We start from the raw sequence: 72,089 nt of genomic DNA on the forward strand, positions 1-72,089 counted from the left end.
CTACCACAGAATCTCACAATAACTTCTCTAATGATGGAATCCCTTATCACTACTGCAGTCATCTTCTTCTCTGTTTCTTTCTGAGCCACAGCACCAGACTCGTTGCCACAACCCTGGTCGCTGCAGCTCTATTGGCAGGTTATCCCCCTCCAAAATGATATAGTTATTATTGAGAGGTACAGCCACAGGGGTACTCTGCACTGGCTGCCCATGTCCTTTCCCTCTCCTGTTACCCATTTTCCTGCTCTTGCAGCATTGGGGTGATTACCTCCCTATCTATCACCTGCTCAGTTTCCTATATAAGCCGAAGGTCATCAAATTGCAGCTCTAGTTCATTAACATGTTCTCCGAGGAGTTGCAACTTTGTGTATCTGGTGCAGATGTGGTTTTCCGAGAGGCTGGATGTCTCCCAGAATTCCACATCTCACACAAAAAGACACAATACAACCCCCGAAGCCATTCTCACTGCTCTAACTCTGTACTAACAGTCAATGAAGAATGAACAAGTAGAAACTTACCAGATACATACCTTGCCTAAGTCATGTGAGCAGATGCCTCATCGCTCTAACACTGGTCCACTCACACAATGGCCACCCTAACAATGGCCACTCTGTTTGTCCCTGCTTTATTTGAATTTGCCTTTGGTAATATAAGAGGCCTCTTGTGCTGACTTGACTGCACTGCTGAAATCCTTCTGCAGCTGTACAGGGCCCTGGTGAGACCCGACCTGGAGTATTGTGTGCAGTTTTGGTCTCCAAATTTGAGGAAGGACATTCTTGCTATTGAGGGAGTACAGCGTAGGTTCATGAGGTTAATTCCTGGGATGGCGGGACTGTCATATGTTGGAAGACTGGAGCGACTGGGCTTGTATACACTGGAATTTAGAAGGATGAGAGGAGATCTGATTGAAACATATAAGATTATTAAGGGATTGGACACGCTAGAGGCAGAAAAAAATGTTCCCAATGTTGGGGGAGCCCAGAACCAGAGGCCACAGTTTAAGAATAAGGGGTAGGCCATTTAGAACAGAGTTGAGGAAAAACATTTTCACCCAGAGAGTTGTGGATATGTGGAATGCTCTGCCTCAGAAGGCAGTGGAGGCCAATTCTCTGGATGCTTTCAAGAAAGAGGTAGATAGAGCTTTTAAAGATAGCGGAGTCAAGGGATATGGGGAGAAGGCAGGAACGGAATTGTGGAGCTGGCTCGAAGGACTGAATGGCCTACTCCTGCACCTATTGTCTATTGTCTATCCCGTGAAAGCTCTTTTATTTAAATCTTTTGCTTCCTGTCTGCATATTCCATATACTGTGTGAATTCAACCCTCTTGCTCTGGATCCTATCCCCCTGCCAGCTTAGTTTAATTTCTCCCCAACAGCTCTAGCAAAGCTGCCCACAATGATAATAGACAATAGACAATAGACAGTAGGTGCAGGAGTAGGCCATTCGGCCCATCTAGTCAGCACCGCCATTTACTGTGATCATGGCTGATCATACACAATCAGTACCCCGTTCCTGCCCTCGCCCCATATCCCTTGACCCCACTATCTATAAGAGCTCTATCTAACTCCCTCTTGAATGCATCTAGAGACTTGGCCTCCACTGCCTTCTGGGGCAGAGCATTCCACATATCCACCACTCTCTGGGTGAAAAAGTTTTTCCACATCTCTGTTCTAAATGGCCTACCCCTTATTCTTAAACTGTGGCCTTTAGTTCTGGACTCACCCATCAGCGGGAACATGCTTCCTGCCTCCAGTGTGTCCAATCCCTTAATAATCTTATATGTTTCAATCAGATCCCTTCTCATCCTTCTAAATTCCAGTGTATACAAGCCCAGTCACTCCAATCTTTCAACATATGACAGTCCCACCATTCCGGGAATTAACCTTGTGAACCTACGCTGCACTCCCTCAATAGCAAGAATGTCCTTCCTCAAATTTGGAGACCAAAACTGCACACAATACTCCAGGTCGGGTCTCACCAGGGCCCTGTACAGCTGCAGAAGGACCTCTTTACTCCTATTCTCAATTCCTCTTGTTATAAAAGCCAGCATGCCATTAGCTTTCTTCACTGCCTGCTGTACCTGCATGCTTGCTTTCATTGACTGATGTACAAGAACACCTAGATCTCGTTGTACTTCCCCTTTTCCCAACTTGACTCCATTTAGATAGTCATCTGCCTTCCTGTTCTTGCTACCAAAGTGGATAACCTCACATTTATCCACATTAAACTGCATCTGCCATACATTTGCCCACTCACCCAACCTGTCCAAGTCACCCTGCATTCTCATAACATCCTCCTGACATTTCACACTGCCACACAGCTTTGTGTCATCAGCAAATTTGTTAATGTTACTTTTAATCCCTTCATCTAAATCATTAATGTATATTGTAAACAGCTGCGGTCCCAGCACCGAACCTTGCAGTACCCCACTGGTCACAGCCTGCCATTCCGAAAGGGACCCGTTAATCACTACTCTTTGATTCCTGTCAGCCAGCCAATTTTCAATCCATGTCAGTACTTTGCCCCCAATACCATGTGCCCTAATTTTGCCCACTAATCTCCTATGTGGGACTTTATCAAAAGCTTTCTGGAAGTCTAGGTACACTACATCCACTGGCTCTCCCTTGTCCATTTTCATAGTTACATCCTCAAAAAACTCCAGAAGATTAGTCAAGCATGATTTTCCCTTCATAAATCCATGCTGACTCGGACTGATCCTTCTACTGCTATCCAAATGTGTCATAATTTCCTCTTTTATAATTGACTCCAGCATCTTTCCCGCCACTGACGTCAGGCTAACCGGTCTATAATTCCCTGTTTTCTCTCTCCTTCCTTTCTTGAAAAGTGGGACAACATTAGCCACCCTCCAATCAGCAGGAACTGTTCCTGAATCTATAGAACATTGGAAAATGATTACCAATGCGTCCACGATTTCTAGAGCCACCTCTTTAAGTACCCTGCGATGCAGACCATCAGGTCCCGGGGACTTATCAGCCTTCAGACTCAACAGTCTATCCAACACCGTCTCTTGCCTAATATAAATTTCCTTCAGTTCATCCTTTACCCTAGTTCCTTTGGCCACTATTACATCTGGGAGATTGTTTGTGTCTTCCCTAGTGAAGACAGATCCAAAGTACCTGTTCAACTCATCTGCCATTTCCTTGTTCCCCATAATAAATTCACCCGTTTCTGTCTTCAATAACCCAATTCTGATTCTCCCAGTCTACCTGCATGTTGAAATCCCCCATGACAACTGTATCATTACCTTTGCGACATGCCAATTTTAACTCTTCATTCAACTTACACCCTACATCCAGACTGCTGTTTGGGGGCCTGTAGATAACTCCCATTAGGGTCTTTCCACCCTTAGAATTTCTCAGTTCTATCCATACTGACTCTACATCCCCAGATTCTATGTCCCTCCTCGCAAGGGACTGAATATCATTCTTCACCAACAGAGCCACCCCACTCCCTCTGCTAGTCAGTCTGTCCTTTCGATAAGATGTATACCTTGAATATTCATTTCCCAGGCCCTATCCGCTTGAAGCCATGTCTCAGTTATTCCCACAACATCGTACTTGCCAATTTCCAACTGAGCCTCAAGCTCATCTACTTTATTCCTTATACTTTGTGCATTCATATATAATACTTTTAATTCGGTACTCCCCTCTCCTTTCATATCAATTCCTATTTCACATGGCCATACTGTATGATCTCTTCTTGAACTTTCTACTCCATTGATTCTATTGTCCTTTTTAACTTTTCTTATTTTCACTTTCCCTTTAACTCCATCCTTATATTTCCAGTTCATCCCCTCCCCCCCCACTACTTAGTTTAAACACATCCGTGTTGCAGTGGCAAATCTGTCTGCCAGAATGCTGGTCCCCCGTCTATTAAGGTGCAACCCGTCCCTTTTGTACAATTCATCCCTACCCCAAAACAGATCCCAGTGGTCCAAGAATGTAAATCCTTGCTTCCTGCACCAGTTCCTCAGCCACACATTCAGATCCATTATCTCCCTGTTCCTGCCCTCTCCAGCACGAAGAACTGGAAGCAAACCAGAGATAACCACCCTGGAAGTCCTGCTTTTCAGCCTTCTTCCAAGTTCTCTGAAGTCCCGCTGCAGAATGTCCTTCCTCTTCCCGATGTCATTTGTGCCGACATGCACTACCACTTCCGGCTGTTCACCTTCACCCTTGAGGATTCCCTGCAATCGGTCCGTGATGTCCTGGATCCTAGCACCAGGGAGGCAACACACCATCCTTAAATCTCGCCTGTTGCCGCAGAAATCCTTTTCCGTACCTCTTAATATGGAGTCCCCTACTACCACGGCTCTTCCTGATGTCTGACTCCTCGGCTCTGCATCTGCACCAATTTTCAGCTCGCAGACCTGTCCGCTTCTCAGACTGGCAGTATCTTCTGTCCTGACAGCTTCCAAGAGGGTGAACCTGTTTACGAGAGGTACATCCCCTAGGGTCTCCTGTACTTCAAGCATCCTTTCCGTCCTCATCGTCGCCCCCTTTCTCTCTTCTGGTATCCTCGGTGTAACGACCTCACTGTAGGTCCTGTCCAGAAAACTCTCGTTTTCACGGATAAACCTGAGGTCATCCAGTTGTTTCTTCAGTGCTGCAACATGCTCCTTCAGAAGCTGAATCTGGACACACTTTCCACAGCTGTAGCAGCCGGGGGCACCATCAGTGTCCCTGACCTCCCACATCATGCACGTAGCACACTGAATCAGCTTAGCGGTCATGTCTTCACCCTCTGCAATTGTGCCTGGCGTAGTCTCCTCGCCGAAGACTCTCGAGCCAAAGACTAGCACTTTTCACACCAGGCACTTCCCTCGACCAGGCCACTTCCCGACATCCCGATATTGGTCCACCTTGGGTTCAAGTGTAGTGTGTCCTTGTACAGGTCGTACCTCTCCAGGAAAGATCCTAATAATCCAGAGTTGGACAATCAACATGGGGGGATGAGTGAAAAGAGCTACATTTCGGTCAGGTCTGTGTTCAAGATTTAAAAAGCAGAGCTTTGTGGCAGTTTTCTCTGAGTTGGACAATCAACATTGGGTGTGTTAAGAGAGCTATCTTCCAATCAGGACCAAGAGCAAGATTTAAAAGGCAGAGGTTGGTGGCAGTTCTCCGAGTTGAGGAGCGACCAATCAAGAAGAGGGATTCATTGGAAAAGGCCAATAAAAATAACTCAAGTGCAAGTGGAGTGGCCATTCTTTTGAGTGTGCCAGTTTTGGAGTGGCTTGAGTGAAGTAAAGTATCTGGTAAGTTTCTCTCTTTCTGTTCTTATTTATTTATTCCTCATCTGTTGGGCATTGGAGCTTAGTGAGAATCGCTCCAGGGGCAGTGTTTTGTACTGTGGGAAGTCTGGGAGACCTCCATTCTCCCAGATAAACACATCTGCACTGAGTTGCAGCTCCTGCGAGAACGTATTAAGGAAATGGAGCTGCAGCTTGATGACCTTTGACTCATACGGGAGTTTGAGGAGGAGGTGATCGATGGGAGCTACAGGGAGGTAGTCACCCCTAGATTGCAGAAGACAGGTTACTGGGTGAGTATGAGGAGAAGGAGTGGAAATGCACAGTCAGTGCAGAGTACATGATGGGGTTTAAACTAGAGTTGCAGGGGGATGGGAACCAGAGAGCCAGAACAGTTAGTGGAGAGGTTGTGGAGGCAGATGTTGGTAAGACCTCAGACAAAGTCAGGAATCAAAAGGTTGAGCATGGTGTGACTAGTGTCCTGAGCTGCGTATATTTCAATGCAAGAAATATTGTAAGAAAGGCAGATGAGCTCAGGGCATGGATCAACACCTGGAGTTAAGATGTAGCTGTTAGTGAGACTTGTTTGCAGGAGGGGCAGAACTGGCTGCTCAATATTCCAGGGTTCCATTGTGATAGAATGGGAAGGGTTAAAGGAGGAGGTGTTGTGTTACTAGTCAGGGAAAATGTACCGGCAGAGCTCTGTCAAGACATACTGGAGAACCCATGTAGTAAGGCGTTATGGATGGAACTGAGAAATAAGAAAATTATGAGCACGTTAATGGGTTTATGTTACAGACATATGGTGGCATGCAAAAGTTTGGACACCCCTGGTCAAAATTTAAGCGAGTAGAATACGAACTGATCTTCAAAAGTCATAAAGTTAAAGATGAAATATTCTTTTCAACATTTTAAGCAAGATTAGTGTATTATTTTTGTTTTGTACAGTTTTAGAGTGAAAAGAAAAGGAAAGGAGCACCATGCAAAAGTTTGAGCACCCCAGGAGATTTGAGTTCTCAAATAACTTTTAGCAAGTTCTCAGACCTTAATTAGCTTGTTAGGGCTATAACTTGTTCACAATCATTGTTAGGAAAGGCCAGGTGATGCAAATTTCAAAGCTTTATATGTACCCTGACTCCTCAAACCTTGTCCCAACAATCAGCAGCCATGGGCTCCTCTAAGCAGCTGCCTAGCACTCTGAAATTTAAAATAACTGATGCCCACAAAGCAGGAGAAGGCTTTAAGAAGATACCAAAGTATTTTCAGGTAGCTGTTTCCTCAGTTCGTAATGTAATTAAGAAATGGCAGTTAACAGGCACAGTAGAGGTCAAGTTGAGGTCTGGAAGACCAAGAAAACTTTCCCAGAGAACTGCTCGTAGGATTGCTAGAAAGGCAAATCAAAACCCCCGTTTGACTGCAAAAGACCTTCAGGAAGATTTAGCAGACTCTGGAGTGGTGGTGCACTGTTCTACTGTGCAGCGACACCTGCACAAATATGACCTTCATGGAAGAGTCATCAGAAGAAAACCTTTCCTGCGTCCTCACCACAAAATTCAGCATCAGAAGTTTGCAAAGGAACATCTAAACAAGCCTGATGCATTTTGGAAACAAGTCCTGTGGGCTGATGAAGTTAAAATAAAACTTTTTGGCCACAAAGAGCAAAGGTGAAAAAAGGGTGCAGAATTTCATGAAAAGAACACTTCTCAAACTGTTAAGCACAGTGGTGGATCGATCATGCTTTGGGTTTGTGTTGCAGCCAGAGACACAGGGACCATTTCACTGGTAGAGGGAAGAATAAATTCAATTAAATACTAGCAAATTCTGGAAGCAAACATCACACTGTCTGTAAAAAAGCTGAAGATGAAAACAGGATGGCTTCTACAACAGGATAATGATCCTCAACACACCTCAAAATCCACAATGGACTACCTCAAGAGGCGCAAGCTGAAGGCTTTGCCACGGCCCTCACAATCCCCTGACCTAAACATCATGGAAAATCTGTGGATAGACCTCAAAAGAGCAGTGCATGCCAGATGGCCCAAGAATCTCACAGAACTAAAAGCCTTTTGCAAGGAAGAATGGACGAATATCTCCCAAACAAGAATTGAAGGACTCTTAGCTGGCTACAGAAAACATTTACAAGCTGTGATACTTGCCAAAGGGGGTGTTACTAAGTACTGACCAAGCAGGGTGCCCAAACTTTTGCTTCGGGCCCTTTCCCTAAGTTGTTATTTTGAAACTGTAAAAGATGGAAATAAAAAAAGTAATCTTGCTTAAATGATTGAAGAAATGTGTCAAGTTTAACTTTCAACACACGCAAAATGCTGGTGGAATGCAGCAGGCCAGGCAGCATCTATAGGGAGAAGCACTGTCGACGTTTTGGGCCGAGACCTTTCGACTGTACTTTTTCCTATAGATGCTGCCTGGCCTGCTGCGTTCCACCAGCATTTTGTGTGTGTTGTTTGAATTTCCAGCATCTGCAGATTTCCTCATGTTTGCATCTTTAACTTTTTGCCTTTTGGAAATCAGGTCATCTTTTACTCGCTTAGCTATTCACAGTAACAGAATTTTTGACCGGGGTGTCCAAACTTCTGCATGTCACTATACCAGCAGTCCTAGGGACATGGAAGAACAAATTTGTAAAGAGGTTGCAGACTGTTGCAAGAACCGTAAGGTTGATACAGTAAGTGATTTTAACTTTCCACATATTGACTGGGAATACCATACTGTAAAAGGTCTAGATGGGATAGAGTTTATCAAATGTGTTCAGGAAAGTTTCCTTCATCAGTACAGCGAAGTCTCAAGGAGGGAGCATGCGATACTGGATCTACTATTAGGGAATGAGATAGGGCAAGTGACAGAAGTTTGTGTAGGAGAACACTTGGCATCCAGTGACCACAATGTCATCAATTTCAAAGTAAATAGGCAAGAATATAGGTCTGGTCCGGGGGCTGAGATTCTAAATTGGAGAAAGACCAATTTTGATGGTATCGGAAATGTTCTGTCAAGTTGGATTGGGGCAGACTGTTTTCTGGCAAAAGTGTACTTAGAGAGTGGGAGGCCTTCAAAATCGAAATGTTACTAGCACAAAGCTTGTATGTGCCTGTCAAAATAAAAGGTAGAGATAACAATGTAGGGAACCTTGGTTTTTAAGAGATATTGAGGCCCTGGTTACTGGACAAAAAGGAGGAGCTTGGCAGGTACTGGCAAGTAGGAACAAATTACTTGCTTATGGAGTACAAGAAATGCAAGAGAACACATAAGAAAGAAATCAGGAAGGTAAAAAGAAAGCATGAAGTTGCTCAAGCAGAGAAGGTGAAGGAGAATCCTAAGGGATTCTATGTTAAGAACAAAACGATTGCAAGGGACAAAATTAGTCTGCTGGATGACCAGAATGGTAATCTGTGTGTGGAGTCAAAGGGAGAGATCTTAAATGAACTCTTTGCATTGCTATTTACTCAGGAGGCAGATACAGAGTCTATAGAAGTGAGGCAAAGTGGCGTCAATTTCATGGACCCCGTACAGATTACTGAGGAGGAGGAATTTGCAATGCTGAAGCAAATAAGAGTGGATAAATCATCAGGGCCTGATAAGGTGTTTCATTGGACCCTATGACAGGCAAGTGCAGACATTGCCGGGGCCTTAGCGGATATACCTAAGACATCCTTAGGAGAGGTACCAAAGGATTGGAGAATAGCCAATGTTGTTCTGCTGTTTAAAAAAGCCTCTAAAAATAAACCAGAAAATTATAGGTCGGTGAGCCTGACATCAGTTGTGGGAAAGTTATTGGAAGGTATTCCAAAAGAATTGGGTATATAAGTATTTGGATAGATGTGGACTAATTAAGGATAGTCATCATGGCTTTGTGCACGGTAGGACATGTCTAACCAATTATAGAGTCTTTTGAGGCTCTATAAAATTGATTAGACATAAAGTAGATGAAGGTGAGGAAGTGGCTATTGTCTACATGCACTTTAGTAAGGCATTTGACAAGGTCCTGCATGGGAGGCTGGTCAAGAAGGTTCAGTCGCTTGGATTTCAGGATGAGGTAGTAAATCGGTTTTGACATTGGCTTCATGGGAGAAGTCAGAGAGTGGTAGTAGAGGGTTGCCTCTCTGACTGGAGGCCTGTGACTATTAGTGTGTCACAGGGATCAGGGCTGGATCCTTTGTTGCTTGTCACTTATATCTGGATGATAATGTAGTTAACTGGATCAGCAAATTTGTGGATGACACCAAGACTGGGGGTGTAGTGAGGAGTGAGGAAGGCTATCATGGCTTGCAGAGGGATTGGCAGTAGCTGGAAAAATGGCAGATGGAATTTAATGGAGACAAGGATGAGGTTTTGCACTTCATTAAGACCAATCAGGGAAGGGCACTGAGGAGTGTGTTAGAACAAAGGGATCTGGGAATACAGGTCCATAACTTGTAGAGAGTGGTGTCACAGGTAGATAGTGTCATAAAGAAAGCTTTCAGTTCATAGGCCTTCATAAATCAGGAGAGAAAATGTTATGTTGAAGTTGTGTAGGACATTGTTGAGGCCTAATTTGGAGCATTATGTGCAGTTTTGGCCATTTTACCTACAGGAAAGATGTAAATGAGGTTGAAAGATTACAGAGAAAATTTACATGGGTGTTGACAGGTGTGGAGTGCCTGAGTTATAAGGAAAGATTGAACAGGTTAGGACTGTATTCTTCAGAACATAGAAAAATGAGAGATTTAATAGAGGTGTATAATGTTATGAGTGATTAGATGAGGTAAATGCAAGCAGGCTTTTCTCACTAAAGTTCGATGGGGACTACAACCAGAGGTCATGGGTTAAGGGTGAAAGGTGAGATGTTTAAGGGAAACATGAGGGGAAATTTCTTCACTCAGAGTGGTGAGAGTGTGCAATGAGCTGCCAGTGCAAGTGATGCATGTGAGGTCGATTTCAATGTTTAGGAGAATTTTGGATGAGTACATAGATGGCAGGGGAATGGAGGGCTATGTCTGGATATAGGTTGATGGAACTTGTCAGTTTAAATAGTTCAGCATGGACTAGATAGGCTAAAGGGCTGAAATGCTGTACATTTCTATGACTCGATATATCATCATGTACTACCCTGAGATTTGCTTTCTTGTGGACATTCACCTCTTCACTCAGAGGGTTGTGAGAGTGTGGAACAAGCTGCCAGTACGACTGGTGCATGTCAGCTCAATTTTAACAGTTAAGATCTGGATAGTAGCAGGAATATGGAGGGTTATGTTCTCAGTGCAGGTCGATGCGAATAGGCAGTTTACATGGTTTTGGCATGGGCTAAATAGGCTGAAGGGCCTGGTTCTGTGATCTACTTCTCTATGACTCTACACCCACGGTCATTCCCCTGAATACTAAGCATATAACTTTGGATACTATTGAGGATATGACCTACCAGGGGAACCATAGTGACCGGATCTCTGGCACTGGTCCAGTGCTATTGCTCAGAAGGGCAGAGAGGTGAAAAAGACAGCAGTGTTGACAAAGGAACAGAGACAAGGTTCTGTAGGTGCGAGAGACATCCGGATTGGATATTGCTTCCCTGGTGCCACGATCAAGGATGCTTCAGATCAGGTCCACAGCACTCTGAAGGGTGAGGGCGAGCAGCGAGCAGTCTTGGTACATATTGGCACCGATGACATAGGTAGACAAGGTCAGGACGTCCTGAAGAGAGATTTTAGGAAGCTAGGTAGAAAGTTGAAAAGCAGGACCTCCAGCATAGTAATCTCTGGATTGCTGCCTGTGCCACATGCCAGTGAGGGTAAGAATAGGATGATTTGTCAGGAGAATGTGTGGCTGAGGAACTGGCGGATGGAAAGGGGTTCAGATTTATGGATCATTGGTTTCTCTTCTGGGGATGGTACAACCTATACAAAAGGGATGGGTTACACCTAAACCCAAAGGTGTCCAATATCCTTGCGGGCAGGTTGGCTAGAGTTGTTTGGGAGGGTTTAAAATCATTTCACAGGGGAATGGGAACTGAAGTGATAGGGCTGAGGATGAGATAGCTGGTTCACAGACAGAGGAAATGTGTAGGGAGACAACTAGCAAAGAGAGTCTGATGATAGGGTAAGATTGCAGTCAACAGGATGAGCTACAATGTAGAACATAGAAACATAGAAATATAGAAAACCTACAGCACAATACAGGCCCTTCAGCCCTCAATGCTGTGCCAAACATGTACTTACTTGAGAAATTACCTCAGGTTATCCATAACCCTCTATTTTTCTAAGCTCCATGTACTTATCCAGGAGTCATTTCAAAGACCCTAATGTATCCGCCTCCACCACTGTCGCTGGCAGCCCATTCCACCTCTCTCTGTGTAAAAAAACTTACCCCTGACATCTCCTCTGTAGCTACTTCCAAGCACCTTAAAACCGTGCCCTCTTGTGCTAGCCATTTCAGCCCTGGAAAAAAAGCCTCTGACTATCCACAAGATCAATGCCTTCCATCATCTGGATAAAGGTGGATAAAATTAAAAAGGTGAATACAGGAATGAAGGTGTTATATTTGAATGCACACAGTAGACAGAATAGGTAGATGAACTTAAGTAGCACAATTACAGATTGGCAGGTATGATGTTGTGGCATCATGGCTGAAAGATTATAGCTGGGAGCTTAAGACCAGAAGACAAAGGAGCAGAAGTTGGCCATTCGGCCCATTGAGTCTGCTCTGCCATTTCATCATGAGCTGATCCAATCTCCCCTTTAGTCCCATTCCCCCGCCTTTTCACCATAACCTTTGATGCCCTGACTACTCAGATACTTAGCAATCTCTGCCTTAAATGCACCCAATGACTTGGCCTCCACTGTCGCCCGTGACAACAAATTCCATAGATTCACCACCCTCTGGCTAAAAATTTTTTTTCGCATCTCTGTTCTGAATGGGCGCCCTTCAATCCTCAAGTAACATCCTCTCCTGCTAGACTCCCCCACCATGGGAAACAACTTTGCCACATCCACTCTGTCCATGCCTTTCAACATTCAAAACATTTCTATGAGGTCCCCCCCCTCATTCTTCTAAACTCCAAGGAGTACAGTCCAAGAGCGGTCAAACGTTCCTCATATGTTAACCCTCTCATTCCCGGAATCATTCCAGTGAATCTTCTCTGAACCCTCTCCAACGTCAGCAATTGGAGAGCAATTAATGTCCAAGGATACACATTGTATGAAAAGACAGGCAGAAAACTAAAGGGGTGGCATTGCTCTGTTGGTAAAAAATGAAATCAAATCATTAGAAAGAGGTGACATAGGGTTGCAGTGTGTTGAATCATTGTGGATAGAGCTAAGGAACTGCAAGAGGCCCTGATGGGAGTTGTACACAGACTCCCAAACAGTAGTAAGGATGTGGCCTACAAATTATAATGGGAGATAGAAAGTGCAAGCCAAAAGGGCAATTTTACAATAGTAATGGGGGTTTCAACATGCAGGTAGATTGAAAAAATCAGTTTGATGCTGGATCCACAGTGGAGCCATTTCTAGAATGCCTACAAGATGGCTTGTTAGAGGCCTTCTAGGGGATCAGCTATTCTGGATTGGGTGTTGGGCAATGAATCAGAACTGATCAGATACTTTAAGTTAAAAGAACCTTTAGGGAGAAATGAGCATAATAGGATCAAATTCACCCTGAAATCTAAGAGGGAGATGCTAAAGTCAGATGAATCAGTATGAGAGAGAATTGTAAGCTTTTAAAAACCTACAGAAGACAACTAAAAAGTCATTATGAAGGTAAAGATGGAATACAAAAGTAAGTTTGCCAATAAAGTGAGGAGTGTTTGACAGCTTTGGGCCTATACTGACTGGAATTTAGAAGAATGTGTGGGGATCTCATTGAAACCTACCGAATGTTGAAAGGACTAGATAGGATGGATGTGGAGAGGATGTTTCCTATGGTGGTGGTATCCAAAACTAGAGGGCACAGCCTCAAAATTAAGGAGCGACCCTTTACAACAGAGGTAAGAAGGAAGGTTTTTAGTCAGAGAGAAGTAAATCTGTGGAATACTTCACCACAGACTGCAGTGGAGGCCAAGTGCATGAGTATATTTAAGGCAGAAGTTGATAGTTTCCTGATTGGTCAGGGTGTCAGAGGTTATGGTGAGAAGGCAGGTGTATGGGGTTGAGTGGGATCCAGGATCAGCCATGATGGAATGGTAGAGCTGACTCGATAGCTTAATGACCTAATTCCACTTCCATGTCCTCTGGTCTTCTGATTTTGTAATATTAAAGAGGACACCAGAAGTTCCTTCCGATACACAAAGTGTAAAAGAGAGGAAAGAGTTGATATCAGACCACTGGAAAATAACGCTGGAGAGGTAGCAATGGGGGGCAAGTAAATTGTGGACAAACTGAATAAATATTTTGCATCAATTTTCACTGTGGAAGGCACTAGCAATATGGTGGAAGCTCCAGGTGTCAGGCATCATGAAGTGTGTGAGGTTACCACTACTAGGAAGAAGGGTTTTCGGAAACTGAAGGGTTTGAAGAAAGTTAGTTAGTCTGGGCTTGGTAGTTGGGAAGATGTTGAAGTTGATGTGAAGAATATGGTTTCAGGGTACTTGGAGTCATGTAATAAAATAGGCCTTTGTCAGCATGGCTTTCTCAAGGGAAATTCTGCCTGACTAATACTTTGGAATTCTTTGAAGAAATAACAAGCAGGATAGACAAAGGAGTAACAGTTGATGGTGTGCATTTGGATTTTCGGAAGGTCTTTGAGAAGGTACCATGCATGAGACTGCTTAACAAGATACGAGCCCATGGTTTTACAGGAAAGATTCTAACATGGATGTAGCAGTGGCTGATTGGCAGGAGGCAAAGAGTAGGAATAAAGGAAGCTTTTTCTGACTGGCTGCTGGTGACTAATAGCATTCCACTGGGAGGCATTACTGAAAGTTTGAGAAATCGATGTTCCCCCCCCCCACCTCTGCCCCCCTTCACCATTTACCATCTCCTTTACCCTCTCTCATGTTATCTCCTTGCCCATCCATTGTTTCCCTCTGGCACTCCTCTCCCCCTCCACCCTTTTCCTTGCTTCCATCGACTTCTGTCTCTTTCACCAATCTTTGCTTCATCCCTCCATCTCCGAGTTCCACCTATTGCCTGGCATTTCTCTCTCCCCTCCCCCCCATCCTTTCAAATCTACTTCACAACTTTTTTTCTTCTGTCCTGCAAAAGGATTTTGGCCTGAAACGTCGACTGTGCTTTTTTCCATATATGATGCCTAGCCTTGCTGAGTTCCTCCAGCATTTTGTCTGTGTTGCTCGGATTTCCAGTACCTGATTTTCTCTTGTTTGTCATTTAGATGATGGATTGATGGCTTTGTTGTAAAGTTTGCAAACTATATGAAGATAGGTGGAGGAGCAATTATTTTTGAGGAAGTTGAGAGGCTACAGAAGGATTTAGACAAATTAGGAGAATAGGCAGCAGTGGCAGATGGAATTCAGTGTTGGAAAGTGTATGGTCATGCGCTTAGGTAAAAGAAATGAAAAGGTTGACTATTTTCTAAATGGAAAGAAAATACAAAAAACTGAGGTGCAAAGGGAGTTGGGAGTCCTTGTGCAGGATTCCCTAAAGGTTAATTTGTAGGTTGAGTCTGTGGTGCGGAAGGCAAATGCAATGTTCACATTAATTTCAAGAGGACTAAAATATAAAAGCAAGGATGTAATGTTGAGACTTTATAAAGCACTGGTGAGGACTCTCTCGAAATATTGTGAATATTTGTGGGCCACTTATCTTAGAAATAATGTGGTGAACTGGAGAGGGTTCAAAGGAGGTTCACACAAAGATCGTCATATGAAGAGCATTTGATGGCTCTGGCCTTGTATTCACAAGAATCCAAAAGAATGAGCAGTGATCTAATTTAAACCTATCAAATGGTAAGATAACTTGATGGAGTGTATGTGGAGTGGATGTTTCCTATTGTGAGAGAGTCTCAGATCAGAGGACTCTGCCTCAGAATAAAGGGGCGTCCTTCTAGGATGGAGATGAGGAGGAATTTCTTCAGCCAGAGAGTGGAGAATCTGTGGAATTCATTACCACAGGCTGCTGTGGAAGCCAAGTCTTTATGTACACCGAATGCAGAGGTTGATAGATTCTTTATTGGTCAAAGCATGAAGGGATTCGGGGAGAGGGCAAGAGATTTGGGCTGAGAGGAAAAAAGGGTCAGCCAATGTGGAAATGGTAGAGCAGACTTGATGGGCCAAATAGCCTAATTCTGCTTCTATATCTTATTGTTATCTGGTCATATGGTCTGAATCTGAAACCCTGCACTCTGCATCACTTCCTCAGCCAAAAATGTATTTGTGCTAGCATCCTATGCTTGCCTTGACTTGCACGTAGTGCTGTGAATAATCCAGAGATTAGAACATAGAACATAGAAATCTACAGCACGTTACAGGCCCTTCAGCCCACAATCTTGTGCCAACCATGTAACCTACTTAAGAAACTGTCTAGATTTTCCTTACCGCATAGCCGTCTATTTTTCTAAGTTCCATGTATGTAATAAAGAGTCTCTTACAAGACCCTATTGTATCCAACTCTACCACCTTTGCTGGCAGTGAATTCCATGCACGCACCACTCTCTGTGTTTATATAAAAAAAACTTACCTCTGACATTCCCTGTGTACCTACTTTCAAGCACCTTAAACTATGCCCCCTTAAGTTAACCATTTCAGTCCTGGCCAAAGCCTCATGATCAATGCCTCTCATCATCTTGTACACCTCTATTAGGTCACCTCTCATCCTTCATCGCTCCAAGGAGAAAAGGTCAAGTTCATTCTCATAAGGCATGCTCTCCAGACCAGGCAACATCCTCGTAAATCTCCTCTGCACTCTCTCTATAGTATCTACATCCTTCTTGTAATGAGGTGACCAGAACTGAACATGGTACTCCAAGTGGTCTAACGAAGGTCTTATATAGCTGTAACATTACCTCATGGCTCTTGAACTCAATCCCACAGTTGACGAAGGCCAACACACAATACTCCTTAATGACAATATCAACCTGTGCAGCAGTTTTGAGTGTCCTGTGGACATGGACCCCAAGATCTTTCTGATCCTCCACAGTGCCAAGAGTCTTACCATCGATATTATATTCTGTCTTCAAAGTTGACCTTTAAGATTTTACTTTTCAGCCTTTTCCCTACCTCCCTATACTCTATGCAAGAACTCTTCCCTATTTTTACCTAAGTCATTGGGGGCACTGTGCACCGTGATCTCTGGCTCTTCACCCTCCCTCTTGCGAATCTTCTGCTGCCATTGTGGGACTTACACTCAAGATTCAGAGGAGTAGATTTGGGATGGAGATGAGGAGGAAGTTCTTTTCCCAGAGAGTAGTGAATTTGTGAAATTCTTTGCCCAATGAAACACTGCAGACTACCTCAGTAAATATATTTAAGACAAGGTTGGATAGATTTTTGCATGGTAGGGGATTTAAGGATTATGGAAAAAAGGCAGGTGGATGGAGATGAGTCTGTAGTCCAAGGGCTATATTTGTTACAAAGGGGAATGGCCACTGGGGAACCTTACACTGTCTGCTTACTCCCCTTACTGCTCCATATGGTCACCCATTTACTATCTGAAGCCTACATTTTATATAATCCATATACAACAATCATAGCACTGAAACAGGCCATTCTGGCCCTCCTAGTCCGTGCCGAACTCTTAATCTCACCTAGTCCCACCTATCCGCACTCAGCCCATAACCCTCCACTCCTTTCCTGTCCATATACCTATCCAATTTTACCTTAAATGACACAACTGAACTGGCCTCTACTACTTCTACAGGAAGCTCATTCCACACAGCTATCACTCTCTGAGTAAAGAAATACCCCCTCGTGTTTCCCTTAAACTTTTGCCCCCTAACTCTCAAATCATGTCCTCTCGTTTGAATCTCCCCTACTCTCAATGGAAACAGCCTATTCACGTCAACTCTATCTATCCCTCTCAACATTTTAAATACCTCGATCAAATCCCCCCTCAACCTTCTACGCTCCAATGAATAGAGACCTAACTTGTTCAACCTTTCTCTGTAACTTAAGTGCTGAATCCTAGGTAACATCCTAGTAAATCGTCTCTGCACTCTCTCTAATTTATTGATATCTTTCCTATAATTCGGTGACCAGAACTGTACACAATATTCCAAATTTGGCCTTACCAATGCCTTGTACAATTTTAATATTACATCTCAACTTCTGTACTCAATGCTCTGATTTATAAAGGCCAGCGTTCCAAAAGCCTTCTTCACCACTCTATCTACATGAGACTCCACCTTCAGGGAACTATGCACTGTTATTCCTAGATCTCTCTGTTCCACTGCATTCCTCAATGCCCTACCATTTACCCTGTATGTTCTATTTGGATTATTTCTGCCAAAGTGTAGAACCTCACACTTCTCAGCATTAAACTCCATCTGCCAACGTTCAGCCCATTCTTCTAACCAGCATAAATCTCCCTGCAAGCTTTGAAAACCCACCTCATTATCCACAACACCTCCTACCTTAGTATCATCTTTAATTATTCTGTGGCATTCTCTGCCAGCTATGACAAATAGTTGGCTGTTGTAGTTTTCTGTGAACTTGTGAACAGAAGTGTCTCTCATCCTGCCATGTCCTCTGCTAACCCTCCAAAATGTCTTCAAAACATCAAAAACGCAAGAGATTCTGCAAATGCTGGAAATCTTGAGCAACACACACAAAACGCTGGAGGAACTCAGCAAGTCAGTCAGCATCTATGGAGAGGAATAAACAGCTGATGTTTCTGGGTGAGACCCTTTATCAGAATTAAGTCCTGATGAAAAGTTTTGGGTGAAATGTTGACCTGTTATTCCTCCCTGTAGATGTTGCTTAAATTAAAGAAATCATCCTCTTGAAGTCTTTAGCAACTTCATTAAGTTGCTTTCAAACAAAGCTGTCATTCCTTTAAGGAGCACTGGTTCTTTAAGATATGAATGTAATTGTTAAATGGAAGAAGTTAACCTTCGGGTGATGCCAATACCCCACTAACCGAGATGTTAAAGAACAGACATGGAGCCCTGGCAACTCATCACCTCCACTTTAATCGGATGTGGAATCCGAAACATTTATTTTATTGCTCTGCCTGGTTACTTTCCAATCCATTGTCTGTCATCCTTATGAAAGGAGTTTTGGATCCTGCATCCGATGAAGTATGATGCTGAATCTAAGGGTAATCACCCAAACTAAAAGCTGCAGGGTCTCCCCAAGACTAAACTGACATTTGGAGCTTCAAATCTGTATGTAAATTCAGGATTTCTATTCTTTACAACACATTTTTGAACGTTCCAGATTTGTTTCCATTTATATAGAAACATAAAACATAGAACATCTACAGCACAATAGAGGCCCTTCGGCCCACAAAGCTGTGCTGAACATGTCCTTACTTTAGAACTACCTTGGCTTACCCATGGCCTTCTATTTTCCTAAGCTCCATGTATCCATCCAGGAGTCTGTTAAAAGACCCTATCGTTTCCGCCTCCACCACCGCCGTCAGCAGCCCATTCCACACACTCACCACACTCTGCGTAAAAAAACTTACCCCTGACATCTCCTCTGTACCTACTTCCTATATGTAGATATACAGTACTGTGCAAACATCTTTGGCACACAAACTGTACATATAGCTCAGGTAAATGATAGAACTTTTCCACTGCAGTGAGTTTACGATGTGAAATTATCTTTTGCACTACATTAAATTGATCAGGTGAGATACTGTTCTCAAAAAAAAATAAGTATGACAGAGCTAAGGTGAGTGGGAAGACAGATGATTGAGAAATTTTTAAGGAACAACAGAACTTAACTAAAAAGGCAATACGGGGAGAAAAAATGAGGTACGAACGCAAGCTAGCCAGGAATATAAAGGAGGATAGCAAAAGCTTTTTTAGGTATGTGAAGAGAAAGGAGATAGTTAAGAACAATGTTGGGCACTTGAAGAATGAATTGGGTGAAATTGTTATGGGAAACAGAGAAATGGCAGAAGAATTTAATAAGTACTTTAGATGTCTTCACTAGGGAAGACACAAGCAATCTCCCAGATGTATGGATGGGCCAAGGACATAGGGTAACAGAGGAAATGAAACAGATTGACATTAGGAAGGAAACGGTGATGAGTAGACTGATGGGACTGAAGGCTGACAAATCCCCAGGTCCAGATGGTCTGCATCCTAGGGTACTAAAGGAGGTGGCTCTGGAAATTGCAGATGCATTGGTAATCATTTTCCAATGTTCCTTAGATTCAGGATCATTTCCTGAGGATTGGAGAATGGCTAATGTTATCCCACTTTTTAAGAAAGGAGGGAGGGAAAAAACAAAGAACTATCATCCTGTCAACCTAACATCAGTAGTGGGGATGATGCTAGAGTCCATTATTAAAGATGAAATAATGGCATATCTAAATAGCAGTAATAGGATTGGGCTGAGCCAGCATGGATTTACCAAGGGCAAATCATGCTTGACTAATCTATTGGAGTTTTTCGAGGATGTAACCAGGAAGTTAGACAAGGGAGATCCAGTGGATGTAGTGTACCTCGATTTTCAGAAGGCATTTGATAAGGTCCCACATAGGAGATTGGTGGGTAAAATCAGAGCTCATGGCATTGGGGGAAGATATTGACATGGATAGAAAACTGGTTGGCAGATAGAAAGCAAAGGGTAGCGGTGAATGGGTGTTTCTCGGAATGGCAGGTGGTGATTAGTGGGGTGCCACAGGGCTCGGTATTGGGACCACAGCTGTTTACGATTTACATCAACGATTTAGATGAAGGCATTGAGAATAACATCAGCAAGTTTGCTGATGATACAAAGCTGGGTGGCAGTGTGACATGTGATGAGGATGTTAGGAGAATTCAGGGTGACTTGGATAGGCTGCGTTAGTGGGCAGATACTTGGCAGATGATGTTTAATGTGAATAAGTGTGAGGTTATCCACTTTGGGAGTAAGAACAGGAAGGCAGATTATTATCTGAACGGTGTAGAGTTAGGTAAGGGAGAAATACAAAGAGATCTAGGAGTCCTTGTTCATCAATCACTGAAGGTGAATGAGCAAGTGCAGCAGGCAGTGAAGAAGGCTAATGGAATGTTGGCCTTTATTACAAAGGGAATTGAGTACAAGAGCAAGGAAATCCTGTTGCATTTGTACAGGGCCCTGGTGAGACCACACCTGGAGTATTGTGTACAGTTTTGGTCTCCAGGGTTAAGGAAGGACATCCTGGCTGTAGAGGAAGTGCAGCGTAGATTCACAAGGTTAATTCCTGGGATGTCCGGACTGTCTTACACAGAGAGGTTAGAGAGACTGGGCTTGTACACACTGGAATTCAGGAGATTGAGAGGGGATTTGATTGCAACATATAAGATTATTAAGGGATTGGACAAGATAGAGGCAGGAAATATGTTCCAGATGCTGGGAGAGTCCAGTACCAGAGGGCATGGTTTGAGAATAAGGGGTAGGTCATTTAGGACAGAGTTAAGGAAAAACTTCTTCTCCCAGAGAGTTGTGGGGGTGTGGAATGCACTGCCTCGGAAGGCAGTGGAGGCCAATTCTCTGGATGCTTTCAAGAAGGAGCTAGATAGGTATCTTATGGATAGGGGAATCAAGGGATATGGGGACAGGGCAGGAACCGGGTATTGATAGGAATTGATCAGCCATGATCTCAAAATGGCGGTGCAGGCTCTAAGGGCTGAATGGTCTACTTCTGCACCTATTGTCTATTGTCTATAAGTGTTAGAAGGTGTCGGATACTGTGGATGATCTGGAAACTGATATAAATTTGAAAGTTTCAAGTAAATTTATTATTGATGTACATAAACTGTAAGTCTCCCTGAGAATCATTTTCATGTAGGCATTCGCAAGAGATGCAGAGGAACACGACAGTCCCAAGGAGATACCGGATTGCTTCGAGGAAGAGAGAGTTCAAGTGAAGAGCGTGGGGGTAGTCCTGAGGAGATAATGGATTGTGCATTATAGCCACTGAGCAAGATCCAATAAAAAGGAGTTAGATTTAAGCGCAGTGGCAATTGTATGAGTGGTCCAGTGTTGAAGTGTGGAGTTAAGGCTTTAGCTCATCGAGGCTTTGGTGAGGAGGAGCTAGGGAGTAGGTAGATTTTTTTCATTATTTATTCTTTCTTTATTTCTTATTGTACATTTATATCAGTGGTGTTACCAGGTGACTAGCTAAACGCTCCTCTTGCAGGATCTGGGAAGGCAAGGAGACCTCCAGTGTCTCTGACGACTACAACGGCAGGAAGTACATCTAGCTGCAGCTTCTAAAGGCTTTGTGGCTGGAACTGGATGAGCTCCAGATCATTCAGGAGGCTGAGAAGTTGATAGACAGGACCTACAGGGCGGTAGTTACACCGAAAGTACCTGGCTGACCTTCAGGATGGGGAATGGGGATAGGCAGCCAGTCAGAGTACCCCTTAAAATGAGGGCTACTGTTGGGGGGAATGACCTAGCAGAGTAAAGCCACTGTGGTCTGGTCTCTGGCATTACGTCTGGCTCTGTGGCTCAGAAGTGAAGGGAGAGGAGGCAAGCTGTAGTGATAGGGGATTCTTTGGTTAGGGGAACACAAAAAGAGGTTCTGCGGACAAGAATTTGATTCCCAAATAGTTTGTTGCCTCCCGAGTTCAAGGGTCAGGAAGAGTCCAGTTCACAGCATTCTCAAGTGAGAGAGTAATCAGCCTGAGGTCACGGTTTACATCGGTAACAATGACTTGGGTGACGAGGTTTTGCAAAGTGAGTTCAGGGAGTGAGGTGCTAAGTTAAAGGGCAGGACCTCTGAGGTTGTGATCGCAGGATAGGAAGTAGGAAGATTATACAGTTTAATATGTGGATAAGGAGTTGGTGCAGAAGGAAGGCTTCAGATATCGGGATCATCAGACTTTCTTCCAGGGAAGATGAGACCTCTACAGAAGGGATGGTTTGTACCTGAACTGGAGGGGACTAATACCCTAGAGGGAAGGTTTGTTAGTGCTGCATGGTGGGGTTTAAACTAGAGTTGCACTGGAGCTGGGAACTAGGTGCCAGATCAGGGAGTGGAGAGGTTGTGGAGCCACATTGTTAGTACCTCAGACAAAGTTAGGAATCAAAAAATTGAGCATGATGGGACTAATGCTTTGAGCTGTACATATTTCTTTGCAAGGAGTATTGTAGGAATGGTGGATGAACTTAAGGCATGGATCAACATGTGGAACTGTGACATTGTAGCTGTTATTGCAATAGCAGCAGGACTGGCAGCTCAATGTTCCAGGGTTCCGTTGTTTTAAACGCATAAGTGCGGTAGGGTTTAAAGGGACAAGGGGACATTACTAGTCAGGGAAAATGTCACGGCCATGCTCAGTCAAGACAGACTGGAGAGAGCATCTTGTGAGGCTTTATAGGTAAAAATGAAGAATAAGTACAGTATGACCATGTTAATGGGATTATATTATAAACGCAGGATTATGTTATATTATATCCACGGGACTTAGAGGAACAAATATATTGAGCGATCACAGACTTTTGTAAGAAACATAAAGTTTTTGAAAATAGGTGATTTTAACTTTCCACATATTGACTGGGACTTCCATACAGTAAAAGGGCTGGATAGGAAAGAGTTTGTTAAATGTGTTCGGTAAAGTTTCCTTAATCAGTACATTGAAGTTGAACTAGAGAGTGTGGTACCAGGGAATGAGAGAGGGCAGGTTACAGAAGGGAATACGTTGCACTTAGTGATCATAATGCCATTAAATTGATGGCAATTATGGAAAAAGGTTGGTCTGGTCCGCAGGTTGCAATTCTAAATTAGAGAAAAGTCAGTTTTGATGGTATCAGAAAGGATCTGGCAAGTGTGAATTGGGACAGGCTGTATTCTAGCAAAGGTACTTTTGTTAAGTGGGAGGCCTTCAAAAGTGAAAGTTTGAGAATGCAGAATTCCTATCAGGTGAAGATAACAGGTTTAAGGAAACTTGGTTTTCAAAAGATATTGAGGCACCTATCTACAGAAGAGATGAAAATAAGATTGAAAGAGTGCAGAGAAAATTTACAAGGATGCTGCCAGGATTTGAGGAAATCAATTATAGGGAAAGGTTGAATAGGTTAGAACTTTATTCCCTAGAATGTAGAAGATTGAGGGGGGATTTGACAGAGGTACACAAAATGATGAGGGGTATAGACAGGGTCAATGCAAACAGGCTTTTTCCGCTGAAGTTGGGTGAGACTAGAACGAGAGGAAATGGGTTAAAGGTGAAAGGTGAAATACTTCAGTGGGAACTTGAGGGTGGTGAGAGTGTGTAATGAGCTGCCAGCGCAAATGTTGGATGCGTAGTCGATTTCAACATTTAGGTGCATGGATGGTAGGGGTATAGTGGACTATGATCCACATGCTGGTCAGGGGGAATTGGCAGATTAATGGTCTGGCATGGACTAAATAGACCAAAGGGTCTGTTTCTCGTGCTACTGTGGTCTATGAACCTTTGTCTCTATGACTTAAACGAGAATCTACACACAAAGACGGACAAACAACCAATGTTCGAAAGACTACAAGTTGTACAAATGCAAAAAGAGAAATAAATAATAACTATAATAAATAAATAAATATGTATTATACACAATATTATGATATTTATTATATCAACAGTAGTATAAATACCATTGAGAATATGAGTTGCAGAGTTCTCGAAAGTGAGTCTGTAGGTTGCGGAATCATTTCCGTGTTGAGTGAGATACTCAGCCCCCGAGATTTTCCCAGAGATTATATAATAATGATCCAGTAAGGGCGGCCATCCACTTCTTACAATCAGCCCAAGATGGTAAGGCTGTGGAATCCACTCTTTGGTTTAAGCAGAGTGGTGTTGGGAGTCAATTTGAATTGAAACAGAGTATGGTGACGAGGAGACTGAAGATCACAAGAATGACCTGAGGCTATAAGAGGGCTCTCCTTTTTGATGTTTAAGTGCACTTTAGAAGATTGTATCCCATCAGATGGAATGCAGCAGACTGCAAAACAAAATGGCTTGTTACCTAGCAATCATGATCTACATCATAAATATTTTTACATTAAATCTTAATTATCTACAAGGACAAATGACATCATGAATCCAGAAATTATTTCCGAGATGCTGGAAGATACCATCAGTGTTAATGTATAGGAACAGAAGGAGCTGTCTTCTCATCTGAGAAGAATAACAGAATCATCATTTAATCTGTCTTTTCAAATATTCCATAATTAGTCCTTCAAAGATAATCAATAGTTTGATTCATTTTAGATCAGAGTTTACTGAGATGTTGACACAGACAATCAGCTCTGAAAACCCATTACCGATTTTCAGTTAATGCTCATGACTGGTGCCTGTACATTACACAGAGCAAACAGGGAAATTAAGCAAGCATGCACACGTGCCACTATGTATACCCATGTGCATGTTTATACACACACACACACACACACACACACACACACACATGTGACTGTAGGGGTTGTCTACTGGTGGGTCCTTAGCTGGCTGTAGAGGTCACTTTGGGGTCCACATATTCGGGCGCAGTGTGGACAAGAATGAGTGGTGGCTGTGGTGAGTGGTTGGGGGTTGGGTCTTTTGGTTGTTCAGTCTCTCCTTTTGCAGGTGTTGGTTGTTCTCTGTGGCACAGTGGGGATCTCTCTCATGTAGCGCAGCTCCCTCTCAAACAGATTTCCTCCAAGTGTATTGAGTGCTGAGTGCAATATTTTCCCAGTTTTTTGATGTCATGTTGAATTTCCCTTTGAAGCGTTTCCTTCGCCCAGGGGCTCGCTGACCTTCCTTCAACTGGGAGTGAAGGATCCATTTGGGGAGACGTGAGTTAGGCATCCAATGACATGACCCGTCTGTCAGAGTTGGTGTAGCTTTATCGTGGTGGAAATGCTGTTCACGTTGGCCTCCTCCAGTATGCTGGTGTTGGTGCATCAGCGGATTCTCAAGATCTTTCGTAAGGCTCTTAGTGGTATTGTTCCAGGGCTTTCTGATGAGGCCCCACTTGGAGTATTGTGAACAGTTTTGGGCCCCTTGTCTTAGAAAGGATGTGCTGAAACTGGAAGGGTTTCAAAGGAGGTTCACAAAAATGATTCCAGGATTGAATGACTCAACATATGAAGAATGTTTGACGGCTCTGGGCCTGTAATCACTAGAATTCAGAAAAATGAAGCGTGACCTCATTGAAGCCTATCGAATGGTGAAATGCCGTGATAGAATGAATGTGGAAATGTCTATAATAAATCAATATTTATGATACACAATATTATGATACTATATTTATTATATAAACTATAATATAAATTACCATTGAGAACATGAGTTATAGAGTTCTCAAAAGTGAGTCTATAGGTTGTGGAATCATTTCAGTGTTGAGTGAGATACTCAGGCCCTGAGATTTTCCCAGAGATTATATAATAATGATCCAGAGGACACAACCTTAGAATAGAAGGGCGTCCTGTTAGAACAGGGATGAGGAGGAATTTCTCAGCCAGAGAGTGGTAAAGCTGTGGAACTCATTGCCACAGGCTTTATGTACTGTATATTTACGGCAGTGGTTGATAGGTTCTTGATTGGTCAGCGTGTGAAGGGATACGGGGAGAAGGCAGGAGATTGGGGCTGAGAGGGAATGTGAACCAATCATGATGAAATGATGGAACAGACTTGATGGGCCAAATGGCCTAATTCTGCTCCTATGGTCTTTTGGGTGCCCTCTATAGGTGGTCAATGATTCAGCTCAATACCATCAAAATGGTGGGTAGTGACTCATAGAAATACAGCCGCCTCTCCAGCTGTCACTGAAAGTTCTTGGAAGTGTAGCCATAATTGCAGCGGGGAGATAATTTTATTGTTCATGGCGAGCATTTATCATTCTGATAAAACTAGTCTGACCTCCTCTTGATTTGTTCTTCCACATGGTCGTCTTTCAAAAGCAGTTTTGAAAATGCTTATCAGCACAGTAAGATAAACGACACTGTGGCTGTTAGCTTGTTGAAATCCAATGCCAGAGCTGAAAGTTTTAGAGACTCATTTTGGTCCTTCTTATCAGAGATCCTTGTATAAAAGTTATTCTGTATCTGTGGGAGATATTTCTACTTGCGTTTGTTTGTTTATAGGGATATTGGCAGACCTGAACCCACACTCTCTCTCTATCTCACACATACGCCCACACACACACACTGACACAGACAGACAGACACATACTTGCTCGCTCAAAGACACACAGACACACACGCACAGTCACACTCACTGACATTCACACTTACAGATGCACTGACAGTCACACTCACACACACACACACACACTGACACAGACAGACACACACACTCGCTCGCTCAAAGACACGCACACACAGACACAGACATTCACACTCATACATGCACACACACTCACACACACAGACACACACACAGACATTCGCACTTACACGCACATGCACAGTCACACTCACTCACACACATACATGCACACACACTCACACGCACACTCATACACAGTCACACACACACTCACATGCACACAGGCATTCACACTCACACACATGCACACACACTCACACAGACATTCACACACACACACTGACAGTCACACTCACATACGCACACATATGCACAGATGCCCACACACACACACACACACACACACACACACTAACAGTCACACTCACACACATGCACACACACTCACACAGACATTCACACATGCACTGACAGTCAGACTCACATACGCACACATATGCACAGATGCCCACACACACACACTAACAGTCACACTCACACATACATGCACACACACTCACACGCACACTCACACACAGTCACACACACACTCACATGCACACAGGCATTCACACTCACACACATGCACACACACTCACACAGACATTCACACACACACACAGTCACACTCACATACGCACACATATGCACAGATGCCCACACACACACACACACACTAACAGTCACACTCACACACATGCACACACACTCACACAGACATTCACACATGCACTGACAGTCAGACTCATGCACTCACACACATGCACACACGCACACGCATACACACTCAGACACACATTCACACTCACACACTCACACATGCACTCACTCACACATGCACAACCTCAATGTAGTCTCAAGCAAAATTGTGTCATTCCCCTGAATTTTTATCTTTTCTTCAGCTTTTTGGTCAATATGTTTTCTTGGTTCTGATGAACCTCCCGCTGGAGTGAAATGTATCTTGAGGACAAATGGGAAACAGTTCAAGGTACGTAATCTCCACTCCAGAACCACGATCAGTCCAGTACATAAGCTGAGCTGTGGCTCGGGGTGGTTCCTATGCTCCAAACCCTGTGCGAGCACCCATTAAAGTACATGGGAAGACATGCCTTATTCTCACGTGCCCAAGTGAAATTTTATCTGCCAACATTCCCTGGCTGCAGCTCACCGCCCACCAACTCTCTGACCATAAAGGTTCACAGTGAGACTCATTATCACGACGCGTCATGTCATAGGACATGGGTGATCATGGTGAATTTGACTGTTCTTGGCAAACTTTTCTAAAGAAGGGGTTTGCCATTTTGCCTTTCTGGGTGACTCTGACCATTGTCAATACTCTTCAGAGATTGTCAGCTTGGCGTCAGTGGTCACATAACCAGGACTTGAGATATCCACCACCTGCTCCCATGGCTTCACACAACCCTGGTCGGGGAGAGAGCTGAGCAGGTCTTACACCTTGCCCAAGGGTGACCTGAAGGCTAGTGGAGGGAAATGAGTGCCTTATGCATCCTTTGATAGGATTGTAACTCCACTCCACCACGCAGGTTAATAGTAAAGATTCAACAAAAGAACCTTCAGGTACTCCAAGCAACATGTGCACTAACTTCTGGCAGTCATTTTCTCATGACTGTTCAAAGCAGAGAGGGAGTGGTAGGGGATGATACTGAGAAACCAGAATCCATCCAGCAGAAGACTTTCAGACAGAGGAGCAGAATTAGGTCTTTCGGCATATCGAGTCTGCCCCGTCACTCCATCACGGCTGAATTATTATCCCTTCATTCCCATTGATCGGGTGTCCATGGAGCTAAACCTAAAACTCAGAAGAAGTAGAACACCTTACAATCTATCCACTTGTCTGACCTGTTCAGATTCCCTTACCTCGACTGTGCAAGAAATAGTGAGAGCCTACATTTGCCTCTCATTCTCACATATGAAAGCAGGATTGCTTTAGCAGATCAGAAGATAGGGAAGGGTATAACTGATTTGGCAGCTTTAGTGTATTCCATTATTCAATAAATATTAGTGATCTAACTATTACCGTATTTGTTTTTAAAATTGGAAAGAAGAACACTACTCTTCTATCCTTTATTGCCCTCGAAAAGGTGATTGTGAGCCACTGTCACTGTATAATTTTGATTGGCTAAATATTTATCAATCAATAGAAATTGGTTTCCATCAATTTACTTCTGTGGAACTATATTCCAAGTTCTACTACCATTTCAGTGCTGAAGTGTTTCCTAATGTTATTCCTGAAAAGAAATTTCTTAAGGTTTTAGATTGGAATTCCATGGGGTCTATGGAATTAAAAAAAATGTTGGGAGCCCCTACTTTAGGTGATCTCCTGTGGTCCTCAAAAATAATCAATTCTTCCTTCTTACACAGTAGGTTCTCTTTAATATTCTGAACCAGCAAAGAAAATCGGCTTTATCTTTCAAAATTTCAGAGAATATAAGCTTAGTCTGAAAAGTTCTCTGTTGTAAAAATAATGTTCAGGGCACAAGCATTATTTGGAGTATTGTGAGCAGTTTTGGGTCCCGTATCCAAGAGATGATGTACTGGTATTGCAGAGGGTCTAGAAGAGTTTTCAGAAAATATCCTAGCAATAAAAGAGTTAATGTATGAGGAGCATTTGATGGATCTGTGCCTGTACTCACTGGAGTTTTGAAGAATGGGGAAGATCTCATTGAAACCTATCAAATATTGAGAGGCCTTGTTCGAGTGAATTTGGAGTGGATGCGAACTTTGTGTAGGCAGGAGGGATTAGTTCAGTTAGGCATTTAATTGTTAGTTTAATTAGTAAGACAGAACATTGTGGACCTAAGGGTCTGTCCCTGTTCTGCACTGTTCTATGTTCTACACATGTTAACCATCTTTGTACATAATCCCCCAGTTCTTTTTCTATTGCCTCAGGTTGTAGGTCTGTGAGTTTTCACTGTTTGTACATTTTGATCATTTTTACCTTAATAGTGAATGGCCTTGTATCTGTTCACATTGATTTTCATTAACCCCTGTCATTCCAGTCATTTTTTAGTAATTTAGTAGATTTACTAACTTTGCTTGCAGAGTTGCTTATCTTCGCATCATTAAGAGAGCTAGATTATAAGTTTTACCCCACAGCTGAGTTGTAGTTCTAATGGTCACATGCAGACTATTTGACTACCTGTCCATTATTCCTTTCACTTGTCTGCCACTGCTCAGCCAGGTAGCAAGACAGTTCAATAATCTGAGAACAAACTATCCAGGCCATGGCCTCTTCTCATTGCCACTATTGGGCAGGAGGTACAGAAGGCTGAGTTTCTATACCATCAAGTTCAGGAACAATGCTTACCATACAATCATCAGTGTGGATAACTTCAATCACCACTACTTTGAATATTCTACAGCCTACAGGCTCACTTTCAAGGACTTTTTCCATCTTCTCAGTACTATTTTTTTATTTGCACAGTTCGTCTTCTTTTGAATGTATGTTGTTTTTCAGTCTTTGTTTATATATAGTTTTGTCATAATCTCAGGTAGTATATGGTAACATAGATATACTTTGATAATGACTGAATTTTGGTTTAACTTTGCCCAATGGTCCTGTATAAGGGCTTTTGTTGAATGTCTATTGGAAATTCATAAACAGTCGATACCAGTTAATTGGGACACATTGGGACCAGTACATTTTGGCCCAATTAAGTGGTTCCCCAATTACTGAAGTTCATGGAAGTAGATGAAAAAGTATAGTCCAGATAATGGACTGTCTTCATACAATGCTATCAATGATTGCATCCTCCAAATCTTTACTTTGGTTGTAACATTTAAGATGCTTGTTTATACCTTCATATTCTTCATACTTCGTAATTTGTTGAAGGAGTGAAATTGTTTCATTTTCACTCTTGGCCGTTTCTGGCATCTCCGAGCCTGTATGCTTGAAACCACCGTGATCAAAACAGCTTGGAATTGCATGCTGCTTATTTCTCGCCAACTACCAGTGACCAAAACCATTGCTTTTGAACACAAACACACGCAACTGATGCTCCTTAAAAACTGTTCACTCGAAGCATTGTGTGTTGTCTAATGATGACTGATTCTAGATAGAAATTGTTTGGCAACAACCTCCTGTCCCAATTAGGTGACATAGTGCCAAATAATCAAAGGGAATTCCAGCTATTTTCTTGATTGTTTTTGTTCTTTAAGAGTTGGTCCAAATAAACTGTTGCCCCAACTAACTAATGGCCCAATTAACTGGAATCCACTGTGTATTGTATTCGCCTGTCCAAAAGAAATTTATAGTGATTTGATATGCATGTTCTCCTCTTTACAAATCTATTATCATTTTCTGAAATAGTGGTGAAAGAACGGAGATGCAGGGCAACAGATGAAGCTATGGTGTAAATGCAGCTTAACCTTGCTTGAATAGACCACAAGGCATAGGAGCAGAATTAGGCCATTCGCCCATCAAGTCTGCTCTACAAGAATATCCTAGTATCCTCACTGTCCAGGTGTCCCAGGGATGAATGAAAAGCCAATGAAATGGCATTCACCATTGACCCGTTGTGATGAAAAGCAGTTTGGAATGGATCCAAGTTACTCCTCATGAAGGAGTTGATATACTCCATGCTAAACCTCTCAAAGCACTCCATGTAAATGCTATTGTATGATAATCATTGAAGCAGGTTCTTGGGCACTGGGACGATCGAAGCCTGCTTGATGCACCTCAGACTGCTGAAGCAGGAGGTTAAAGATGTCCTTAAACATTCCATCCAATTGATCTGCACAGGTCTCCGTGAAGGGTCATATCATTCTCGTTCTGTGAATATAAAGACGCCTTTCCTTTCCCAGGCTCAGTCTGGAATGTAAGCCAAAATTGCTTTCTGATCTAAATCCCTATGTCACTGAACACAATTGACTGCTTCAAACTTAAATATTTATTTTACTTTCCAAACTTAAAATAACACCATCAAAGTATTAACATTGAAAAAACGGTTTCACATACTTCCTTATCTTGCTTCAGAGGAACTTGTCAATGCATTCCGCACATTATTAATTACTTTGAGAATTGTACAAACTAATGTCCTGGAGATAATTCCAGCAATCATGTTCCAGATACCAAACCAGACAAGCATTTTGATACTTTGCTGTAGGCTGAGCGATGCATTTCCGGTGTTCTTCTAGTAATGCCAAGGGATTTCAATGTAATGGAATAAGAGTTAGGAATGATTTCTGATCCAATCTTGGCTGCTGTTATACATTACTGTCCAGTGTTGATTTTACCTCCCAAAATGGATATAATTGCTGTTTGCATCTGTTTAACTGCTTATAAATTAGTTCATAGTTCAAAAGTTCAATGTAAAGTTATTATCAAATTGCAAATATATCACCAAATATTATCCTAAGATTCATTTTCTTGCAGTTGTTTACAATAGGACAAAGAAATACAATAGAATCAATGAAAAACTACACACAAAGACTGACAAATTGTCCAAATACAAACAGAAATAAGTAATAGTAAGGATAGATAGATAATAAATAAACAAACAAACAAACAAATAGATAGATAGATAGCAAACAGAGAACACGGGTTGTAGAGTCTTTCCAAATGAATCCAAAGTTCAGAGTTGAGGTGAGTGAAGTTATCCATGCTGGTTCACGAGTCCATGGCCGGATCAGCCATTAACTTATTGAATGGCGGAGCAGGCTTGACGGGCCAGATGGCCTACTCCAGATCCTATTTCTTATGTTCTTATATAGTTGGGAGGGTTTCACTTGTGATGTACTGGGCCATATCCATTACCTTTTGTAGGATTTTATACTCAAAGGCATTGATGTTCCTATACCAGACCAAAATGTAGCCAGGTAGCACACTTTCCAGCACACATCTACAGAAGTCTGCCAAGGTTTTTGATGACATGTCAGACCTTCGCAGATTCCTGGGGAAGTAGGGACATTGTTGTCTTTCTTCGCAATAATATTTATATGATGGGTCCAGGACAGGTCCTCTGAGATAGTGACACCCAGGAATTTGGTGTTACTGACCATCTCCACCTTTGATCCTCAGATGAGTACTGGCTCATGGACCTCTGGTTTCCCTGTCTTGAAGTCTACAATAATTTCCTTTGTCTTATTGACATTGGGTGAGAGGTTGCTGTTTTTACACCTCTCAGCCGAATTTTCAAACGCCTTGCTATATGCTGATTCATCACCACTTTTGATACAGCCCACAACAGTGGTGTCATCAGCAAACTTGAACATGGTGTTGGAGCTGTACTTAGCCACACAGTCACAAGGAGAGCAGGGGGCTAAGCACACATCCCTGCAGTGCTCCTGTGCCGATGGAATTTGTGGAGGAGATGTTTTGGCCAATCCAAATTGAGTGGGGTCTGCATGTAAGGAAATCCAGGATCCAATTGCACAAGGGGGTATTCAGGCCCAGGTCTTGGAGCTTACTTACGAGTTTTGAGAGGTTTATGGTATTAAATGCTGAGCTGTAATTGATAAAGCGCATCCCGATCTGTGCATACTTGTGATCTAGATTTTCCAGGGTTGTGTGAAGAGCCAATGAGAAGGCATCCGCTGTAGACCTGTTGCTACAGTAGGCAAGTTGGAGTGGATCCAAGTCTCCACTTAGACAGGAGCTGACAGGCTTCATCTCCAGCCTCTCAAAACAGTTCATCACAGTGGATGTAAGCGCCACTGGGCATTGAAACTCATCTGGAAATGAAGCTCCCCTGTCCCCCATGCCACAAGATTTAACATTGTGGCAAGTTATGGCATTCAAACCCTGCCACTGCTGTTGAGCATCCCTTGTTGATTCCAGTTTAGTCCAGAATTTCCACTTTGCCCGTGAGATAGCTTTCCAGAGATTATACCTGCACCTCTTGTAGCATTCTTGATCTACAAACTTGAATGCCTTTGATGTAGGGAACTGAGAACTTCTGGCTGTTGGGGAGGCCCTGGAAGCATGGTGACACTGGATGGAGGGGGGATGGTGCCGTTTTTTGGTAGGGATAGATCACAAGAACCCGTCCTATATTCAGGACACCAAGAGACTCAACTCGCATAAAGTCCATTTCCCACTTCTTCACCTGGTTTGATTTCACTTTCACCTACAGTCCTGGCAGCAGGAATGCCAAAGTTGATGCTCTCTCCTGGCACTTTGACGTGTCCAAGGATACTACCAATCCAGAGCTCATCCTTCCTCACGTGCATAGCTGCTCTGGTGATTTGGGGAATAAAACACAGAGGTGAGGGCTGCCCAACAGTTGAATCCAGGCCTGGATGGGTGACCTCAAACCAACACTTCATCCCTGCCAAAGTGTGCCCTGGTGTTGGAATTGTGTCACTTCTCCCATCTCGTTGGAATTCAAGAGATGATTTTGGTGGCCATTTATGCCCCAGGAGGTCCATGACTTCATCTCTGCTGGTGCCACTTTTGACCAGAACAAGACATCACACCAGCACTCTGTGGGTCTGCTAAGTCCACTGCCTGTGCCTCACCACTCCTGGTCTCACCTCTTGGTGGATTTCATTACTCTTTGCCCATGCCTGATGGAAACACTAGCATTTTTGTGGTTGTGGAACAATTCTCCAAGGCTGCCCACTTCATTGCTCTCCCAAGCTCTCTTCAGTTCATGCCACCACCATGGTTCGACAAGTGTTCAGGCTGCATGGCTTCCCTCAGGATATAGCGTCAGATCAGAGACGACAGCTCATATCCTGTATTTGGAAAGCCTTCTGTTCTCTTGTGGGAGCCACAGCCAGGCTCCCATCTGGTTTCCATTCCCAATCTAAAGACCAGACTGAGGGAGTGAATCAGGAGCTAGTGACAACCTACGCTGCCTTGTCTCTTCCAACCCCAGATCATGGAGCTTCCAATTGATTTTGGCAAAGATTGTCCACAATAGCCTTCAGCTGTCCTTCACTGGCATGTTCCCCTTTGAATGCAGCACTCTTCCCTGACCAGGACATTGAATTGGGAGTTCTTGCTACTGAAGGAGGAGCTTAGGAGGGTTAATGACATCTTACAGCGACTCCTTAGCTTGCATTTTTGGAAACAGTTCTATTTCCATCTTCAATATCTCTATTTTTCCCTTTCAGGGTTCTTTAGAAGACCCTGACCTGGAGTTACACGCTGACTATGGTTCTTTGCAGGAATGGGACCCGCTCTCGGGGTTTCACAATTGGTCGTTGTTCGGCACGCCAAGGGCTCGGTCTAAGAGCTCAGCTCGCCTTTGGAGGGCCAAGATTTTGTGGCTCTGGAAATGGGCGGATCGAAGGTCGGTGTCCCGGCAGGAGATCGGCATGTTATCAGGGGAGTCGGAAGATCTACTGCATATATGTCAAACTCAAGGCCCGCGGGCCAAATTCGGCCCACGGTGGAATTATCTTTGGCCCGCGAGATAATATCTAATTACTATTAAAGCTGGCCCCAGTAATCGAAGCACCTATGGCGTATGATATGGCTAATGCTGAGTTTATTCAGGTACCAGGTTTTCAGGGTTTTTAGTGTTTATTCGGCAGTCTTGCTCGGCAGTCTTCTTCATAAGAAACGGAATTTGTAAAGTGAAACACTTTGTAGTTATAGCAGAGACTGAGACACATGAGAGCAGGCTGAAAAAACGGAGGCAACGAAAGCTGCGTTCGCACGCGTCCGACTGATCCGGCCCGCATGAAGCTGCATTTTGCTCAATCCGGCCCATGACCTAAAATGAGTTTGACACCCCTGGTCTACTGTGTGCACAGTGCATGGAGATCTTTAGGCACATAGTTTGGAAAAAGTGATGCAATGGACTTTTAACATCATAAACCAGTGAGCTGTTTGTTGTGTCTCCCCTCTCGCTGTGAAAAGAATACAGGAGAGGGAGAGCCTGTGGTGTGTTGAATGCTGAGTGAATGATGTAGTCTTCGGAGTACTGCGAGTCTGTGTCTTTACAGTTTCTTTGCTCATGCTTGAGTGCTTGGTGACGGGTGCCAATGCTCTTTTTTCCCGGTGTGGGGAGGGGTTGCTTGCTGTCGCTTCCATGCAGGAGGGAGGGGAGCTGGTGGGAGATTTTGGGGTTCTAACATTTAACTGTCGTGCATTCTTTGGGGGCACTCCTCTTGTTTTTGTGGATGGTTGTGAAGCAAAAGCATTTCAGGATGTGTATTATACATTAAGTGTACCTTTGAATCCTTTGAACAATTGGTCCAATGCAATAAGCTCATGTAGACATAAGCCAAGACTCTGTCTACGCACCTTCGCAGGTGGGCTGCAGAACGGGTTCGGCAATCGTGTTCCTGAGTTTGCATATTTCATTGTGGTGGTGTTTAACTCCTTACTTCTCATTCCCGTCCTGTCGAGACTTGACTGACTTGTTCCAGGAAAGAAGACTACCATTTGGATTGACGCTGTAAAGGAATGGTAATCATTTGGTATTGAGTTACTGCTTCCTATCCACAGGGTTGGCATGAGCTTGCAGTTTAATAGTTTTAGTTAAGAGCCCTGTTGGCCTGGCATTTACTGTTTTTCCTCTTGCCTGCACAGTTCTTATTAAAAATCAGTGAACTGCTCATCTACTTCAGTGTTTCTTCCTCTGCACTTGCACCAAAACCACACATTTGTGTCACTTTTATATGCTGAGTTGCTGCTGCATGATTGTCTAATTAGATATTTGCATCAATGAGCAGGTGTACCTAATAAAGTGGCCACTGGGTGTACTTGTTCTAATCTGACTTAGGATCATTCATCTCTGACTGCGGGAGGCTTCTGAACTCACAACGAGATCTTTGTCATCCTTCAGATAAACACATTACAGCGTCTGCTATCTCAGATGTCTTTGAAGCATTACTTCCAGTCCTAGTTCACAGTCAGGTGATGGATGATAAAGCACTGGACAATATAAAAATTGAAACTACAAAGATTTAGCTTTCACTAAATCATTTCATCTTTATTAGCTGAAACAGCTATTGTATGGCATGACAGAGCTGGGAAATCTTTCAACATCTTCCATACCCCAGGATCTTCACTAAAATATTTAGACTGTGTTTTCAAGCATTTATTCTGTCTTGGCAGATTATTAATATCATGCATTACATAATGTTTAAAAAAGCACAAACTAAAGAGACGTCTTTTCAGATAACGACTTCATTTGAATGTATTTTACTGTGTCTTCTGGTTGTGTCACTGGTGATAGCTGTTTTAAGCTCATGGGTAATGCTCTCCCCACCATGGGTTGGAGGCGGTGCAGTGGAGGTTCACCAGGTTGATTCCAGAGATGAGGGGGTTAGACTGTGAGGAGAGATTGAGTCGCCTAGGACTGTACTCACTGGAATTCAGAAGAATGAGAGGAGACTTTATAGAAATATATAAAGTTATGAAAGGGATAGAGAAGATAGAAGCAGGAAAGTTGTTTTCACTTGGACGTGAGCCTAGAACTAGGGGACATCACCTCAAGATTCAGGGGAGTAGATTTAGGATGGAGATGAGGAGGAACTGCTTTTCCCACAGACTGGTGAGTCTGTGGAATTCTCTGCTCAATGAAGCAATGGAGGCTACCTCAGTAAATATATTTAAGACAAGGTTGGATAGTAGGGGAATTAAGAGTAATGGGTGAAAAACAGGCAGGTGGAGTTGAGTCCATGGCCGGATCAGCCATGATTTTATTGAATGGTGGAACAGGCTCGATGGGCCCAATGGCCTACTCTTGCTCCTATTTCTTATGTTCTTCTGTACATGAAGCATTGTCGCAGGAAAGCAGCATCCATCATCAGGGGCCTCCACCACCCAGGACAGGCTTTTTTCTCACTACTGCCATCAGGAAGAAGGTACCTCAGTATCCACACCACCAGTTTCAGAAACAGTTACTACTTCTCAACCATCAGGCTCTTGAACCAGAGGGGATAACTTCACTCAACAGCACTGAATCACTAAAATTTTCCCACACCCTATGGACTCATTTTTCAGGACTCTTCATCTCATGTTCTCAATACTTATTGCTCATTTATTTATCCTGCATGTCTGTTTCTCTTTTTATAATTGCAGTTTGTTTTTACGTACCGATCGTCTGTCTGTCCTGTTGTGTGCAGTCTTTCACTGACTCTTTTGTGTTTCTTCACATTTACTGAGCATGCCCACAAGAAAATGAATCTCCGGGTTGTATGTGGTGACACACATGTACTTTGATAATAAATTTACTTCGAACATTTTGAACTTCGAACTTTGAAATGGTTCCATTGGAGAGAAAAATCTTAATTTTATTTATTTATTTATCCGGCGATACACTGCAAAGTGTGACCTTCTGTGACCTTCCGGCCCTTCGACCCAGGCTGTCCCAGCAACACCTGACAAACCCCCATGGTAGCACGGTGACGTATACAGTTTACGTATTTATACTTATAACCCGTAATTAATTATTTAAACAAAAAAGAATGCTTAATCAACCAATATGTATATATACAAGATTACTCATATATTACTGAAATATTAAATACACAACAATGATCAATTAATCTACTAACCAGCACGTCTTTGGTCTGTGGGAGAAAACCGGGGCACCCAGAGAAAACTGATATGAACGTACAAACTCTTTACAGACAGCACTGGAATTGAACAGCAAACTCTGGAATGTATCAAGCTGTAATTGTAGTGCCCTTTATTTAAAAAATGGTGTAAGTCACTCCTTCCCTCTGCTAGCCTGCAGGTCACCCTTGGACAAGGTGTAGCACCTGCTTAGCCCCCAATCAGGGTCACGTGAAGCCATGGAAGTGGGTGGTGGATGGCCATACGAGCAGCCGGTGCAGATCACAAGTCCTGGTTATGTGACCACTGACACCAGGCTGACAATCTGAAGTGTATTGATAATGGCTGTGGTCACCTGTCTTGTAAAGACACTGCCCAGAAGAAGGCAATAGCAAATTACTTCTGTAGAAACATTTGCCAAGAACAATCAAGGCCATGGAAAGACCATACCATACAACACGGCACATAACAAACAAATGATCGAAAGATATTCAGGATTTTTCTACCATCCTCAATTGCCCTTCAGAAGCTAGAGAGCCACCTACTTGAATCATTGAGAAAGTTCTAGAAAGCTACTAAACAGGAAATGACACAAGTCTGACCAAACAACAATGAAGAAAAGGCAATTTATTCTCACTCAGGATTATGTCCTGTTTGGAGGAAAACTTGATGTTCTCATGCCCCATTTGACAAGTTTCTGACAAGATAAAGAGAATTGTCACAATCACATTGAAACATCGAAATAGCACATTGGAACATACAGTGCCGTGAACACAAGAGATCCTGCAGATGCTAGGAATCCAGTAACACACACAAAATGCTGGAGGAACGCAGCAGCATCTACAGAGAAAAATAAACAATTGACGTGCTGGGCTGAGACCCTTCATCATGTCTCATTTGCGTCAATGACCAACACGGTACAAGGATGTTCTGGGGACAACCTGCAAGTCTTGCCATGTCTTCGGTGTCACCTAAAACGCGCTAACCCTCACCCATAAGTGTTTGGAATGTGGGAGGAAAATGAAGCACTCAGAGTAAACCCACGTGGTCACGGGGCAAATGTACAAACTCCTTTCCAGACAATACTGGGAACTGAACCCTAATCAGTGATTGCTGGCACTATAAAGCCCTCAGCTTCACTGCTTTACTTCACAAACCTAACTTGCACAACTTCTCACATTTTCCTCTCTGATAGCAAGCAATCCATCAGCTTCATACCCTTACAGCTCCTCCTTAGTCCACCATGCCTGTGCAAAAAATCTCTTGTTATGAAGGTCAACACACTTTTAGACATCCAGCTGTGTTCTAAACAGGAGTTATGTGACCAATGACTGTTTGTGCATCAATATTCCCCTACCTATACCAACTTTTCTCCAGTGATGTCAAGAATTTCACGTTTTATGAACGGTTTGCAGGTCGTCGTTGTTGGTCAAATGTTCACTGGCACCATTTTGCTCCAAAATTTAATTGTATTGCACTTTCAAAGCCTTCACTTATCAGATAAACTTGAAATCATAAGAATGGCAAGGTCAGTGTATTTCATAATCATGGCTTTGTATTTCATTGTATCAAAAACTAGAGGCTTAAAACTGCTTTAAATCGTCTGTCTCCATCAATCCTGAGTGCAGCTTATGAGGAGTTTGTGTGTCCTCGTTGGCTTTTGCTGGATACTCTAGACTCCCATTTTCCAAAGATGTGATCGTAGGCTAAATATCTTCTGCAATTTATTCCTTGTTATATTTATGAGACAAAAGGAACAAAAGGGAATTGAAAAATGCTTGAGAGAGAATAAGCTGCAAAGTACAAGATAATAAGGGAAGTGTGAGTGGGACTGGTGGGATTGCTCTTTCTTAGCTGCCAGAAGTCAAACCTTTAAAATCAAAGTTCAAAGTTCAAAATAAATATGTTACCATATACCACCATGAGATTCATTTTCTTGCAGGCATTCACAGTAGATACAAAAAATAGAATACATTCAATGAAAAACTACACAAAAAGAGGGACAATCAACCAATCTGCAAAGGAAGACAAACTGCAGATAAAAAATAAACAAATAATAAAGTAAATAAATAATACTGAGAACATGATTGTAGAGTAGTGGCCGCCAACCCATCGATTGCGATTGACTGGTGGATCTTTGAGACATTCCCAGTGGATCCCGAAAAAAAATAATAATACACAAATACTGTTGAGAGATTGTTTCCTGGTTGCGGGATTTTAGTTTTGTTCTTTCTGCCCAGTGCGCATGTGTGTAGCTCCCCTACCACATGACTACACAGTGTACTTCAGTGGTCCCCAACCACCGGGCTATGAGGAAATGATATGATTTGTTGAACTTGAATGCACGCGAGGTCATCAGTGGCCTAACCACAGTGATACCCTCACGCTAGGGATCACTGGTTGGCCTCGGGTAACCGGAGCCTCGCGCAGCTGGCAAGAAGAGCCGTTGGTACTGGCTGGGAGAGCGGACAGATGGGCGCCGCATCTAAACCTGCTTAGCACACCGAATGTTTGAGGGGAACCCGGTGCTGAAATATTCGCAGATGACCTAATGTGGGGTCAGGGTTTCGTAAGTAGCAGAGCAGTTACCTCACTGCAATCTATTGAAACAAACTTTTGTTGGCCAATAGATCCTACAAGGGGGGGCGGGGACGCGCACTGTTGCACTCCTCACTCGGTCGGTCGCTATCTCCAGACTGCGACCGCCGCGGCCCCGGCACGGGGACATCCGGCCCTGACCTTGTCCTCTCACCCCACCCACGACCAGCCGCACCTGGCCAGGGTGTCTGGCGGCAGGCGGGAGGCTGGAGTTGGGGCCTGGAAGCTGTCTAATGAGGCATTGAAACCCTCAAAACTGCTTCGGTACCTTGAGTCCAAGCACCCTACACTTAAAGACAAACCCACTGAGATTTTTCAGTGGGGAAAACATGAGCAAGTGGGACAGAAGCTAAGTGCCGGGAGCCACGTAAACTAAATTGCGGAATAGACTGGACATAAGGCATCTCCTTCAAGTATCGCTGTATTCCGGTCGTGATTAACACCCCCCCCCACCCAAAAAATTGTCAATATTAAACTGGTCTGCAGTGCAAAAAAAGCGGTGACCCCTGGTGGACATACATTATTTCTACTTCCGAGTTGTGGGGTGTTTACTTCCGGGTTGCGGGGTTTTTACTTCCGGTCTTTTCTGCTCGGTGCGCATGCGTGTGACTAATCGATTTAGTAGGGTCGATCTTGTCTTTCACTAAGGCTGAGGTTTCACTTGGGCTTAAAAAGGTCGGTGACCACTATTGTAGAGCCTTGAAAGTGAGTTCATAGGTTGTGGAATCAGTTTGGAGTTGGGGTGAGTGAAGTTATCCCCTCTGGCTCAGGAGACTGATGGATGAGGAGTAATAAATGTTTCTTAACCTGGTGGTGTGAGTCCCGAGGCTCCTGTACTACCTGCCCAGTGGCAACAGCGAGAAGTTGCAATATGTTTTGTAATGTATGGATCTATTTCTTTTTGAGCAATAATCTCCCCCCCCCATTTAGCACTAGGTATTGATCTGTCATCTATGCATGCCCATTATTCTCTCTCTCTCTCTCTCTCTCTCTCTCTCTCTCTCTCTCTCTCTCTCTCTCATTGCAATATGAATACACCAGTTTAAGCCATCTCCCATGTGTGTGCTTTTATTTAATTGATATGTAGTTGTGCACAAACACAACAAATCGGCGACGTGTATGAACCTGAGTGTCAGAAAATATCACAAACTGCACTGACAGTTACAGCGTGATTACAAGATGAAAAGGCGAGAGTTAAACAGTACAGAGACGGCCATCATGGACACTGACAAACGTGTGAGAACAATGCATAGTAACAGTGAAAGATATGCTGAATTTAAAGTAAAAATAACATGACAATGGCTTCAGTCGAGAAAGTGGATGAATATGATAGCGCTAATGAAGGCCTGGAGACATATACCAAGAGGGTGGAACTGTATTGTAGCGCGAACAATGTGGAGAAGCAAAAGAAAGCCCCGTGCTTCTTAGCTTAATGGGCACAAGAGCGTACAGTCTCTTCTGCAACTTAGTAACCCCTGCAAAGCCAGCAAGCAAGATGTTTGATGAAATTGTTAGAATTACACAAAATCACTTGAGACTTAAACCACTGGCAATAGCGGAGAGATTTAGATTTTACAATAAGAACCAGTCAAAAGATTAAAACATTTCTGAATACATTACAGAACTGTGAAAATTTACCCAGAACTATGAATTTAGAGATGGACTTTGTGATGCATTAAGGGACAGGCTTGTATGTGGCATGCATAGTCAAAGGACTCAAACGAGGCTACTAGCAAAAAGACACCTAACTGAAGAATGGGCATTAACCATTGCAGTATCATCAGAGAATGCAGCCGAATTACAGAAAAGGAGGTTAGAATGTGAAATGTGTAAAATGTCCCTGAATGGTGCAAAAAGCCAAAATTGTTACTGATGTGGCAAATCCTCCCATGATGTAAATTACTGTTGGTTCAACGAAAAAGTCAGCAGAAAGGTCACAGACAAGGTCACATAGAGAGAGTGCATAAGGTAGACTAAAAGCACAACCGAGTGAAAAGTCTCAAACACAAAACTAAGCAAATGCGTAAAGCTAGCAAATGTAAAACAGAATCAGACAACGTAGAATCTGACAAAGGTGAACTGTCATGCCTAGAACTGCATAGTATACCTGAAATAGGTCACAAAATAATCCAGATCACAATAGATGTGTCTGGTGTAAAATTGAAAATGGAGCTGGATACAGGGTCAGTTTTGTCCAAAATTCCAGAGGCCGACTACAACAGATTGTTTTCTGAGGTACCATTAGAGAAGACCTCAGTGATGTGGAAGACTTACACAGGTGAAGAAGTATCTCCCAAAGGAAACTAGGAGTAAATGTGACAGATGGAGGCCAAACACAACAGTAGAAGCTTTATGTATTGAGAACTGAAGGGCCAGCACTATTTGGACGTGAATGGTTGAGAAAAATCCAACTAGACTGGTACTCAATCAAAGCTCTCAGTGTGACATCAGTAGGCAACAGCAGCCCAAATGGTAACACTAACCAGAGACTGGCACAGCTGCTTACTGCTAATGAGAAGGTGTTTGAGAAGGGGATTGGTAAACTCAAAGGCATGATGGCCAGAATCGACTTGAATGAAACAGCAACAGCAAGATTCCAGAAATCGCATTCAGTGCCTTACACAGTATGTCCTAAAGTGGATGCTGAACTGCAGAGCTTGGAGTCGTCTAGAATTTTCTCCAAGATTGAGGGGAGTGATTGGACCTCGCCTATTGACCCAGTGATTAAGAAAATGAAGGCAATCTGAGACAACTCAAAGCTACACTAGACTACCTGAAACAACACAAAATTACACTAGACTACCTGAAACAACACAAAACTGCACTAGACTACCCGAAACAACACAAAACTGCACTAGACTACCCGAAATAACACAAAACTACACTAGACTACCTGAAACAACACAAAACTGCACTAGCTACCCAAAACAACACAAAACTACATTAGACTACCCGAAACAACACAAAACTGCACTAGACTACCCGAAATAACACAAAACTACACTAGACTACCTGAAACAACACAAAACTGCACTAGCTACCCAAAACAACACAAAACTACATTAGACTACCTGAAACAACACAAAACTGCACTAGACTACCCGAAACAACACAAAACTGCCCTAGACTACCCAAAATAACACAAAACTACACTAGACTACCTGAAACAACACAAAACTGCACTAGACTACCCGAAATAACACAAAACTACATTAGAATACCCGAAACAACACAAAACTACATTAGACTTCAGACCTACGGGGATTACATAAAGTGCACAAAACAGAGCAAGACAGTACAATACTTAATAAACAAGACAATAGGCACAGTAAAGGGCAAATTACAATATAATAATAAATGATGTAAATGTAAAAAATCTAAACAATGTTTTAGCAGGAATTGAGAAAAAAATGAGCAAATATTGCAAAGGGAGTGGAGTGGTGTTCAGGGGGGTGGTGTGTGTGTGTGTGTGTGTGTGTGTGTGTGTGTGTGTGTGTGTGTGTGTGTGTGTGTGTGTGTGTGTGTGTGTGTGTGTGTGTGTGTGTGTGTGTGTGTGTGTGTGTGTGTGTGTGTGTGTGTGTGAGAGAGAGAGAGAGAGAGAGACTAGACTCTGGGAATTGAGGAGTCTGAACGCCTGATTGTGTATTTGCTTCAAGATCACTGATGAGTGCAGAACGCAACTATGCACAGATCAACCGAGAGGCCCTTTGTTAGAATGGGGAATAACGGTTCCACCACTACCTGTAAAGACAAAGGCTTACACTAGTGACAGATCACCAGCCTTTTCTGTCCATTTTCATTCCCACGAAGGGAATTCCATTGATGACTGCTACCTGGTTACAACATTGGGCACTATTCCTAGGAGTCCACTCTTATGACAGGATGCTCATTCAAAGTGGCTGGAGGTTATGCCAATGAAATCAACCATCTCAGCAAAGACAGCCTCCACTCTGAGAACTGTCTTCACCAGAAACAGCTTACTAGAACAAAGTGAGAGTGACAACAGACATGTCAGAAGCTGTTCATAAAGAAAAAGGGAATCAGACATTGCAAGTCTCACCACCCAGCAATGGATGAGTTAGCTGAATCGACTGCATCCAACAAGGCAGATGCATTATAGTTACCAGACTTGTCTCTCAGTGATGACGTCACTCTCAGCAACGTGACATCGGAAACTGAGAACGTTGTCTTGGACGAGATGCCTACCAAACTTGATGCCGCAGCACAGGCCCAGAGGTGCTATCCCAAAAGAAACAGAGCATCACCCAAAAGTGAACCTTTAGAACTGTGAAGTTAGTTTTTGACTGTTATCGTTAATACATGTTTATTTGGAATATGCATTTATGAAAGGGAAGTTTAATATTTTGTACATATACAGGTTATGTTGCATTAACCTAAAGGGGGAAGAACTGTAATGTATGAATTTTAGAGCAATGACGCCCCCCCCCAGCGCTATATTTTGATCTGTTGTCAGAGCATGTGCTGTTTTCTACGCATGTGCATTGTTCTCTCTCTGTTGCTGTAATGTGAATACACCAGTTAAAGCCATCTCCTGCGTGCATGCTTTTATTTAATTGATACAACAGGTTTCAAAGAGATCCCCTTCATTCTTCGAGTAAAGGCCTAATGCGGCCAATCACTCCTCATACGATTACCCTTTCATTCCTGGAATCGTTCTCGTGAACCTCCTCTGAACCCTCTCCAATGTCAGCACATCTTTTCTTAAGTAAGGGACCTCACCAGTGCCTTATAAAGCCTCAGCTTGCTTTTATATTCTAGTCTTCTTGAGATGAATGCTATCATTGTGTTTGCCTTCTGCACCATGGACTGAACCTGCAAATTAACCTTTAGAATATCCTGCACGAGAACGCCCGAGTCCTTTTGCATCTCAGGTTCTTGATATGGAAAGCAAGCTGTTCCCCACGCAGCAGGCTCCCCCCTCCATGAATCAACCCAAAGCAATGGCAGAGGCCGATACAGTTTGGTACCAGCAGAGTTGCCGGAGTTGCCAGTCAGGACTGCCGTGTGGGCTCCAGCTCCAGATTTTTCCACAAGTTTACTCCTGAAGCCATCCCCATGAGTGGGTATAGACACAAGGCAGCAGAGGTTTGAGATCAGAGTTTTCCTTCTCCTAGATGAACTGCCAACCATGGCCGACAATCGTACGACCATAAGACACTGGAATAGAATTTGGCCATTCAGCCCATTGAGTCCACTCCGCCATTTCACCATGGCTGATTCTAGATCCCATTCAACCCCATACACCTGCCCTCTCACTATATCCCCTGATGCCCCAACCAATCAGAAATCTATCAACTTCCCCTTTAAATATACTCATGGACTTGGCCTCCATCGCAGTTTGTGGCAGAGCCTAAAATGTCACCCCTCAGTTTTGAGCCTATGCCCTCTAGTTGTTGATACCCCCACCAGAGGAAACATCCTCTCCACATTCACCTTATCTAGTCCTTTCAACATTTAGTAGGTTAAAATGAGATTCCTCTGCATTCTTCTAAATTCCAGTGAATACAGGCCTAAAGCTGCCAAACTCTCCTTTTATGTTAACCCCTTCATTCCCAGAATCATCTTCATGAACCTCCTCTAGACTCTCTCCAATGACAATATACCCTATCTGAGAAACGTTTGGGCCCAAAACTGTTGACAATACTCCAAGTGCGACCTAACTAATGTCTTATTAAGCTTCACCATTTAGATACTCCAGCATTCAGCATTCAGCTTCAGACGAGCCTCATCTGCCCAAAGCAATTGATTTTAAGGCATCAGTAACCCGCCTTTGCCCCTTCTCCTGTCAGTAACAATAGTTCTGCTGGGCTTAATAGCTAAGTCACATGTGAGGGCTAGGGGCTGGACTTGGTTGACAGAGGCTATTTGAGGTGCACGCCATTGGGAGCATTTACAAATACTGTGGGAGCTTGTCTCCATTACCATCCTTGGCTAGAACAGCCTTGGAACATATTTTCTCCAACAAAATTGAGAGTTGAGAAGTTTACAAGTTCATTTTGATCCTTGGGGGTGCCTCAAAGTTGATGAACATTTTAAAGTTCAAATTTCAAAGTAAACTTACTATCAAAGTATGTATAGCAAATAAAACCTTGAGATTCATCTGCTTGCATGCACTGACAGGAAAACATGGAAAAACAACAGAATCCACAGGAAATCAACACTTCACAAAGACTGACAAACGCCTCATGTGCAAAAGAAGAAAAGTCATGTAAGTAGTACAGAGTAAATAAATAATATTGAAAAGATGAGCTACAGAGTCTCCGGAAGTGTGTCCACAGGCTACAAGGTCACCTTAGCACTCAGGAGAATGAAGATAGTCCAGGAGCCCAATGGCTGCAGGGAACAACTGCTCCGGAACATGGGTGATGTGGGACCCAAGACTCCTGCACCTCCCACACAATGGTAGCAGTGAGAGGAGAGGGTGATAGTCAAACGCAGGTAGATGGGACATGCTCAGGTGGGGAATCTTGGCTAGTACAGAGCACTGAGGCTAAATACTGGCTCCTCTTGCACTTTTAGGCCTCAACACTTTAATCTGGACATGCAAGCAAAAGAGTGTGTGTTGGACATTTGCCAAATTAATGCATGCAGTTCAAGAAGTTTGGGGAAATAATAGGAGTTGGGACCAATCATTGGCACCTTAGCGATTACAAATTGATCAAGAACTTATGAAACTTCTCCAGGAGTGTCTGAAGGTCTGTTAGCACTGGGGAGGAACCAATTTCATACAGAACTGCACCAGAGAACAAGAACAGTTCAAGGACACTGCTGAAACCTCCCTGGAATCAAGGGTCAAACTGTGACTGCAACATTGTTAATGCAATACCCTTACCCTAACCTGTTGGGTAACAAGAACCACAATTTTAAACGCAGTTACAATATTTCAAACCCAAATGACATCCACACTTTCAAAGGGACAATTCATCCTTGGATCAGCTTCTTCGGATAATCAAGTATCAGACATTCAAACTGATGGAAAAAAGGCACTTTCTCATTTTCACATACAAGTAATTCCATAAAAGATGAAAACTAAATTAATTGCACTTGACATTGACACTCATACAGTACTGTGCAATAAGTCTTAGGCACGTATATATAACATATCTAGGGTGCCTTAGACTTTTGCACAGTACTGCGTTTGTCAACTTGGAGTGGACAATGAGTTTGTAAAACTGGCAGAATTGTAAATCTGGCAGAAGTGTGACAGGCTTGAAATCTGTACAATTTAGTCATAAATAATTGTTCAAATAATTTTTAAAAAGAGTTAAAATAATTTGTTTAATGTGAATATCATTTCATGTTAACAAAAAAAGGGATATTACTTTAAAAACATGCAAATGTGTTTATTTGAAAATCCAAAGAAGCTGTGTGCTATTGTTTTATAGTATTGAGCATTGAATCTGCCATTGACTTGAAAAGTCTTGCATTCAATCTTGAGCACACGATTGATCGCCCATCCCTGCTACAGTGCCTCGGGTGGGTTGTGACAGAATATGTTGTATCGCTCATTCACCATCAAGCTACTGAGGAAGAAACTGTAGAGTCTGAACATTTCATTTGTCTCCCTTTTTCTGGTGGAAAGAAATGCAGAAAATAATTGGAATTTTAAGCTAATTAGCATTCACATTCTCAGAAAAGCATTGTTAAATGTTTTTTCTGAAGTTTTGTGTAGTTCTTTGAGCTATATGTTTGAAATGGTGACCTTAAGCTATTTTCACCCACGTGGCTTGTATGATTGAAGTGTTAAAGCTGCCATAAGCACGTAGTGTAACTGTTTGGATGCTGATAACAGAAGATGATGGTTTATTGGAGTATTTTTATATTTAGGGTTATATTTTTGATAACAGAATTAAAATGATATCTTCCCATGGAATAACAGAAATGATAGTTAAACCAAAAGGCCTGGATGTTAATGAGTAACAGTACAAATGGGAAAAGGATTGAACTTGATTTAATATACATCTCATTGCCTATTGTTATACAGTTAACTAGATGTACTACAGCTTGTTTTTATTCACCATAAAATTACTGAGGAGTGAATAGTGCAATGTAAATTCGTCTCCCTTTTTCACAGGACTACAGAAGCAAAGGACATTGGGAATGGCAAGGGTGGAGTACTGGGGAAGGGGTGTGGGACTGTGGTGAACTACATATACCTGTCTGGACACGCCCCCTGCTGACACCTCCTGTGGCTCCTCCCACAGACCCCTGTATAAAGGTGATGGAGGTCTGAGCCCGGCCTCTCAGTCTCCAGGATGTAGCATGGTGGTCACTCACTGCTTGTTCCTTCTTCCAGTCAATAAAAGCCGATACCTCATTTTTACGTCTCAGAGTGAGTTATTGATGGTGCATCGGGGACAGGTGGTAGAGAAGGAGTGCAGGGGTGGGGGGCATGGGTACAGACACACCAGCCCTGAGACACCAGGTAAGGTCATTTGATTTCAAACAATTGGTTTATTGATGATTACACAATGTCTCTCTGGTGGTTCCTGCTCACTCCCATCTACCTTCCCTTTTTCTCAACCATGATTCCCCTCTCCCTGCCCCCTTCCCACTCTCAGTCCACAACAAGAGACCCATAACCAAACCAGGTTTATCATCACTCACATATGTAATGAAATCTGTGTTGTTTTGTAGCAGCAGTGCAGTGCAATACATAAAATTACTATAGTACTGTACATGGAGGATGTTTTATTGTCCTGCCTCACCGAGCATTCTAATTTTGACTTGTTAATTTCCTACTGAGTCTGATCTCAATGTCTCTCAGTAGAGGTGTCTCTAGTCTGGTGACGGAGAAGACAGAAAAGCTATTCAAGAAACCTTATCATTCAATAAATTATAAATGGGCACGACTGTCTCCACATCTTGTGAGGCATTAAAAGGCCATTAGTCAGCTCACAAGGGGTTTTGTAAATTGAAATTCACATAAAATTTGTAACAACTGGACAATAATATTAAACCCAGCAACTGTTGTAAAGAAAATTACAGTTTGCGAGGATTTTGAATATGTCTGCAGGTTAGAGTAGATTTCTGAATGCCATAATTCTATGCAAATAACTGCTATCATTTCATCTTTTAACACCTTCTTGTATTAGAGTCCGAATTCCTCTTTTGCTGTTTGGTTAGTGTCAGAGTGAAAACTGATTGTAGCTAAACTGGTGGCCAGAGAGTCTCAAAAATTGAACAGAATCTGAATCAGAATCGGGTTTATTATCATTCTTGTATGTTATTTATTTATTTTATTTAGAGATACAGCACGGTAACAGGACATTCTGGCCCAGCAAACTGATGCCACCCAATTATATCCACGTATCCAATTAACCTACTAACCCCCACATCTGTCATGCAATGTGAAATTTGTTGTTTTGCAGGAGCAGTACAATGCAAAGGTATAAAATTAAAAATAAACAGTGCCAAAAAAGCAGGAATAATAGGAATAATGAGTGATTGTTCACGGGTTTACGGGCAGTCCAGAAATCTGATGACAGAAGCTGTTTCTGAATCATTGAGTGTGGGTCTGCCCTTATGGTGGTAATGAGATGAGGGAATGTCCCAGATGGTGAGGGCCCTTAATGACGGGTGCCGCCTTTTGAAGAAGTCCTCAGTGGTGAGAATGTTGGTGAGAAGATGAAGCTGACTGAGTGTATAACATTGTACACTACAGCATACTCATACAGCCTCTTATGACCCTTTGCATTAGAGACAAACCAGGCTACGATACAAACAGTTAGAATCCTCTCCACCATGAATGCATAGAAATTTGCTGGAGTCTTTGGTGACAATGCCAAATCTAGAAGTCAAAATTCTGGAGAGATTTATTGGTTTCTTTATCTGGAGATACATCATGGTAATAGGCCCTTTTGGCCCACATACACCCATGTGACCAATTAACCTATTGACCATGCACCTTGGGAATGTGGGATGAAACGGAGCACCCAGAGGAAATCCATGGGGTCACAGGTAGAAGCTAGCAGCAATGGGAAATGAACTCGGATTGCTGGTACTGGAAAGTGTTACACTAACTGCTACACGACTGTGCTGCCCCAGTAAAAGATTATGAAGTCAAATAAAGGGAAATAAAGGGAAATAAAGGAAGGCCCCTGTATTTTCTCTTTCTCTCTCACTCTCTCTTTCTTTCTCTCTCTCTCTCTCTCTCACACACACACATAAACCCTCCCTCTCTCCCTCTCCCTCCTGTCGGTCCTCAAGTCGGGGGCTTGGAGGAGTGATGTGGAATTTGTAACATCGGAACAGTGAGCTGCTGGTCTCCACCCTCATTGTTAAAGGGTCCCTCTCTTTCCCTCAATGAGAGAGCTTGTCTGAGACACCGAAATGCTGGGTTATGGTTTCTCAATCAAGGTCTCTATGGGGGCTTTTCCTGTTGCTTGCATGGTGGGGAAGTGCTGGGTGGGGGGAGGTTGGTGCTTTTTCTGGTACAGGTGGGGAGGGCTGATGTTTGTGCGTGGGAAGGGGAGGGGTGGCTTTGGGGATCTGATGTCACTATCATTCATATTTTGGTGCTTCTTGTTTCATGAATGTCTGTGAAGAGTAAGAATTTCAGGTTGTATACTGCATACATTCTCTGATATTAAATTGAAACAGTTGAACATATTCATGGTCAGTAACTGAATACGTAACACAATCAAGTTGATTGCAAGGACAAGTGGAACTTGAGGGTAATGGGAAGCCTTCAAAAGAAGCAATGCAGATCAAACAAGTCATGTGACCTGCAAGAAGAGAATGCAAAAGAAAACTTACAATACTAATTGCAAAGGCATTTAGAAATATATTAAGAGGAAATGACTGGTAAGGGGGAATGAGATCCTATTAAAGGCAGATGAAAATGTGCCTGCAATTAACATTAAGGAAGTAGTTAGATGAAGGTACTTAGTCTGAATTTTTACAGGGAGGGGAGTGAACAAGTTATCAACAATGCAAGAAAACCTAAATGCAAATCAACAGAAAAAAAACTTGGTTGATTTAGTGTTGGCTTTTCATTAAAAATATCATTACTAATAAATTATACTGGGACTTTATACCATTATCTTTTTCTTTATAATTCCCAGATAGGTTGTTGAAAGAAATGGGTGCAAAATCATGAAGAGTGTTAAAGTGCGATCTTTTCCTAGACCTTACCCGCTGGATTATCTCACCTGGGCTTTTGACTATCACATTTCTCTTTGTGATCTTCTGCATTGTTACATTAGCATAAAAGTTTAAAGTTCAAAGTAAATGTATTATCAAATTACTTATGGGATCTGGACCAGCTGAGAAATGGCAGATGGAATGTAATGCAGACAAGTGTGAGGTGTTTGCACTTCGGTAGGACCAGGCAGGATAGGTACTATACAGTGAATAGTAGGGCACTGAGGAGTGTGGTAGAACAAACAGATCTGGTAATACAGGTCTATATTTCATTGAAAGTGACATCACAGGAAGATAAAGTTATAAAGAAAGCTTTTGATACATTGATCTTCATAAATCAATATTTTGAGTACAGGAGATGGGGTGATATATTGAAGTTGTATAAGACATTGGTGAGGAATAATGCATGCAGTTTTGATCACCTACCTGCAGGAAAGATGTAAATGAAGTTGAAAGAGTACAGGGAAAATTTCCAAGGATGTTGCCAGGACTGGATGATCTGACTTATAAGGAAAGATTGAACAGGTTAGGACTTTATTCCTTGGAATGTAGAAGATTGAAGGAAGATTTCATAGAGGTATACAAAATTATGAGAGGTATAGATAGGGTAAATGCAAGCAGGCTTTTTCCACTGAGGTTGGTTGAGACTACAATTAGAGGTCATGGTGTAGAAGTCAAAGGTAAAAAGTTTAAGGGGGATAAGAGGGAGAAATTTCTTCACTCAGAGAGCGGTCAGAGAGTGGAATGAGCTGCCAGCGCAAATGGGGCATGTGAGCTACATTTCAACATTTAAGAGAATTTTGGATAGGTACCTAGATGGCAGGGAATTGGGGGATTATGTCTGGATACAGGTCAATGGAACTGGGCAGTTTAAATAGTTCAGCATGGACTAGATGTGGTGAAGGGCCTGTTTCTGTGCTGTACATTTCTATCACTCTATACGTCATCATATACTTGCCTGAGATTTGCTTTCTTGTGGACATTCACAGCTGAACAAAAAAGTACAATGGAATCAATGAAAATCTACACACAGACTAACAACCAATGTGCAAAAGAAGGCAAATAGAACATAGAATATAGAGATCCACAGCACATTACATGCGCTTCGGCTCACAAAGCTGAGCCGACCATGTAACCTACTCTACAAACTGCCTGTAATTTCCCTACTGCATAGCCCTCTATCTTTCTAAGCACTATGTACCAATCTGAGAGTCTCTTAAAATAACCTATTGTATCCGCCTCTACCATCTTCACTGGTAGTGCATTCCACACACCCACCACTCTCTGCGTAAAAAACTTAACCCTGACATTCCCTCTGTACCTACTTCCAAGCACCTTAAAACGGTGCCTTCTCATGTTAGCCATTTCAGCCCTGGGAAAAAGCCTCTGACTATCCACATGATCAATGCCTCTCATTATCTTAAATAAATAAACTAACTAACAAACAAACAAAGTAATTAGATGTATAGATAGATAGATAAATAAATAAATGAGAGAGAGAGAGAGAGAGAGAGAGAGAGAGAGAGAGAGAGAGAGAGAGAGAGAGAGAGAGAGAGAGGGAGGGAGAGAGGGAGAGAGGGAGAGGGAGAGAGGGAGAGAGGGAGAGAGGGAGAGAGGGAGAGAGGGAGAGAGAGAGAGAGAGAGAGAGAGAGAGAGAGAGAGAGAGAGAGAGAGAGAGAGAGAATTCTCCACACTGGTTGAAGAGCCTAATAGTTGGATGGTAATAACTGCCCAGGAAGGCCTGCTACCTTGCTGTGACTCTGAATAAATGAACTCTTCTTTGGTGCATTTAAGCTGATTCAAGATTCAAGATTGTTTAATGCCATTTCTAGTCCACAAGTTTAAAGGAGGATGAAATAATTGATCTGATCTGGCACGAAAAAACAACCAATCAGATAAAGAACACAATAATGAAAATATTATAAATATAAATACATAAGATAGCTTATATACATTGATTGTATGCCCATAATCACTCTTACTGGCATAGTTACTAACATGGTTAGAGCATTGGCTGATTGGTAGGAAGCAGCAGGTATGAATAAAAGGATCCTTTTCTGGTTGGCTTCAGTGACTAGTCATGTTCCACAGGGGTCGGTGTTGAGACCACTTCTTTTTATGCTGTACGTCAATGATTTAGGCAATGGAATAGGTTGCTTTTTTGCCAAGTTTGCAGATGATAAGAAGATTGGTGGAGGGGCAGGTAAGACCCTAAAACTTAACTGGCAGGTAAAGTCAGTGGTGAAGAAGGCAAATGCCATGTTAGCATTCATTACAAGACGTTTAGAACACAAGAGCAAGGATGTGATGCTTTGGCTTTATAAGACACTGCCGAGGCCTCACCTTGAGTATTGTGAACAGTTCTGGGCTCCTCATCCAAGAAGAGATGTGCTGGCATTGGAGAAGGTTCAGAGGAGGTTCATAAGGATAATTCCGGGAATGGAAGTATTATCATACGAAGAAAATTTGATAGCTCTTGGTCTGTATTCATTGGAATTTAGAAAGATGAAGGGGGATCTCATTGAAATCTTTCGAATGTTGAAAGGCCTAGACAGAATAGATGTGGAACGGATGTTTCCCATGTTGGGGAAGTCTAGGACAAGAGGACACAGCCTCAGGATAGAGGAGCATCCATTTGAAACAGAGATGGGGAGAATTTGTTTTAGCCAGAGGGTTGTGAATTTGTGGATTTTATTACCTCAGGGAGCTGTGAAGGCCAGGTCACTGGGTATATTTAAGGAAGAGCTTGATAGGTTCTTGATTGGACATGGCATCAAAGGTTATGGGGAGTGGGGCTATGGAGGGAAAAAATGATCGGCCATGATTGAATAGTGGTGCAGACTCAACGGGCCAAGTGGCCTAATTCTACTCCTATGACTTATGGTCATAAAGTGCCACCAAGCACAGGAGTATCTGTACAGGAAATGATAAAGTAGTGGTGGTTGTGAGTGTGGAGGGTTGGCTTAGTGAGTGGAAGTGTCGATCAACCTTACTACTTGGAGAAAGTAAAGATTTTGAGTCTGATAGTCCTGGTGTGGATGCTACATAGCCTCTTCCCTGATGGGAGTGGGACAGACAGCCCACGAGCAGGGTCCTCCGTGATGTAACTGCCACAGCCACAGACTGTCTACGCACCCATGCGGGTGGACAGTGCAGCAGATTTGCCAGTTGTGCCTGTGAGCATGCATGTTCCAGCTAATTACTGTTCCTTTATAGCAGTATTAAACTTCCTTCTTTTCACTGTAGACTGGTCAAACCTTGAGCAAGAACAGATCCCGTTATGCTTCCTGCTTACGCTCGTCCTTGTCCAGCAAAGAGGACAACCACTTCGACTGATGAAGGAAACAAATGGGATTTATTTAGTAATTAGATATTGCTTCCAGCCACAATGTTGGAATTTAACTTTCAGTTGAGAGTTTAAGTTAATGGCCCAGTGTTTATTGTTTTCCCTTCCCTTTAGATTCTGCAACAGTTCTTATTAAAGTCTGTGAACTGTTGACCTCCTTCAGGGTTTCCCTCTCTCCCCACTTAGGCCATATCTGAACGCTTTGACAGTTACTGGCCCTCTTCTGCTAATCTTTCAGCTCAGATGGCATGCAGGAAAATTTGAGCAGGGAAACTGAGAAGAAAGAAGCAACTATGGAAACAAAAAGATAGAAAATGAAAAGGCAAAAATAAAAAGCAGAGAAACGATAGTGTGAAATGTGATCATAGCATGGAATCAAAAGACAAAGTTGAAGGATGATCACTGAAAGCAATTAATGCCAAATCCTTAAATTTATTCAAGAAGCTGGATATTGCTGTTCGAGTGAAAGAGATAAAGAGATATTGGGAGAAAGCTGGATCAGGGTACAACATTTGGATGGTCGGTTATGAATCAGAATCAGGTATATTATCGGTGATATTTGTTGTTTTATGGCAGCAGTGCAGTGTAAGACATAAAAATTGCTGAAAGTTACAAAAAGAAATAAATAATGAGTGCAAAAAAAAAAGAGGAATGGCAAGGTAGTATTCATACGCTCACGGACCATTCAAAAACCTAATGGCAGAGGAGAAGAAACTGCTTCTAAATCTTTGAATTTGTCTCTTTAGGCTTCTGTACCTCCTCTCCGATGGTTTTAAAGAAAAGAGAGAATACCCCAGGTGGTGAGGATCCCTTACGATGGATATTGAGGTAATGCACCTTGAAGATTTCCTCAACGAGGGACAGGGTTGTGATGATGATGCACTTGGCTGAGTCTACAACTCTCTGCAGCCTCTTTCAACTATGCACATTGAAGCCTCCGTAACAGCCCTAATGCTCTCCACCGTACAAGTTACAAAGTAAATAAATAATGTAAAAAGGTAGCGTTCATGGATCCAAGATTCAAAGTACATTTACTATCAAAGTATGTATGAAGTGTACAACCTTGAGATTCGTCTTCTTCACAGACAGCCGTGAAACAAATAAACACCATGGAACCTGTTCAAAGAAAAACATCAAACCCCCTCTCTTCCAACACACACACAAAAAAACAAATCACACAAATGGAAAAAAAATGAGCAAAAACACAGAATATAAAATCGCAAAATTGAAAGAGTCATCTCAGTTCAGCTCAGTTCAGTATATAAGATGATGAGAGGCATTGATCGTGTGTTTAGCCAGAGGCTTTTTCCCAGGGCTGAAATGGCTAACACGAGGGGGCATAGTTTTAAGGTGCTTGGTAATAGGTACGAAGGGGATGTCGGGGGTAAGTTTTTCACACAGGGAGTGGAGGGTATGTGGAATGCACTGCTGCCGCTGGTGGTGGAGAAAGCAGAACAGGGTCTTTTAAGAGACTCTTACACAGGTACATGAAGCTCAGAAAAATAGAGGGCTATGCAGAAGGGAAATTCTGGGCAGTTTCTAGAGTGGGTTACATGGTATTGTGCTGTAGGTTCCGATGTTCCATGTTCTATCTAGTGCTGTGGCAGTTGATATCTACCGCCACCCTGATCAAAATTGCACAAAATAGTAATGAGTAAAAGGAGTGACCAGAAACTAGAAACACATAATGTGAACTATACAGTCCAAACCACAACCGCGTCGACTCACAGACTGTAGAGAAATCTGTTGGCAGAGGAAAGAAGCTGCTGTTACTACTGAATAGATGATTGGAAGAGAAGGGAGAGCAGGCATGAAGGGCTGAATGGCCATCTCTGTTCCCATTGTTCTATGTTTCTGTATCACCACAGAGATTTCTCTTCTAACTAAACTGGCTAAGAATGTTCGAAGGACCTGACCGAGGTAGCAAATTACTGTTGTTTTGACGAATAATCCTGTAATGTGGCTAAACTAACTGATTATCTCTTCAAACCTGAGCTTTAATTTCAACATTCCATCTCAGTATTGAGGACCTGGAGTACTCTGACTGTGGTAAGCAGCTTCCTTTGCCTTCAGGGCAGCATTTGAGTGTGTGATTAAAAATATTTCTATCTGTACTCACTTCCTCTGCTAAGTGCTCTGAAATGCTTATCTGCAAATTTAATCTATGCCTAGTTGCACAAAATGACCTTGGGAGTTAAAGTATATATTCATTACTTCCAAACCAGCATTGACTCAATCATTTGTTCTAAATCCATTAACATGACTGAAATAATCAATCAACATTTTTCAGAAAAAACTTCCATTATTTCCATAAGACTGTGGAGCAGAATCTGGCCATTTGGCCCATTGCACCTACTCTGCCATCCCTCGTGGTTGAGTTACCATCCCTGTCAACCCATTCTCCTGCCTTCTCCCGGTAACCATTGATGTCTTGGCTAATCAAGAACCTGTCAACCTCCGCTTTAAATATAAAGCCTTGGCTTTCACAGACGTCCGTTTCAAGGAATTCCAGTTTTGCTAGCCTCTGGCCAAGGAAATACTTCTTCACCTCTGTTCTAAATGGAACGTCCCTCTATTCCGAGGCTGTGCCCTCTGGTTCTAGACTCACTCACTACCCTCTCCACATCCACTCTGCTTTTCAATATTCGATAGGTTTCAATGAGAACCTCCCCCCATGCTTTTAAACTCCAGCGAGTACAAGCCCAGAGCCAGCAAACACTCCTCATATATTAACCCTTTCATTGCCAGAATCGTTTTTATGAGCCTCCTCTGGACCCTCACCAATACCAGCACATTTTCTCTTAGATAAGGGGCCCAAAAGTGCTCACAATACTCCAGTGTGGTCTGACCAACGCCTTATAAAATTTCAGCCTCACATCCTTGCTCTTATATTCTGGTCCTCTTGAAATGAATGCTAACATTGCATTTGCCTTTCTTACCACCAACAGAAGTGAAGTTTCCCAGTTAAAATAGTAAATGATATTGCATTGTACAGTATATTCTTGGTAATAACGTATCCTTAGAGATCTGTCTGTGTAACTGTCATGCAAGGTATTAATACTTGGCCAGTAATTAAACTCTTTATGCATGTTTTTAATGTGAAAATCATGCACTGAAGCAAATTTGCATTTATTGGACCACATGAGCAATCATTCCTGAGTTAACTAAAATTGGTTGAGGCATTCTTCATCTTAAAGCATTTAACATTAACTGAGTATTAGAATGAACATCTAATGCCATGGTATATGTTACACAGAGCCCATTTCCACAATTAGCAACAGAAATTGAATTTTAAAGAGTGTGACCTATACTCTATATTAGGGGTTCCTAACTTTTTTTTATGCCATGGACCTCTACCATTAACTGAGGGGGCTGTGGACCCCAGGTTGGGAACTCCTGTTTTACAGTTAACAATGATAAACACAATGTCAACTAAACCACATTACTTTGCAGACAGTAAAGAAATGTGACTTCATTCCTCGAAGTTCTTACAATATATTGGCAACTAGGAGAGGGAATATGCAGGGAAGGAGGTGCACGTTTACAAAACTTATGGCTCATTACCCACCTCCCCGCCCTGACTCCACGCACCACACTCGTCATCTGAGCAGATCCGAGCTTCGTTGAACAGCTGGCTTCAGTGACCAAACTAGCAAATCTTTCAGACAAATCACAACAGTCTAACAATTTGCTTAGCTTTATTTTTGGCTAATTTCCTGATATTTATAGATTAATTATTAGCATTATTTGTCACTTAGAGGCAAAGAAAACTACAGCACCAAAATGGGCCCTTCAGCCCACCTAGTTTGTGATAAACCATTTAAACTGCCTAGACCCATCAACCTGCTGCCGGACCAAAGACTAGGATGTCCTGACGAAGGGTCTCGGCCCAAAACATCGACTGTGCTCTTTTCCATAGATGCTGCCTACCCTGCTGAGTTCCTCCAGTATTTTGTGTGTGTTGCTTGGATTTCCAGCATCTGCAGATTTTCTCTTATTTGCCTTTATCTTATTGTAATTTTTATGCTGCATCAGATCCGGAGTAGCAATTACTTTGTTCTCCTTTACATTTACATACTGAAGAATAATGATAAACAATCCTGAATCTTGAACCTTGAATATATTGCCCCCCCCTTCAGATTTTACTGTTTAGAACATCCCATTTGGCATTGTAGGCATTTCCACAGCATGCGATAACCGTTATTCCCAAAACACTGCAGAAATAGCTGGTGTGCCCTCTGTCCTGGGATCAGCTCAGATGGTGGCTGTGGTGTGTGGAGTCAGGGTGAGATAGGGATTGAGGAAGGGGTGACGGTGGGGTAAAGGGTCAGACATTCTGAAAATGAGGTCGCCTCCTCCTCTGCATTTTCCCTCTTCTACTTGACAGTTTCTTCTGCCCATCTCTTTTGATTATTGTATTGCTTTCAAAAGCATCCTGCAGCTGTGACTTAGCAGTACTGCCCAAGCAAGCAAAATGTTCGTACAGAAATCAGTTACAATAATCTAATTAAACTAGACAACAATTTTTTTCGAAAGTGTTGCTCCCTCAGAGTGTTTTTTTGTTTATGATAGACTGCTTCAAGCTGAACAGGATATAATTTCAGACCACTTTGTATCACAGAGGAGTTTGGAGAAACAAGAAATTAACTTTTATTGAATATAATGTGTTTAATTGCATAATGGTGCTTATGCTTTGTAGCAGTTCAACTAAGCTAAAAATGTTTTGTGGACGATTTTCATTTGTACTCAGTGTCTGAGGTTTCTAGCTTCAGGGTCCAACAATGATCAGCCAGCAGTGGTGGATTCCAGTTTGCCCTGATACTGTTTCTCCATGACCGCAATGTCTCATTTGTACTCAGTGTCTGAGGTTTCTAGCTTCAGTGTCCAACAATGATCAGCCAGCAGTGGTGGATTCCAGTTTGCCCTGATACTGTTTCTCCATGACCGCAATGTCCTGGTGAAACCGTGATCATCACTGACAGCAACAAGGTTTGCAGGGAAGCAGTCTAAATGGGAATGCAGAAAATGAATCTTTTGTGACATCTTGCCCTTCATGGTTTTGTGTGCTTGAAGCGAGTTGTCAACCAGCAGCATATGGTTTGGTGCTCTATAGTTGCCAAAATATTTTCAACAACATCCTCAAATGCCTTCCATGCGATTTTCTCTGGTCCCACTAGAAGTTTTTCAAATTGCCTGTCATTGATAACGTTCGATTTGTGGACAAACAAAAATGGCTTCTTTAATCTTGCCATCAATTATTTTTACTTGAATTATGAATAGAAATAACAAAAAATGGCAATATCAAACAAAAGGTGCGTGATCGGGAAATTTCATGGTGATTTTCATGATAACTGCACAAAATTCATAAGATACACCTAAAAGTATTCGAGAAGCTGTTCAGTGTAGTTTGTTTAACACTTTTTTTCTAATTTCCTGATGCTTAAAGATTAAAGATAAAAGATTAATTTTATTTGTCACATGTTTACATCAGAACATAGACTTATTGGCCACTTTATTAGGTACCACTTGTACCTAATAAAGTGGCCACTAAGTTAAGTTCCTGGTCTTCGACTGTTGTAGCCCATCCACTTCGAGGTTTGATGTGCTGTGTGCTCTCTTCTGCACCCCACTGTTGTAACGTGTGGTAATCTGAGTTACTGTCACCTTCCTGTCAGCTTGAGCCAGTTTGGTCATTCTCCTCTGACCTCTCTCATTAACAAGCCGTTTTGGCCCACAGAGCTGCCACTCACTGGATGTTTATTTGTTTTTCTCACCATTCTCTGAAGAAAGATATGAACATAGAAAACCTACTGCACAATACAGGCCCTGCAGCCCTTCTGTGCCGAACGTGTACTTACTTTGGAAATCAACTAGAGTTATCCATAGCCCTCTAATTTTCTAAGCTCCATGTACCTATCCAGGAGTCTCTTAAAATACCCTATTGTATCTGCTTCACTGGCAGACCATTCCACGCACTCACCATTACAGAGCCATTACAGAGACTTGGATGGTTCAGGGGCAGGAATACTTACTTCAAGTATCAGGCTTTAGATGTTTCAGAAAGGACGGGGAGGGAGGCAAAAGAGGTGGGGGCATGGCACAATTGATCAGAGATAGTGTTACGGCTGCAGAAAAGGAGGAAGACATGGAGAAATTGTCTACGGAGTCTCTATGGGTGGAAGTTAGGAATAGGAAGAGGTCAATAACTCTTCTGGGTGTTTTTTATAGACCACCCAATAGTAACATGGAGGAGCAGATAGGGAGACAGATACTGGAAAGGTGTAAAATAACTGATTTGTTGTGGTGGGAGATTTTAATTTCCCAAATATCGATTGGCATGTCCCTAGAGCGAGGGGTTTAGATGGGGTGGAGTTTGTTAGGTGTGTTCAAGAAGGTTTTCTGACACAATATGTAGATAACCCTACAAGGATGTACTAGATTTGGTATTGGGAAATGAACCTGGTCAGGTGTCAGATCTCTCAGTGGGAGACCATTTTGGAGATAGTGATCACAACTCTATCTCCTTTAACATAGCATTGGAGAGGGATAGGAACAGAGAAGTTAGGATAGCGTTTAATTGGAGTAAGGGGAATTATGAGGCTATCAGGCAGGAACTTGGAAGCAGATGTTCTCACGGAAACGTACGGAAGAAATGTGACAAATGTTCAGGGGATATTTGCGTGGAGTTCTGCATAGGTACATTGGAATGAGATGGGAAAGGATGGTAGGGTACAGGAACCGTGGTGTACAAAGGCTGTAATAAATCTAGTCAAGAAGAAAAGAAGAGCTTACAAAAGGTTCAAAAAACTAGGTAATGATAGAGATCTAGAAGATTATAAGGCAAGCAGGAAGGAGCTTAAGAAAGAAATTAGGAGAGCCAGAGGGGGTCATGAAAAGGCCTTGGAGAGCAGGATTAAGGAAAACACCAAGGTATTCTTCAAATATGTGAAGAGCAAGATGATAAGACATGAAAGAATAGGACCAATCAATTGTGACAGTGGAAAAGTGTGTATGGAACTGGAGGATATAGCAGAGGTACTTAATGAGTACTTTGCTTCAGTATTCACTATGGAAAAGGATCTTGGCGATTCTAGGGATGACTTACAGCAGCCTGAAAAGCCTGAGCATGTAGACATTAAGAAAGAGGATGTGCTGGAGCTTTTGTAAAGCATCAAGTTGGATAAGACACTGGGACTGGACGAGATGTACCCCAGGTTACTGTGGGAGGTGAGGGAGGAGATTGCTGAGCCTCTGGCAATGATCTTTTCATCATCAATGGGGACGGGAGAGGTTCTGGAGGATTGGAGGGTTGCGGGTGTTGCTCCTTTATTCAAGAAAGGGAGTAGAGACAGCCCAGGAAATTATAGACCAGTGAGTGAGTCTTACCTCAGTGGTTGGTAAGATGATAGAGAAGATCCTGAGAAGCAGGATTTATGAACATTTGGAGAGGCATAATATGATTAGGAATAGTCAGCATGGCTTTGTCAAAGGCAGTTGGTGCCTTACGAGCCTGACTGAATTTTTTCAGGATGTGACTAAACACATTGATGAAGGTAGAACAGTAGATGTAGTGTATATGAATTTCAGCAAGCTAATTGATAATGTACCCCATGGAAGGCTTGTTGAGAAAGTAAGGAGGAATGGGATCCAAGGGGACATTGCTTTGTGGATCCAGAACTGGCTTGCCTACAGAAGGCAAAGAGTGGTTGTAGACAGGTCATATTCTGCATGGAGGTCGGTGACCAGTGGAGTGCCTCAGTGATCTGTTCTGGGACTCCTACTCTTTGTGATTTTTATAAATGACCTGGATGAGGAAGTGGAGGGATTGCTTAGTAAATTTTCTGATGATACAAAGTTTGGAGGTGTTGTCGATAATGTGGAGATCTGTCAGAGGGTACAGTGGGACATTAATAGAGTACAAAACTGGGCTGAGAAGTGGCAGATGGAGTTCAACCCAGATAAGTGTGAGGTGGTTCATTTTGGTAGGTCAAATATGATGGCAGAATATAGTACTAATGGTAAGACTCTTGGCAGTGTGGAGGATCAGAGGGATCTTGGGGTCTGAGTTCATAGTACACTCAAAGTTGCTGCGCAGGTTGACTCTGTGGTTAAGAAATTATCAATCGTGGGTTCAGTTTAGGAGCAAAGCGGTAATGTTGCAGCTATATAGGACCCTGGTCAGACCCCACTTGGAGTACTGTACTCAGTTCTGGTCGCCTCACTATAGCAAGGATGTGGAAACCATAGAAAGGGTGCAGAGGAGATTTACAAGGATGGTGCCTGGATTGGGGAGCATTCCTTATGAGAATAGGTTGAGTGAACTCGGCCTTTTCTCCTTGGAGCGAAGGAGGATGAGAGGTGACCTGATAGAGGTGTATTAGATGATGAGAGGCATTGATCGTGTGGAGAGTCAGAGGCTTTTTCCCAAGGCTGAATTGGCTAGCATGAGAGGCCACAGATTTAAGGTGCTTGGAAATAGGAGATGTCAGGGGTAAGTTTTTATGCAGTGAGTGCTGGAATGGGCTGCTGGCAATGGTGATTGAGGCGGATGCATTAGGTTTTTTAAGAGACTCCTGGACAGGTACATGGAGCCCAGAAAAATAGAAGGCTATGGGTAACACTATGTAATTTCTAAGGTAATGGCATGTTTGGCACAGCTTTGTGGGCCTAAAGGCCTGTATTGTGCTGTAGGTTTTCTACGTATCTATGTTTCACCTCTTTCTGTATAAAAAACACCACCCATGACATCTCCTCTGTACCTACTTCCAAACACCTTAAAACTGCGCCCTCTCATTCTAGCCATTTCAGCCCTGGGAAAAAGCCTCTGACTATCCACATGGTCAATACCTTTCAGGACCTTATACACCTCTATCAGGTCACCTCTCATCCTCTGTTGCTCCAAGGAGAAAAGGCCAACTTCACTCAATCTATTCTCTTAAGCCATTCTCCCCAATCCAGGCAACGTCCTTATAAATCTCCTGGGCATCCTTTCTATGGTTTCCACGTCCTTCCTATAGCAAGGCGACCTGAATTGAGCACAGCAGGGTCTGACCAGGGTCCTATATAGCTGCAACATTACCTCTTGGCTCTTAAACTCAATCCCATGGTTGATGAAGGCCAATACACCGTATGCCTTCTTAACCACAGAGTCACCTGTGTAGTAGCTTTGAGTGTCCTATGGACTCGGACCCCAAGATCCCGCTGATCCTCTACACTATTAAGAGTCTTACCATTAATGCTATACTCTGCCATCATATTTGACCTACCAAAATGAACCACCTCACACTTATCTGGGTTGAACTCCATCTGCCACTTGTCAGCCCAGTTTTGCATCCTATCAATGTCCCGTTGTAACCTCTGACAGCCTTCCACACTATCCACCACAGCCCCAACCTTTGTGTCATCAGCAGATTTACTAACCATTTCCTACACTTCCTCATCCAATTCATTTATAAGAATCATGAAGAGAAGGGGTCCCAGAACAGATCCCTGAGGTACACCACTGGTCACCAACCTCCATGCAGATTATGACCCGTCTACAACCGCTCTTTGCCTTCTGTGGCAAGCCAGTTCTGGATCCACAAAGCAATGTCCCCTTGGATCCCATGCCTCCTTACCTTCTCAATAAGCCTTGCATGGGGTACCTTATTAAATGCCTCAGTAAACTCTAGAGACTTGTACATGAAAATCCCAGGAGATCAGCAGTTACTGAGATACTCAAAGTTCAAAGTAAATTTATTATCGAAGTATGTATACAATATATGTATTCTTCTCCCACTTACAGTTTACAACGATGCTACTGAAGGTAAGCGGCACTTTACTGCTAGTTCGAAAGGCAAGGAATGTGACAAAAACATTAGTAATAACACCCTTTCTGAAGTAAATTGTGGTAAACAATCACCACAAGCAATGAAGAGATGAGTGAAGGTGAAGAGAATTCGTGGAGTGAGCCTTGCTTGGTGTTGCAAGATTAACACAGAAATAGAATGAGTGATTTAGAGAGGAGGAGTTCAGGCAGAGGTGTTTCAACGCCTGTCGAACTAACCCAGCTGTCAAGTTGGATTGCTCTAAGTGCTGAGCCGACTTCGGGCAGGGTGAATAGATCTGGGTCCAGTGCGAATCACGGGGTGGTGTAGTCTAGGCCTGGAGCATTTCTCTGTGGTGGGGCCTGGGTCCTAAGAGGCCCGATCTGCTGCTTGGATAATTTAAATGCCAGACCAGATAGACTGGAAAAGCAGGGTATCAGGACCGGTGGTGAGAGTCGGGCCAAATTTGCTTGCTCTCCCACGATTATCAGTCCTTCTCTCACGATGCTGAGGCCGAGAGTCTGCCCTCGCAGCTGTGCTTCGTGTCTGTGAGCTTTGCCCTGCTAATATGACAAACTGAGACCAAGGCTTGGGCCTACTCCGGGATGCTCCAGACCTAAGGACTTAATTTGGTTCAGAATACTATTGCTGGCTTCTAGTGTTTGCATGATTTCTGTTTATTTTCCACTTTCTCTGCACATCGGATGTTGTGTCTTTATTTTTTAAAATTGGGTTCTTTGTCTTTTTTACTTTGTGGCCGCCTGTAAGCAGACAAATCTCAAGGTTGTATAATTTATACCCTCTTTGATGATGAATGCACCTTGAATCATTGAATTTTTGTACACTCAAACCACCCTGTTGGGCTTGTCCAGGGTGATGGGGGTCCTTAATGATGGATGCTGCCTTTTTGAGGTATCATCTTTTGAAGGCGTCCTTGATGCTGGAGAGGCTAGTGCTTGTGTCAAACCGACTGATGGGAGGTGGTCCTCAGTGTGGATATGGCGCTTTGAAGAAAACATTCAGCATAAGAGTTAATTTGAAGCCAGGGCTGAATGTTGATTGTAGTTGAGTACGCTGGAAAAATATAACATAGGCCACAGGAAGGAATAAGTAGCTGTCTTCATTACAATCCTGCCTGGTAAAGATCTAGGAGATATTTGTAGTATAAATGTATAAATGATTCAGTAGTCAACTGTTAGCTGTTCAATGGACTCAAGACTTCCAACTGTTTTGGACAAGATCATACATGTGACTCAATTATCCACATGCCCTGTAACATTCTCAACTGGAGTGTTTAATTCAGTGGTTTGATTGTATAGCACTTTTAAAAAAGTGACTTCAAAGAAGAAAAAGCCAGGTTTAACTCCAGTTTGGTTAGCACTGTTGTAAGTTTCTAACTTTGATTTGACATTTTGATGCAGGGTTCATTTGTGGCAAGTAAAGGAAGTATTATTCTGTCATGAAACCCTGATCTCTTTTTGTTTCCAAAAGCCCTAATGAGGCAGTGAGTGTGCATAAATTAAATGCAGGTACACATTCCAATTCAGTGATTTAATATTGTAGTCAGAAATGACCAAACAACAACATCATAAAGCAATTCCATGAAATCAGCTCCACAGGGGTTCTAGCTAATGGCATCACAGCAAAATATAAACATATTTGGCAGTAGGAAAGTTCATTCCCATAAATATAACCCCACAAACATGTCACCGTGAGTAAATACTCATTCATTGACTCAGGCCCACCAGGACATTTGGAAGACAATTGCCTGAAGATTCATTAGTGCCTGGAAGCATGAATTAAAATGACTCCCTGTGTGGGACCATAATATTTTTTCTGTTGCCACTGGAGAAGGTTTTTCATCGGTAATGTTGAGTGAAGCTTTGTATATTATTAATGATCTTTTGTGTGCATAATAACTGTCAAATTTCGGGCCACACAGCCGTGAATACACCCTCACTACATGTGCTATGCAGAGCTCGATGTCGTAAAGTGACGGTGCTATAAATCAGAGAAGGCCTTTGGGTGAATTGATGCAGAGATGTGTTCTATATATTATTTATTTACACTTTTTAACTATCTGGACAATTTGAACCATTGCATGTTGGATGTTTGTTGGTCTGTTGTGTATGGCTTTACATGGATTCTATTGTGTTTGTTGCTTTTATGGCTGCCTGCAAGAAGACAAATCTCAGGATTATATATGATATACGTACTTAGAAAATAAATTTGAATCTTGAACTTTGAAATCTGTTGATCTCTGCTCTGTACATACTCAGTGCCTAATCCTCAGGGCAGCACCATAGTATAGTGGTTAGCACAACGCTTCACAGTACCAGTGACTGGGGTTCAATTCCCCTCACTGTCTGTAAGGAGTGCGTGCATTCTCCCCATAACCCATGGGTTTCCTCCAGGTGCTCCAGTTTCCTCCCACAGACTAAAGACGTACTTGGTATTGTAAACTGTCCTGTGATTAGGCTCGGACTAAATTGGGGGAATTGATAAATAAATAATAAATAAATAAATACATCCATAGCCCACTCGATAGAGCATTCCAAAAGTTCACTTGATCTGGTTGAAGATAGTTATTTTTGTCTTTATCCAGAATGACAGATCCCTTATTTTGAGTTTCAGACCTTGGCTCCAGACACCGTGCCAGGAAGTCGATCAGATTATCATCTATTCTGGCAAGACCCTTAGGAATTCTACATGTCTCAGTTCTGTTCTGTCATCACAGCTGACCTGGACATATAAGCATCAATTACAATGGATTTAACAATAAGTGTATGAATAATGTGTCACTTTGGGTCTCACAAGACTGTAGGGTTTTCTGAGAATACGTACACAACACTGGAAGAACTCAGCAGGTCAGGCAGCATCCATGAGAAAAGAGTAGCCAACGTTTTGGGCCGAGACCCTTCATCAGGAAAGGGGGGGAAGAGAGGGCCGAAGCCCAGCAATAGAGATAGGGGAGGGGGAAGGGCCTAGAGGCGCCAGATGGAAAACCAATCAGAGGAAAGATAAAGGGGGGAGGGAATAAGCATGAAAGAACTGTAGAGGTAAAAGAGCAGAAAGTTGAAAGGGGAGAGAGGCAGAGAAGAACCTGGGATAGGGGAAGGGGGAGGGGGAGGGAATTACCGGAAATTGGACAATTCAATGTTCATACCACCAGGCTGGAGGCTACCCAGACGATAGATGAGGTGTTGCTCCTCCAACCTGAGTTTGGCCTCATCATGGCAGTAGAGGAGGCCATGTATGGACATATCTAGACGGGAATGAGAGGCAGAGTTGAAGTGGCTGGCAACCGGGAGATCCTGTCTATTGTGACGGACGGAGCGTAGGTGCTGGACGAAGCGGTCCCCCAATCTGCATCGGGTCTCGCTGATGTAGAGGAGGCCGCACCGGGAGCACCGGATGCAATAGACGACTCCAGCAGACTCGCAGGTGAAGTGTTGCCTCACCTGGAAGGACTGTCTGGGGCCCGGAATGGTGGTAAGGGGGGAGGTGTGGGGACAGGTGTAGCATTTGTGCTTACAGGGATAAGTGCCGGGTGGGAGTTTGGTGGGGAGGGAATTTTTGTATTTTTGTGTAGAGTTTTCTTCTCTTTATTTGACTTTTATATATTTTCCAGTAAAGATAAAGGAAATAAGGAGAAATTATTGTGTGGTTCGGAAGCTGCAAGGCATCAGACTGCAAGATGCTACAGAGGATAGTTAACCACTGCCAAAAGAATGACCGGTGTCTCCTTCCTCCCTATTTCTGCTAGGCCTGAAACTTTGTTGATCCCTACCACCCATCCCACTATATCTTTGGCCCACTACAGTCAGGAAGGAGTTTAATTGTCATTCAACCAGACATATTAGTGAATACAGCCCTCTAGGGCCAAGTTGCAGAACACAGAACCAACAATCTCACACAGTGCCAGGCATATTTAAGACCATAAGACATAAGAGCAGAATTAGGGTATTTAGCCTATTGAGTCTGCGCCACGATTTCATCTTGGCTGATCCAATTTTCCTCTCAGCCCCAGTCTTCTCCCTATATTGCTTCATGCCCCAACAAAATAACAGCTGCCTGTGGCAAAGAATTCCACAGATTCACCACTCTCTGGCTGAAGAAATTCCTCCTCATCTTTTTTCAAAAAAGATGCCCCTCTATTCTGAGGCTGTGTCCTCTGGTCTTAGACACTCCCACCACAGGAAACATCCTCTACACATCCACTCTATCAAGGCCTTTCACCATTCGATAGGTTTTAATGAAATCACCCCTCATTCTCCTGAATTCTAGTGAATACAGGCACAGAACCCTTAATATGACAAGTCATTCAATTCTGGAATCATTTTTGTGAACCTGCTTTTAACCCTCTCCAGTTTCAGCACATTCTTTCAAAGATAAGCGGCCCAAAGCTGCTCACAATACTTCAAATGAAGCCTCATCAGTGCTTTATAAAGCCTCTACGTTACATCCTTGCTTTTATATTCTAGTCCTCATGAAATGAATACCAAAGGGGATGAGAGACGTTACAGACCACACGGACTGACTGTGGCCTTACTGTTAAGAAGTCCAGTATCTAATTGCAGAGGGAGGTGTTGAGACACAGTGAAGACAATTGCTGCACCATTTTCCGGGGTATGATGATATTGAAACATAGAAACATAGAAAACCTACGATACATTACAGGCCCTTCAGCCCACAATGCTGTGCTGAACATGTCCTTTAGAAACTTCTTCTGGGCAGCGATGGGAGCTGAACTCAGGCTGCCTGTACTGTAAAGCCTGATGCAGCCTCCAGGCTACCATGCCACCCCAAGTGTTAAAACATAGAAACATAGAACACCTACAGCACAATACAGGCCCTTCGGCCCACAAAGCTGTGCTACAGAGTGGACAGCCAGCGCCTCTTCCCCAGGGCACCACTGCTCAATACAAGAGGACATGGCTTTAAGGTAAGGGGTGGGAAGTTCAAGGGGGATATCAGAGGAAGGTTTTTCACTCAGAGAGTAGTTGGTGTGTGGAATGCACTGCCTGAGTCAGTGGTGGAGGCAGATACACCAGTGAAATTTAAGAGACTACTAGACAGGTATATGGAGGAATTCAAGGTGGGGGGTTAAATGGGAGACAGGGTTTAAGGGTTGGCACAACATTGTGGGCCGAAGGGCTTGTACTGAGCTGTACTATTCTATATGTTCTATGAATATGTCCTTACCTTAGAAATTAATTACCCATACCCCTCCTTTTTTCTAATTTCCATGTACCTATCAAAGAGTCCCTTAAAAGACCCCATTGTATCCGCCTCTACTACCATCACCGGCAGCCCATTCCATGCACTCACCACTTTATGCGGAAAAATTTACCTCGACACCTCCTCTGTTCCTGCTTCCAAGAACCCTAAAACTGCGTCTCTTGCGTTAGCCATTTCAGCCCTGGGAAAAAGCCTCTGACTATCCACACAATTAATGCCTCTCATCACCTTTTATATCTCTATTAGGTCACCTCTCATCCTCCGTCGCTCCAAGGAGAAAAGGCCAAGTTCACTCAACCTATTCTCATAAGGCATGCTCCCCAATCCAGGCAACATCCTTGTAAATCTGCTCTACACCCTTTCTATAGTTTTCACATCCTTCATATAGTGAGGCGACCAGAACTGAACACAGTACTCCAAGTGGGGTCTGACCAAGGTCCTATTCAGCTGTAACATTACCTCTTGGCTCTTGAATCCAATCCACGATTGATGAAGGCCAATACACTGTATGCCTTCTTAACCACAGAGTCAACCTACATAGCAGCTTTGAGTGTCCTATGGACTCGGACCCCAAGATCCCTCTGCTCCTCCACACAGCCAAGAGTCTTACCATTAATACTATAATCTGCCATCATATTTGACCTACCAAAATGAACCACCTCACAATTATCTGGGTTGAACTCCATATGCCACTTCTCAGCCCAGTTTTGCATTCTATCAATGTCCCACTGTAACCTCTGACAGTTCTCCACACTATCCACAACACCTCCAACCTTTGTGTCATCAGCAAATTTACTAACCCACCCCTCCACTTCCTCATTGAATGCTGAATTGAAGTCAATAAACGGCAGTATGGCATATGAGACCCCATTTTCTAGATGGGACAGGACAGAATGGAGGGCAGAGGCTATTGCACCATCAGTAGATCAATTAGAGTGATAAGCAAACTGTAAAAGATCCAGTGTAGCCAGGAGAAAGGCTTTAATGTTCTCCATGACCATCCACTCAAAGCATTTTTATAACAGTTGATGTTAATGCCATCAGACAATAATCATTCAGGCAGCTTACTACCACCTCCTTTGACACTGGAGTGATGGTAGCCACCTTGAAGACTGAGGGGACAATGGATTGTCTCAGGGAGGTGTTGAATATACCCATTAGCATCTCTGTCAGCTGGGCTGCGCAGTCTTTCAGAACCCGACCTGGTATATTTTTGTGCCTCACAGCTTAGTGTGGGTTGACTCTGGCCATGGTCTTCCTCACCTCAGCTTCAGCCAGATGAAGTGCCTGCTGCCCTTGCTTTCCTCATCAGCACTTTGTTCTGTGTATCAAACCAGATGTGGAAGACATTCAGCCTCTCAGGGAGTGAAGACTGTAAGACCAGTCATTTGGTCCATTGAGTCTGTTCTGCTATTCGCTCATGGCTGATTTATTTTCCTTCTCAACGCCATTCTCCTACCTTCTCCCAGTAACCATTGATTCACTCATTCCTTCACAATGCGCTGTGATGCGTGATGTAGGCAATCATCACTGATGTACGACCATCCACTACCTGCTCCCATAGCTTCACATGACCTTAATTGGCAGGATTAAGCAGGTGCTACACCTTGCCCAAGGGTGACCTGCAGGCTAGTAGAGGGAAGGAGCACCTTACACCTTCTTTGGTAGAGATGTATCTCCACCCTGCCATGGAAAATCTTTGATGCCTTAAATATACCCAAAGACTTGGCCTCCATAGTTGCCTGTGGCAGTGAATTCCACAGGTTCACCACCTCCATTTTGTGGTCTCAGGACAATTTGGGCATTTTTTTCTCTTTCAGCAATGTTTCAGAAGTATAATTGAACAAGGATCGATGCTCTCCTGTGTGTCACATCAATCAACTAATATCAAGGAACTTGTGTCAG

The sequence above is a fragment of the Hemitrygon akajei genome, chromosome 9 (assembly GCF_048418815.1).
Source record: "Hemitrygon akajei chromosome 9, sHemAka1.3, whole genome shotgun sequence".
In the NCBI taxonomy this organism is placed as follows: Eukaryota; Metazoa; Chordata; class Chondrichthyes; order Myliobatiformes; family Dasyatidae; genus Hemitrygon; species Hemitrygon akajei.